Source organism: Pinus tabuliformis, chromosome 6 (assembly GCF_031772625.1).
Source record: "Pinus tabuliformis cultivar Carrire ecotype Pingquan chromosome 6, CPIR1, whole genome shotgun sequence".
Taxonomy (NCBI): Eukaryota; Viridiplantae; Streptophyta; class Pinopsida; order Pinales; family Pinaceae; genus Pinus; species Pinus tabuliformis.
In genome coordinates this window covers 1,403,808,715-1,403,880,803 of record NC_142292.1, presented here as the reverse complement: position 1 = coordinate 1,403,880,803, position 72,089 = coordinate 1,403,808,715, and the positions used below count along the sequence as shown (strand labels likewise).

At 37.8% G+C, this 72,089-nt stretch overlaps 1 pseudogene; it reads left to right on the top strand.

The window, feature by feature from the left end:
• Positions 1–11,633: 11,633 nt before the first annotated feature.
• On the top strand, positions 11,634–35,292 carry LOC149263915 (presequence protease 1, chloroplastic/mitochondrial pseudogene; annotated as a pseudogene).
• Positions 35,293–72,089: the final 36,797 nt, after the last annotated feature.

Below are 72,089 nucleotides of genomic sequence, written 5' to 3'. Positions count from 1 at the left end.
ACTCCATCCAAAGATCAAAGTGATCCAATCAGTGTAGAATGTTGGTATAAGGAACACGCTGAGAGCTTTTTCTTCTACCAGAAACAAGATCTTGCTGAAAACATCCCTTTTATCATAGGCATACAGACAAAGTGGATGCGTTCAATGATGCTAAAATATTCTCACAACAATATAATCTCAATGTATTCAACATTTAGTACAAATAAGTACGGGGTGAGTACAAAATTACCCTAAATCTAATTCATTTATTCAACACCATTTTAATGCTTGTATCTTATATAAATATAATTATGTACTTTGTAATGTAGTATCAACTTTACACTTTAATGGTCTTCGACAAACATCACAATGGGGTTCCAGTAGCTTGGGTGATATCATCACGCAATACTGTAGCTGATATTTGTAAATGGATGTCAACTCTCTTTGCCATTGGGAAGAAAGAGCAACCAAATTGGCATGTTAAAGCCTTCATTACAGATGATGCTACTGCTGAAATTGAAGCATTAAGGTGATGTGTTTATTCTTTTTATAAGAGACATAAAAATATTCTTAATGTATATTCTCTCTAAAAATTATGTTATTCCAGGTCTTCAATCAACTGTACAATATTATTATGTGTGTGGCATGTTCGTCGTGCATGGTTCAAGAATGTTGGAAACAAAGTCCAAGGAAGGGAAAACCAAATCCAAATTTTCCATGCTTTAGGAGAAATCATGCACACGTGCAGATGATGAATCTGTAAAAAAGGCAGTTGAAAATTTATTTGAAGGATTCAGTGACCATACAAAGTTTTTGGAATATTTTAAAACAACTTGGTTAGCCAACAACAAAATATGTAAGTTTCTTATAAGTGGCTTTAATGACTCTTTTTTGCATGTCATATGTATAGTTATTAATTCATAACCAATAAATTTCTTTCTACAGATATGTGGGCAAAAGCGTACAAAATTTTTCCACATTCCAATCAAAATACAAATAATGCAATTGAGTCTTACCATCGGTATATCAAGCAAAGGTACCTAAGTGAGAAAAACAATGCATGCCATAGGCGGGTTGATCGGTTGATTTATGTGTTGTTGACAAAGGTTGTATTATATTACAATCATATGCAACGTTTAAAAGAAGCTGGTTTTGTACGACCCAAAAAAATTGAGGAACAGTTGAATTCATCCAGGTGTAGAGCTAACCAAATCCCAAATGAAGATTGTGTGCCTGATGAAAAGAGTAACAACGTTATTGGGTTCGTAGCCAAAATAACAATACTCGTGATATTTGGTACAATGTCATATATAAAGATTCCAATCTACACTTTTGTAATTGCGAGTGGGCCTTAAATGGAAACATCTGTAAACATGTATTGAAAGTTGAGATGTTGGCAAGTAACATTAGTTTGGGTGAAAATGTATTCCCTAATGTCACTAATCCTACTACAGAAATTCCTAGAATTTTATTTGATTTGAATGAATCACCTATATTGGGCCCAGAAATCCAAACAGAGCTTCTACCATGCTTTGATTCTCCTCCCATTCTAAATTATCATAATGAAACAAGCATTGATGATTTAGATAATTTCTCATATAATGTTGAAACAACCAATGTACGACCAGATAGTGCATTATTTGAAGATGATGAGATGAAACGTGTTAACTCATCAACTCATGAGAAATTGAAATCCATAATACCTACAAATTTGGAACATGCATATGCATTAAACAACTTGGTAGACAAAGTATGTCAAGAATACAACAAAATGTTTTTCAATACTATAACTCCATCCAAGATCACTACCAAGAGAAAATATAGTTTCTTGAGCCCAGTCAATAAGAAAAGGTGGTGTGGTCACAAGTCAAATGCAGGGAAAGATAAACTACAATTTGAAAGGGTTGGACGAGTTCGTGCAAAAAAAAAGAGCATGAATGAACAGCTAGAGTTGCCTTCTCAACGACAAAGAACTGTGGACCACATGCCTGAGTTAGTGCAACATTCTATTATACACAAAAATGGTAAATCTGATTTTATGCATTTTTTCATGTGAAATATGATATACTATCATTTGCAATGCATAGGCATAACTATATGAACTTTTTTGTTGTTATAGTTGACGGGCCAACTTGTCGACTCCAATTATTTGATGAGCATGTCGATGAAAGAAACTATAGCATTGGGAGCACTTCTCCAATCAGTACTATCCCAATTCCCTCCCCGAGGGTGCTTCCCCCTATTGTACAACCAATGGGGATGTATTGTCAGCCACACCCACCACCTTTTTCCTTCATAAATTCTCCCATGCCTATAACCGCCTCCCCAAACCCTTCCCAATTCCCACCCCTCCCCTTTAACCATCCACCCTTCTCATTGTTCCAATCATCCACCCTTAACATTCCAATTTCCCCCCCTAGGGTGATCACCCGCCCTAGGGTTATTCCCACTATCGTACAACCAATGGGGATGTATCATCACCCCAACCCACTACATTTTTCCAATTTTTCTCCCACCATGCCTTTATCCATCACCCCTGAACCATGCCTATATCCATCACCAAGTGCTCCACCATCTACCCAGGAAGGGCAGTGTTCTCCATTGCCTTAGATCTTCATGGTGAGAATGAGTAGTTGATCAAAAACTTATCATTAATTAATGAAATTGATTATATGCATTTTGGATTTTACAACTAATTGGTTATTGAATTTTTGCAGCAATATCACTTTGGAAATGCACTTGGGAGTGCCAAGAGTGGCGATGGTGACTTACACACCCAATTTCTAGATCAGTCGTGAGGCGGCATTTCCATAATGTCATTCATGGGCATGAACTTCCATTATCTATGTTGGGAATGAAGTTCCATTTTGTAGAAAAGAAAAATGTATAACTAGACAAATTTGGAATACAAATACATGAATTTGAACTTGTGTGTATGACAATGTCTTCATTGACTTTTAAATTCATGATGCAGATTTGATGTTATATGCTATCAATGTTACATTAGTTTTGAGGAATGTAGTTAGAATGGATTTATTTGTTTCATTTACAAGTTATCAAGTTTGCAAGTTAAGTTACTTTTATATTTATATCTTACTCAATGTTGCACGCATGAAAAAACATATCATTACCAAGGAACTTTGCTTAGTTATAATAATAGATGTATCATGTACATGAAGAGAGCATATATATGAATTTAGATTTATTTTAATTTTTTATTTATGAAAAAGAAAACTAAAGTTGAATTTATGAAAAAGAAAAGTACACTATACATGCCATATAAGAAAATATGCAAAAATAGATAATGATTTGAGCCTTTACCACTTAACTACTAACATTTAAAGATGAAAACTTTATTGATAAGTGGTGTAGTATTATTTAAGTTTTATGGATAGGTGGTTAACAGACTTGGTTTCCCACTAGGCAAGTTGAGACCACCTAACCAATCTATGTGGTGTAAATTTGCTTTATAAACTAATGAATAAAAGATCTACCAAGCTTAACAATATATATATATATATATATATATATATATATATATAACAAAAAAACAATTTTAATGTGGACAATGTAGTCCACATATAAAACATCTCAGGTAAAATATTTTAATGTCATATATATAGAATTGTTTTAAATTTTTTTGTATATATCATATAAAGAAATTGAAAAAATAAATTTTGTGGTTGTGTTGTCCATATTAAAACTAATTAAAACTAAGTATATACTAAGTAATAACAACAATGCATGCATTTAATTAAAACTAAGTGTATGTGTGTATATATATATATATATATATATATATAATATGTTTTTTTAAGTGAATATTTTATTTTTATTTTAAAATGGACACTTGTTAATTCTAGGTTAATACAAAGCCAATTACATATCTCCTTCATACTAGGTTGTAAAATGCACAACAAATCTAGTGAGCACAATGAAAATAAAAATATTGATAAAATGAAATAGATGTAGCATTCACATCTAAACAATATGAATTTAATATAATGAGTATAAATAACTTTATTTATTTAAAATTATGAATACAAATAACATATTTTAATATATATTATAGTGTAATATATCTATATCTTTGAAAAAAATAAATTTATATATAACCATTTAAAAAAATAAATGTAAAACAAATTAATTTAATTTATAAATTATTATTTAAATTTATAAATTTTATAAAAAAGTCATACAAATGTTTAAAATAAGTAAATAGAATTTCAGCGTAATTTAAGTTTAAATTTAATGTTATATACAGTAAAACAATATTTATATAAGTTTTATTTAACAACTTTAAATTAAATGGAATCCATGGAAAATCCAAAATTTCTAAAATGCGCAAGAAAAGGAAAAGAAAATGCCTGCCTTCGTTCATGGGACCCGCAAAAGGATGAAGACAGTCGTGTCTTCCTGTATTGTGCGTTCATCTTTAAACATTTCGTGTGTCCCGTAACCACATTTATTGTGGCCGATTACCATGGCATGAAATGGCGGCATGGCTATGGTCATACATAAAACGGGGTACTATAAGGCATTAAAATCCCTATAGCATGGGATTTATGGCTTGCCTGGTAACTTGATACGATGTGGTGGCCAATGGCATATATGTTTGTGTACTTTCAATTACTTTTGCACCATCACTTCACTTTCTTAGTTGGTCCGAATTCATGACTCCCCATAAATGACTTATTTTCTCAATATTAATTCAGCTAGGAATTCTCCCTAATTTATGTTTGTCCAGTTAAAGAAATTAAAAAATAAATATTGATGAGTTATTAACAATATTGTTCTTCTTTTGAAATATAGAAATTTAATTTAACTCTCAGAATTGATAAGTGATTTTGATATTTTAAATTTTTTTTAAGGGTAATTTTTTTAATCTTTTTCGGGATGGGCTAGAAGCTCAAAGAAGGGTTGGGATGAGTTTAATTTTGAATGTTGATTATGTGGATATTTCGTAGAGTTTAAATCCTATTGTCCATCTATTAATTATTAATAGTTAAATTAAAAAAATTTGGAAGTCCTATTCCAAAACAAACACACCTATTGATGTAAGTAAGGTGAAAATGATTTTATTACTAATGATGATAAAATAATTTCCTCTTATTTTTAAAAATAATTAAAATTTATGTTTTTTCTTTTTGTCTAATTTGAACACTCGGTGTTGATCCTAGTGTATGATTTATAATTGCTTGTGCTTGACTATGAGCTCATCTCCCTTAGATGTAAGGAAATAGGTCAATGTCTCAAGACCTGAATGTATCTACTAGGCTTACAAACCACCATAGAGTAATTCCAAGTGATGTGGTTCCTTTAATAATGGTGATGAATCAACCCACATTTGAGGATAACATCCAATAATGCTTGTCCCCACTACTAATTTGAAAATTGAATTATGATATGTTCCAATCATTAGAGAAAAGGGAAAAATACTTTTGAAAACACATTGTCAAAATTGACATAAAATAAATTGCCCAGATAATAAATTTTATTATATAAATAACATGTTGTGTCTTCTTGTGGGATGAGAGTGGTTTGCACAATTTAATGTTATCTACTCCACCAAGTTTCAAATCCCATAAGGGGACATCTTTGACGGATTGTGATAAGGCTCAAGGAGTAGGATATCCTACCCTCGTGGAGTCTCAACTCTTGCTAAGTCATAAATTCTTGGTATATTTGGTTTATGGGTTGTTAGATATACTCTTGGTGTTACAATGGTAGCCATTAGGCTTGATATTGGGCCTCACCTAGATTACTCCAATGAGTTATCGATTCACCCTGTCAAAAAAAAAGATGTTGCTCATCATTTTTTTTTTCACATAAATATACTCTATTTTAAAAATTTTGTAATGTCCCTTTCTGAATGATCATGGATGAAGAATGACTCAATAGCCTATTTGATTCTTGTAGGCTATAGTTAATAAAAGAGGGATCAATTAATTGAATTGTAATTTAAATGTCATTTGGATGAAAAAGAAACATTTAAAAGTGGCATTGAATAATTAAATTAAAAAGAGTTATTAAGTGACTATGGGAGAAAAAAGGAAAACTTTATAACGTCACTTTATATTATTATTATTATTATTATTTTAACTGAAACAGTTATAAATTTTATTTATGTGGAGAAAATAAGAGGGGACTTTGCCATGGCAGCCCCGATTACAAAGTGAGCAACCTTCTGCTTCAGATTTTGGAATACATCGATTTTATGGTGTCTGGAGGAAGATGTTACCATTTACTATCAGCTGTCCTTTCGGTAGAGAGCATCCTTTATTCGCCATTTGGTCAGCTTCCCCATTCAAGTTTCTGAGGATGTGGTAGAACTTATAGTTGCTGAAATCTTGCAGCACTCTTTTTAATCTGCCCAGGATTTTGTTTAAAGCGGCATTACTAAAAGGCTCTTCCGTATTCAATTTCTTAATTAGTATCTCTGAATCTCCAAAAACTTGCAGCTCTTTAATACCCTGTTCTCTCACTATTTGGCAGGCTTTGAGGAGTCCATAAATCTCAGCTTGGTTATTGGATTTCTGTCCCAAACTCCAGCTAAAACAATCTTTTAGTATCCCATCTGTGGAATAAATGATACCTCCTGCACCAGCAGTTCCGGGGTTTCCTTTGGAGGCCCCGTCGAAGAAGATAGTGGTTAACTTTTTGGATCTCCACCAGGTTGAGAAGACATCCTCTTGGTCTCTTCTGCGCCATTCCGGATTTGCTGATTGGGGTGTGGGAGGAGATTTTCGAAGAGCAGGCTCTAGGGAGCATAGCCAACTCCTTTCTTCAGATAGTAAAAGCAGATCTTCTTTATGAAACTTCTGTTGTGCTGCTTCCAAAAGGAAGGCTTTGGCTTTAGCTGCAACCTGGAAAGGGGAGAGTTGATGCCCATTGAAAATCTGATCGTTGCGGGCTAACCAAATCTGCCAGCAAACAAATTTTGGTATGGCTGTCCAAACTTTGTTCCAGAAGGATTTTATGGGAATTCTTTGCGGATATTGATTATTCCATTCAGCAAAAAAGTCATCAACAGAACGCTGGGGAAATGACGGAATCTGTAATCCCTGTAAGATGAGGCTCCACGTTTCCTTAGCAAAATGGCATTCCAGAAATAAATGTTGGGCTGTTTCTTTGTTGTTTCTACATAGCGCACACCTGTGAGGCCCAACTATGTTCCTCTTCTCCAAATTGTCCCCTGTTAAGATTTTGTTGTGCATCAATGTCCAAAAGAAAAAATTAACTTTTGGGAGGGCGAGACTGTCCCAAACTCGCTTCCAGAAGGCTGGATTATGTTTGTTATTCCTTGAATCCTGAAGGGCCTTGTATCCGGCTGCTGTGGTGTATACGCCTACCTGTCCCCATGCCCAACGATCTTTTATGTGTCGATTCTCTGGCTTCGACTCTTCCAGAAGCTCAATCAGATGGTTTCTCTGTGCGGATAGCCAGCCAGGTGCGTCGTGGAGGTTCCACCCGGCCCACTCTCCTCGGTGGTCCCAAACTGAGATATCGCACAGCCTATTAATGCCAGCGTCAATCATCCATACTCTGATATCTTTTATTTCATCACTCTGTTCCAGTGGATCGCCTCCCATAATCCGATCCTTCCATAGATTAGTTCTCTTGCCATTACCTGGTATTTTGTAGAGCGATTTTTTGAAAAAGGAGCTGCTTTTGCAACAGAGAGCCCAAACATGCGTACTGTTGACAGGAGGCTCGGATTGTAGGTTGCTGAGTGACGAGTTCTGGGCGTATTTAGACAATAGGATGTCGCTGGTCAGATGCTTGGTATCGTTAACCAGTTTCCATAAGAGTTTGCCTCCGAGCGCAAGGTTAACTAGAGATGGGTCACAGATCTGAAGGCCTCCTTCTGTTATTGGCCTTTTAATCAAATCCCAATTGACTAGGTGCATCTTCCTTTCGTTTCCTTTCCCACCTTGCCACAAGAAGTCTCTTAAGAGCTTGGAGATCTGCTCCATGACATTTCTGGGGCCTAGTAAGAATGCTCCCTGATAGACTGGCAACGCTGATAATAGAGCTTTTATTAAAATGACTTTGCCTCCTTTAGATAGCCAAAAGCTGCCCCATGATGCTATTTTTGATTTTATTTTGCAAATAATGTCTGTCCAGAGTGACCTTCTATTCAGACCATTTGTGATCGGTAGCCTTAGATATTTGAATCGATCCCATTGGGTGTGGCCTCTGAACCCCAAGGCATTTGTAATTCCAGTTAGCTCTTGATTATCTATATTCCAGGGGTAAATTTCACTCTTGTTTTTGTTGACCAGCGCTCCTGAGACCCTGCTATAACTCTTGAGAATTGTATCAAAACCTTTGGCGATTATGGAAGATGCTCCTCCAATTAGAAGAGAATCATTTGCGAAAAGAGCATGGTTCAAGGAACTACGCCAAGGGAGGGTTTGAGACTAGGGAGAGTGCCAGCAGCGCTTTCAGAAGAGAGTTTCCTACTAAAAGAATCAGCCATTAAAATGTACAGGAAGGGGGAGAGAGGGCAGCCCTGCCTGATGCCTCTCTGTGCTTGAAAGAAATTGGAAGGGTGTCCATTGACTAGAGGGGCAATCCAGGGATTTTCAATACAGGCTTGTATAAGCTGGACAAACTAAGGAGAGAAGCCAAAGGCACTGAGAACTTTAAGGAGGAAGGGGTGATTTACTCTGTCAAACGCATTTGCCATATCTAACTTTATCACCATACCTTTCTCATTTCTCTGTTTGCTGGAGTGGATTGTCTCCTGTACCTGAATGACATTATCAAGAATGTGCCTACCTTCCACAAATCCTCCCTGCGGGCTGGAGATCAATCTTTTTAATAGGGGATTGATCTTATTTGCAAGAAGTTTAGCCAAGATCTTATATGATGCATTGCATAACGATATAGGCTTGAATCTTGTAAAAGATTCCGGATTAGATTCTTTGGGTATTAAGGCTAAATAAGTGGAGTTGGTGCTTCCTCCAATCTTTGCTTTTCTCATGAAGCCTTTAATCATTTTTAGGAGATCAGTTTTGATGATGTTCCAACATACTTTATAGAAGTGTATAGTAAAGCCGTCTAGGCCAGGGGCTTTATCAGGTTCCATGGTCCAGATGACTTTGATTATTTCTTCCTTAGTGAAGTCACTGATGAGAACGTCGTTATCTTTAGGATTGATCAGTTGGGGAATGTTATGTAGGAAACTTGTAATTTCCTCCTCGCAGTCCTGTGGTTCCTCACTATATAATTTCCTGAAATGGCTGTCTGCAGCATCTTTAACTTGGCTGAATCCCTGTCTGACTTCGTCTTCTGCTGTTTTTATTTCTGAGATATGATTCCTAGATAGTCGTGCTCTATACTGTCTGTGGAAGTAGGAGGTGTTCCGATCCCCTGCTTTTAGCCACAGACTTCTAGATTTGATTCTCCAGTATTCTTCTTCTTTTCTTAAGGCTTGAAAGGTAGAGCATTGAGCCTTTGTTTCTTGCTCCAGCAGCTCTGTTGTAATCTCTTTGCGTTCCATGTTATCTTGCAGGTTCTCCAACGTGTGGACTGCCTCCTTTCTTGTATTTGTTGGGTTGTGGACTAGTTTCCTTATCCAGTCCTTCAACGCATACTTTGTAGCCTTGAGCTTTTGCTCCCAAACAAAGCTTGAGGATCCAGAAATAGGTTTGGCCCACGCTTCTTTCACAATGTCTATGAAACCTTCTCTCTAAATCAATAGAGGATTAAATCGAAAAGGGAGGGGCCCCAGATTTTCTTCATCTTCTAGGAGGAGTTGAATCGGTTTGTGATCTAAGGAGAGCTTGGGCAAGATTTTGGTTTTTATTATCCTTTTGTTCAACATAATCGAACTTTGAACCAAGAATCGATCCAATCGGGCAGCTATATGATCTGGCCCAGATCTGTTGTTGGACCAAGTATATAGGCCTCGCACTGGGGCAAAATCAAGTAAGTCCCATTGCTGTGTGAGCTCTTCGACGAAAGCCAGCATTGGATCTCTGTTGTTTGATCCTCCCCTTTTCTCCTTTGTTTTCAGAACGATATTGAGATCGCCTGCTATGATAATGTTATCTGGATTATGCTGTTCAAGATAAGCTGAAAGGGATTTCCAGCAATCTCGTTTTTCAGAATATGTAACAGGAACATATAGATTAAACAAAGAGATGGTCAACTTACTTGTATAGTGTAACAGCTCCGTAAAGATCCAGTGCTGGGTTTCATGGGACTTTTTTAGCTGAAATAGGTCTTCGGTCCAAAGAGTTGCCAGCCCTCCAGAGGATCCCCTTGAACTAACTGCTTTGCCTGCTCTTTTCTTCCATTTTGTTTTGCTGATATCTAGAAGAGCGCCCCCTTCTATCTTCGTCTCTTGGAGCATGAGGATATCTGTAGGCTCTATTTTCAGGAGGTCCATGACTGCTTCGGCTTTGGATGCGTTCCCCAACCCTCTGCAATTCCAAGAGACGAGTTTCATCATTTACTTAAGGAAAGGGGTGTGGCCTCCCTTGGAAGGCCTTGGTCTAATGTTTCTTCCCATGGTCATTTCTATGGTGGCCTGGCTTCCTTGGACTTTGAGTCGCTCGGCCTCCTCTTCCCTTAGCTCTTTGCGAGATTTCCTTCCTGCTTTTTTAGTAGGTCGCTCAAAGGTTTCGTCTTCTGAAGAACCTGAGCTTTCTTCTAGTTTTTTCCTTGTTACATCAGCATATGAGGGGTTGGAGGGGCTTCGTTGCGCAGTCTCAACCTGTGGGATTTCCTCCCCCTCTTTGATGGGGGATCGATCTGCTACATGCTCTGGATTTTCCTGAGTCGAGGTAGATGGGTTAGCCTGAGTATTTTCTACTCCTTTCTGAGTTGCTTCCTTATCTTGGTTAGGCTTGGAACCGCTTGGAGCTTCTGGCAAGCTGCCTTTACCATTTCCTTTTTTTTGCCGAGCGGTTTTTTGAACTACAGTCCACTGGTACTCACTTGTTTTTGCTGCCTGTTCCTCGGTCTTTTTCTTGCAGTTCTTTGCAAATTGCCCATGTTCATGACAATATCTACACTTGAATGGAAGTTGTTCGTAATCCAGTTCCTGCACATGAGTCCACCCGGCCACCGAGAGCTTTATTGCTTCGGGAAAACCCTCCTCAAGGTCCACTTCTATGCAGATTTGGGCACATGAGTACTGATCTTTCCTTACTGCTTGATCTATATACTTTCCTAACGCATTGCCTATGATTTGCAGAGTTTTTTGGTTCCATCAGTGTAAGGGCAGATGGGGAAGTCACACCCATACTAGAACAGCTGATGGCACGTCCTGAGAGGGGTCGAAATCCGGAGACCATTTATTTAGATACAACCCCTGCTGTCCCATAAAATAAGGGCCATTTCTTAAGATTAGGCTTTTGTCATCCGAGCTCTCGAAGACGAACACATAGAATCCTTTGCCTACGGAATAAATTTTGACCCCTTCTTTGATCAAGGGAGCCCAATTTCTTTGGGTCCAGTTCTCCATTGTCTTGGGGGAAGGCCAGAGATCCGTGAACTGGCCTATCAACCCTTTCTCAGCTAGATTCAAGGCAGCTTTGCAAATTTCTTCTTCAGGTAGGGCAACCGTTGGGATGGAATCAAGCTTCTTGACAAATTTCTGCTGGCTAGCTGAGAGAGGGCGTTTCGAGCTAGCAGCTACCATGGCTTTGAACGCCGCGATCTCCGGAGGAAGGGTATGGGGGGGGGGGCAGAGCCCCCCTCTGGGCTCCATGAAGGTCTCAGCAAGGGTATGCTGTGAGGTCAACCGTAGGTCTGGCAGGCAGAAACTAAGGGAACCCGTCTCAGAACGCCAAGCGCGCAGGGGAGGGCCTGTGAGCCGAGACTGGCCGGCGGCCGCAACCAGCTGCAGGGGCGGCTAGGTCTCGGGAGCGGAGTCCAACCAAAATTTTCAACTAGGAACATAATTTAACTAACAAGCCCAAACATTAACAAATTGTTTCATAAACTCCCTCTCCATGGCCAATTTTATCAATCTAGAACAAATTGCATATATATTTTTTTTAAGTATGGATTTTTTTTGTAGGTAATCACTCACGGGGATTTGAACCAGTGACCTATCGCAAGGAGTGTCTTAATTGTGCACCCATTCACCATCAATCCAAAGCCCCATGGGTCACTTTATATTATTTAATTGAGTGGGAAAAGGTAAAAATGTTAAAGAAAGGGTCAAAGGGAAAAAAGGTTATAAAAATGATACCCATGGTATTTTGATGACAAAATAGAGATTGAACCTCATTCTCTAGGCATGCTTGATTATCTTATTATTCTTTGGAAGTTTTTGGCCTCAAACCCTTGGAAGAAACCCTAAGGGAATTCTGGTTTCTGTTGTGAAAGATTCAACCCTAGCTAGTAAGTTAGAGAGATCATTCTAGTTTTTCTCATTGGGCGTACAAGAGATTTGATTTGGGTTGGTTTCAATGGTGAAACAAATCCACCCTCTCTAATCAGGAGGAAAGATCACTTGGATCTTTCACAAGTACTTATTGCTTAAGACCCACCACATTTCTATACTATGGAATTATTTGAGGAGCACATAATAGTTATACTCAACCATTTGAGGGTTTATTCACCTTTATTGGCTAAGCTACCGGTACAACCTGAATTTTTGGAGTGTGAAGGTTGCATTGTCATTTACCCGTTGCATTATCAACATTTAAAAGGGGCCACTTTATTCAAATCCCGTTCCTCAATACTAACACTATTTCTCTCATGAAAATGAGGCATTTTTTGTTGATTTATGGTATAAAAAGGAGGATCGATCTGCTATTACCAATCTATCCAACATGCTCTCTTTCAACAATTGTAAGAGGGTATATTCCAACACTTTTATCATTCCCTTTCGCCTATCAAATTGTGCCATAGTAAAGGCTATTCATGTGATTCCTAGAATTGATTCTTGTTCCTAAAAAGGTTCCCCTAATTTGTAAAAAAAGGCTTGATTAGGATATGTTTGCTGAGGTATTTATCGTAGTAATCTTGCTTGTGGTACATTTAATTTGTGATAATTGTGTTAGAAGTATTTCCCATTTGATAACATGCAAAATTTTTGTCAAAATGTCTACAAGATAAAGGCTTCTTATTTCATTACATGTAAAGGGTTTGAAGAAAGGTTTAAATGCAAAGTTTTTGACAAAATGTTCGAAAGATAAAAATCAAGTGTTTTGCAAGTTTGGCCAGGACAATTTAGTAGGGGATATTACAATTGTATGAAATCTATGCATCCTCCCACTTGAAGGGTTTTCATTTTAAGATTCATTTTCAAAATGTTGGGTCCCTATAATACTAGTGATTACCCCATTACTATTGTAGTTATACCCCTTATTTATATTGTTGTGCCCCTTTTACCCCCATATTATTATTTCTGTGCCCCATAGAATCCCTCTATTGTTATTTTTGTGGCTTTATATTATTATTGTTAGGTCGGTTGGATTATATTGTGACTCCTTAGACTCCTATATATAGAAAGGAGGTTTTGTCATTTGTATCATCCAAGAATTGTTCATTTATGTAATGTAAAGGAGGTTGCCCCCTCGAAGAGGCTGAATTCTAAGGCGTTGATCTATCTTTTCTATCTTTTTTTGAGCTGGTTTCATAACATTTGGTATCAGAGCTTTGGATTCTAGGGTTTCGCTGCTCCAAACAGGTCATCGTGGTATTTTCGCTATAACTTTTTTTCTGTGATGTTTCAGAAGTTGCAAAAAAAACCCATTTGAGAAGAATTGACGCTGAACCTTGGGTCCAAATTTAAGAGCTTTTCGCATGATATTGTCGGAGATATGATCTGAGGAAGTTGGTCTTTTCGCAGACTCCTGAATTACATTCAAAAAAGGTGACCTGGGGAAAATCGTCATAACTTTCTCTCTGAGGATCGGATTGAAATTTCGTAAAAAGGTACAGAAAGAGGACGGACTGTAGTTTCGTGTGGGTGTTTTTTAGATCCAAAGGTCTAAACAGTGACTCGCAGCACGTCGTACAAGTTAGCTCTACTGAACTAGTCTATAATCAAGTCACTGTGGGAGATTTCGCATAACTCTTCCTTGGAGAATCCAATTTGGGTCAGACTTGTGGCATTGGAAAGAGGACACAGAGAGCTACTACAGGTCACAAGTTCAGAACTAGATGACTGGAAAGTACAAAGATACATCAGAGGCAATATCGAGCTCCTACAAAGTGAAAAAAGGTGTGTAGATTTTTTTAAATTTTTGCTTAAGCTTGGTTTGAAAATTTATTTTGAAGGAATTCAAAGGGCATAGTAGAGAATTATTATCGGTAACTGATGCCCCGAGGAAAGAAAATGCAAACACCTAGTAAGGAACCTGAAAGCTCTAGCATGACTCATGAAGAAGAGGAAGAAATGCTACATGATATATCAAAATTACAAGAACAAGTGCAACAAATGTCACGCTCACAAAAGTTAACAGATGCTAAGATAAATGGCGTGGAAGCTAAGATGAATGGCATGGAAGCTAAGATGGACAATTTGAAGATAGATTTGAACACAAATTTGAAGACAGGCATGGCAGATTTGAAGACAGATTTGACTAATTTTCTACAAGAAATACTTACTAATGGTGAAAAGGTAGTAAAGGGAACTCATGATGAGAACAAAAGAAATGTTAATCATGATTCCATAGACGCTAATGTTGGATCGAAGAATCACCACATTCCAAAAATCGATATGAGGAAGCTTGATGGCAAGGATCCCGCCACATGGATATTACAGATGGAGCAATTCTTCGATCTCAATAATGTGCAAAACACACAAAAGGTACGTATGGCAACTTTATATTTGGAACCAAATCAGTTTGTATGGTATCAATGGCTTTGTTCTCATAAACAATTTATCACTTGGGCAATTTTTACGGAAGAATTGATAGCACATTATGAGGATACAAAAAGCAACACTTTTTTTAGCCAATTGATAAGTCTCAAACAAAAGGGTTCAATAATAGAGCACATTGAGGAGTTCCAAAAATTGAACATAAGGGTAAAAGATATTCCAGAGGAGCATAGGATTGATGTGTTCATAGGGTCTTTAAAGGATAATATCCAACATGATGTGCGCCTTTGGGAACCTGATTCATTAGAGAAGGCATTCAGGTTAGCAAGAAAAATGGAAAGCAAAATTATGGCAACTAGGAAGCATACCATTCACAACTATAAAGACGGAAGTGTTGTTGCCCATAGTCTTCCACAACCTACAAGGTTGACACCACAACAATTGGAAGAAAAAAGAGCAAAAGGGCTTTGTTACAATTGTGATAGCAAATACACAAAAGGTCACAAATGTGCTGAGAAGAAATTATTCTACATAGATTGTGAAGAGGAAGAAGAAAAGGAGCAAGAAAGGTCAAAAGAAGAGAATATATTCCAGGAACAAAGCCTAGATGAAGAACAAATAAATCCGACCATATCTTGTAATGCATTGGCGGGAATTACCACTCCTCAAACCATCAAGATAGAAGGACAAATCAAGAAGAAAAAGGTAATAGTGTTGATTGATTCAGGAAGCACCCACAATTTTATTCATTGTAGGGTAGCAAAAGAATTGAATTGCTTCCTATATCCAGCACCAGAGTGTCAAGTGATGATTGCAAATGGAGGAACAATAAATTGTTCTGGAAAGTGCCATAATATCAAGCTATCCATGGGAGAATATGTATTGATTAGCACAATGCTTTCCATTCCAATGGGAGGTGCTAATGTTGTACTAGGAGTCCAATGGCTACAATCCTTGGGTACAATAGCTTTTAATTTTCAAGAACTTTTCATGAAATTTTCTGTGGAAGGGAAGGAAGTTGAATTAAGGGGTATTGCAGGGAAACCAAGAAAGATAATCACCTCTAATGGCATGACAAAGCTTCTAAAAAAGGAGCAAAGAGGTGTAATTGCACAATTATGTTCGCTAGATGTTTCCACATTGGAATCATCTATTTCTCCAAATCTCCAAAAAGTCCTGGACAATCATTCCAAGGTATTTGAGACTCCCAAAGGTCTCCCACCTATACGTGATCATGATCATGCTATTCATCTGATTCCAGGAAGTGTTCCTCCAAACATCAGGCCATACAGATATCCATATGTCCAAAAAAGTGAAATTGAACGTATGGTTGCAGAAATGCTAGAGGCTGGTATAATTCAACCAAGTCAAAGTTCTTTCTCAGCTCCAGTAGTATTGGTGCACAAGAAGGATGGATCATGGCGCATGTGTCCAGATTATAGGGAGCTCAACAAGCTCACTATTAAAGATAAGTTTCCCATTCCTGTCATTGATGAATTACTGGATGAATTGCATGGATCAATTTACTTCACCAAGCTGGATCTTCGTTCGGGATATCATCAAATCAGAATGAAGATTGAAGACATTCCAAAAACGGCATTTAGAACTCATGAGGGTCATTATGAATTTTTGTTCATGCCTTTTGGCCTTACCAATGCACCTTCAACATTTCAAGGTTTGATGAATTCAATTTTCAAACCATTCCTTAGAAAATTTGTGTTGGTATTTTTTGATGATATACTAATCTACAGCAAGTCTTGGAAGGATCATGTTGAACATGTTGACAAGGTGCTACAACTATTGGAGGAGAAACAATTATATGCAAAAAGATCCAAATGTTTCTTTGGAGTCCAGGAGGTGGAATATTTGGGTCATATTGTATCTCATGAAGGAGTTAAGGTAGACCCTAGCAAAATTAAAGCCATTAAGGAATGGAAAATACCCACATCCATAAAGCATCTGCGAGGATTTCTTGGGTTGACAGGGTATTATCGCAAGTTCATTAAGAATTATGGGAGAATAGCAACACCTCTAACAACATTATTGAAGAAAGATTCATTTTCATGGACTACGGAAGCAACAAAGGCCTTTAAACATCTTAAAGAGGCAATGTGCCAAGCACCGGTCTTAGCTACACCAGACTTCACAAAAACCTTTATTGTGGAATGCGATGCTTCAGGAAATGGAATTGGTGCTATTCTAATGCAAGATGAAAGACCCATTGCTTTTGAAAGTTGTCCAATCAAGGGAAAGTTTTTAAGCAAAGCTATTTATGAGAAGGAAATGTTGGCAATACTCCATGCACTTAAGAAATGGCGACCCTACCTAATGGGAAGACACTTCAAGGTAAAAACGGATCATGATAGCCTTAAATACTTTTTAGAACAAAGATTATCCTCTGAAGAGCAACAAAAGTGGGTCACAAAGATGTTGGGTTATGACTTTGAAATCATCTACAAAAAAGGGAAGCAAAATGTGGTGGTAGATGCACTCTCAAGAAAGGATGAGGATATGGAAGCATTGTTGTGTGCCATTTCTATTATCCAACCAGATTGGATAAACGAAGCAAAGGAGGAATGGAAGAATGACGAAGAAGTGTGGGCACTTATTCGAAAGCTACAACAAGATTCCAGTACTTCTGATACATTTAGCTGGCAAAATGATTCGTTATGGTACAAAGATCGCTTATACCTCTGTAAGAATTCCCAGCTAAAACAAAAGATTCTTATGGAATTGCACACTTCTCCCTTAGGAGGGCACTCAGGATTTTTAAAAAATTACCACAGGGTTAAGAAGGAATTTTTTTGGGATGGCCTTAAATCAGATATTCAAAAGTTTGTGGCGGAATGTTTGGTTTGCCAACAAAATAAAGTTGAAACAATTAAGACACCGAGTCTATTACAACCTTTATCCATTCCAAGCCAACGTTGGGAGGAGGTTTCAATGGATTTTATCACAGGTTTACCCAAGTCTGAGGGAAAGAGTGTCATCATGGTGGTAGTTGACAGACTTACCAAGTATGCACACTTTTGTGCATTATCACATCCATTTAAAGCCAGTACAGTTTCTATTGCATTTATGGAAACAGTTCAAAAGCTACATGGAAACCCAAAGATTATTGTAAGTGACAGAGATCCCATTTTCACTGGAAATTTTTGGACAGAATTATTTTCTTGTCTGGGTACTCAGTTAGCTCATAGCTCATCTTATCATCCTCAATCTGATGGGCAAACTGAGATAGTAAACAAATGTTTGGAAGGATATCTTCGTTGCTTTGTATATGATAAACAAACACAATGGGTCAAATGGTTGTCTCTGGTTGAATGGTGGTATAACACTTCCTTCCATACAACAACAAAAATGACCCCATTTATGGCACTTTATGGGTACCAACCACCATCAATCACATCATATTTAAGAGAAAATTCTAAGGTTCAAGCAGTGGAACATCACATCGAACATCAAGAACAAGTCCTCCAACTCTTAAAGGATAACCTCGTGTTGGCACAAAATAGAATGAAACAACAGGCAGATCAACATCGCAGTGAAAGAAGTTTTGATGTAGGTGATTGGGTATTCCTACGGCTACAACCATATAAGCAAATGTCCCTAAAGCAAGCTAAGAATGATAATAAATTATCACCAAAGTATTATGGTCCGTACAAGGTGTTGGAAAAGATTGGTACTATGGCATACAAATTGGAGCTTCCTGCAGCTTCTCGATTGCACCCAGTTTTCCATGTTTCATGTTTAAAGAAGGTTATAGGCGACAAGCTCCCAGTTCAAACAATATTGCCAGAACTTGACGGGGAAGGAAAAATTATATTGGAACCGGAAGTAGTCACAGAAACAAGAACTCGACAGATACGAAATCGATCAATTTCAGAGTATCTTATCAAGTGGAAGAACTTATCCGCTGAAGATTCCACATGGGAGGATGAGAATTTTATGCAGAAGTATCCATAACTACTCAAGCGTTGAGGACAACACTTTTTTGAAGGAGAGGGGCATGTTGGGTCCCTATAATACTAGTGATTACCCCATTACTATTGTAGTTATACCCCTTATTTATATTGTTGTGCCCCTATTACCCCCATATTATTATTTATGTGCCCCATAGAATCCCTCTATTGTTATTTTTGTGGCTTTATATTATTATTGTTAGTTCGGCTGGATTATATTGTGACTCGTTAGACTCCTATATATAGAAAGGAGGTTTTGTCATTTGTATCATCCAAGAATTGTTCATTTATGTAATGTAAAGGAGGTTTCCCCCTCGAAGAGGCTGAATTCTAAGGCGTTGATCTATCTTTTCTATCTTTTCTTGAGCTGGTTTCATAACACAAAATTTCTCCCAATTAGTTGCAACTGCGAATTAGCTCTTTCAGTGAAAAAGATGAAAACCATTATCAAACATGAGTGCCTATCAAAATTGTTGTAGAACATTGAAAGCAGTGACAAGAATCTAGGAAAATTGCTAGAGCATTATGGGGTGTTGAAATATCAATTATCTATTGATACAAGGGTGTATGCATGGAGCTGGGTTACACTTTTTGGCAAAGCAAGGACACATTTTGGTGAAAAAAGGATGCTCGATTGAGCCTTTTTAAATGCTAGATCGAGAAATTTTAAAGCACTCGATAGAGTTGTTTAGGTGCTTAAAAATAGCTAGATCGAGCATTTAAACAAACCCTCGATCGAGCTCCTTTATAACCTGAGTTAGGAGATCGATCGAGAGTTATGGCTTGGTTGAGTTGTTAATTCATAGCATTTAACATCAATGTAATTAATAAAGTTGGTGCATGGTTTGTGGCAGTGAGCTTTTTAATGGCTTGATCGAGCATTTAAACAAACCCTCTATTGAGATCCTTTCTAACCCGAGTTAGGAGCTCGGTCGAGAGTTAAGGATTGATTGAGTTTTTAATCCATAGAATTGAACATCAATGCAATTAATAAAATTTGGTGCATGGTTGGTGGCAGTTAGCTTTTTAATGCTTAATCGAGCTTACAGCTCGATCGAGCCACTGGTTAACCACCTTCATGGATCGATCAAGGTTTTCTTTAACGCTCAATCGAGCTATTTAAATTTTGAACTGAAGTATTCGATCGAGCTTCTGAGGTCCTAAAAATCACAGTTTTATCACCCCTTAGGGAAGAATTTGTCCTTAAGTGGCGAAGTTGATCAGGTTGGATTCGTGAAAGAATTATCTACCCAATGCCATATGATTTTGAGACCTTCAAATTCATATGATATTTTTTATCTAATTTCTTTTAAAAATAATGCTTGAAACATTTTTGGACAATTTCAAAGGGGCTAAATAAAAAATCAATAACATAAAATATTCATAACGAAATTTTTTCAAAAAATACTACTATCTTTGTTTACGAACCCTTTCCAAAAGGGTACTTTTGTTTTTTCAATTTATTTAAACAATTAAAAAAAATCTTATGCGAACACATGTGTCTGTAAAATGCAATTGAAATATTACTTCACCAAATTCAAAACATAATAAAAATATAATTTTGCATAAAAAAAAAAAATTTTAACATAAAAAACTTAGTTCTCTCCATGAAGATCATACTCATATATATTTTTTTAAAATTACACATTTTAGGCTAAGTTATGCTATGTGAACGCATACATACCTCTTAAGATGCGTGAAAATTTGCAAGGACAAGTATTGCATTTAATGGAAAATTGAGAGATTATATGACATTAATTTTTTTTGCAAAAAATATCATTAGGAAAAGAACATATTTCTCCACATATTATATTTTTTAATTCGAATCAAAATTTACAATGCTTATATGAATTTTGAGGGCTTCAATTCGATAAAAGAAGAAAAAATTGAAATTTCATCACTAAATTTGGCCCAAAGGTGTAATCCATCTTCATGCATTCACCCACAAAAGACAAAAATTATTCCATTGCAATAAATAATGAAAGAAATCATGCAAATAATTTTTGGGTCTCTTCGTTTGAAAGTGAAGAAGTTATCTTAGATATGGAACAAAACCAATTTCTAGTCACCAAAGGAAAATATTGTAGGTCTGAACATGATTCTGACACGGAGGGAGCCATTTCTAGTGTTGGCCCTCCCATTGGAGATGATTATCCAAACACACATTTAAAAATCATAAGTGCTTAGCTAGATCAATTTGCAAGGAGTCAAAAGTTAAAGCTCAGAAAGCTCAGAAACTATTTTCTGAGCCAAAAAGGTTTACATAGTAGTATCTTGTTGGTGTTGTTGGTGATATTGAGAAGGGACATGGTTTTTCTTAATTGGTTTTTGTTTTAACAACCAATTGATTTGGGGACTGAATTGGCACGTGGATTTTTACATCATCTCGTGTTGGGAATGCCTACTACACCACTTAGAAGAACTCTTCTGGAGAGTGGTTTGGGGGATGCCATTGTGGGAGGTGGAATTAAGGATGAACTTTTTCAGCCACAATTCACTGTTGGATGAAAAATGTTGCTAAAATTATGTTCAACGAGTACAAAACTTATTTTTTCCAAACTAAAGAAGTTGGATGAAGAAGGCTTCATTGATGAGGTTGTTGAAGCATCAATGAATACTATTGAATTTTCTCTAAGGGGAAATAACACAGGTTCATTCCCTTGAGGTTTGTCTCTGATTCTTTGATCTATGGGAAAATGGTTGTATGGTAAATATTTGTTTGAACCTTTCAAATTTGAGAAGTCCTTGGAGGCCCTCAAATAACACATATCTCAAGATGGTCCAAAATGTAGAACTTAATGTGCATATTCAAAACTGCTCATGAAATTTAGTAGATCACAAGACTTGAAGCTACTCTACTCATCTATGGAAATAAATTCATGATTGAGAACACAAACCATTAACATGCATCAAGATTAAGCACACATACATAAATATTTATCTAGGGGAAAGCAACTATTCAAAACCCCTTACTATATGTATTGCATTAATTAAAGAATAAAGAAGAAATGCAATGCTTGCTCAAGCCTGAGCACACCCTGCACCTGTATAATCTATCTCACTGCTTCACTAACTGACTCTGGCCAACACTTAGCCAATTTATCAACCTTCCAAGCTCCTATTTCCTTACATGGTTTGACGAGGAATTATATGTAACACCCTCATCCCACATCTACCCAAGTAACCAGCCAACTGGGGTAAACATGTGACGAGAAGTTACTATGATATGATTTGACCTCCTAAGGTGTTAAGGAAGTGGAACCGATGGAAGAAAACCATACAGACCTTCCACAATAACAAAAATACTATCAGGAACCATCCAAACCTCTCAGGTAACTAGCCTCTAAGTTCCACTGAGTTTTTTGACCAATTAACCCTCGAACTCTCCCTTGCTATGGGCATGCTAGCATCCAAAGGGCTCTAGATGCTCCCACAACATGGCATGAAAGCGTCCAGGGAATATTTTTCTCAATGTTGTGCCAACGTAGCCAGGATTTGAGCCACTTTTTCAGGCCTATAGCCCAAGTCAGTGCCCATAATTCAATGAAACCTTCAGATCATAAATATAACAAGGAAATGATGATACAAATGCAATTACTTGAACAAGCCCTCGACTGAACCCCTACTAGCCATGACAGGAATTTCGTCAAACATATCACAAATATGTAACCTCAAAGTGTAAACAACAGATCTAAACATCTAGGTCTCATACTTATCTGAGAATCACTAAGAAACATTGTTCCCCTATATCATTAGTTGCATTATCATCTACTAGGTCATAGATACATTGTTCAATCATTTACAAGAAAAAAACATGATGAGAGCCATACATAGCCATTGTCATAATATATGTTCATAACCTACATAATAGGAACAAAAATACCAAGAAAACGACAATCATATAATCCACACATAAACCAATACAATACTCATAAAAATAACAAGGAGAAATAACCTCATATTAATGATGCAAAGGCCAACCAGTTGTGGGACTTCCATGAACCACCCGACCATAGACATGGCTGAGCCAAAGCTCTCTTCAGCCAGCCACCCCCATGCCATATTCCAAGCATGAACTTCAGATCTCATAAAACACATCAATCCAAAACCATCCACAGCTTCCAAAGGCCAACCACGTCAACCCATAAAACAATGATTCCACCTCACGATTGGACATCAAAAAACCATCATCATATTGCTCTCTACCCAAGGCTTCCAGTGATCCAGGGAATTTGTTTCAACCAAGGCTCCAGGACTAGTAACTCAACCCACAACTTATACAGGGCTCCAAAGTGTTTGTCTAACCAAGGTTCCAGGACTAGTAACTCAACCCATCAAGGGATCAAAGCTCTTTTCCAACCAAGGCTCCAGGACTAATAAATCTACCCAAGATGTTACAGGGCTCCAAATCATATGTCCAACCAAGGCTCCAGGAACTAGTAACTCAACCCAAGCTAAAGGAAACATGAGAACCAATAAAAAAAACAAAAAAATGAACCCACATCACCATGGCTATCCAGGAAATGGCAAGGCTAGGCAAATCCACTGCCAATCTAGGAAATCCTCCATGCTAGTGACATATCATGACCAATAAACCACATGCATATGTGATGCATGCCAAAACTAGTGAGGAAAACATATATGCAACTCGGTACCTGCAAGAAAAACCCGTTGTTTCTGATCCCGATGTCCTCTTGCGTTTTCCTACTCTTCTTTTGCCTTCTTGCTCCAAAAATCCAAGTATGACACACTCTCAAAGAGTGCTCCAAGAAAAGTCTAAGTGACCAAGAGTATGAGAGAGAGAGAGAGAGAATAGAGAGAGAGATCCAAAACTGAACTGAGAAAAGTCAGTGTACTGATCCTCAGAAGCCTTTTTATTAACGAGGCCTCTATTTTCTTCATTTTCCTCACATACAACCTGTGACATTCCACCTCCCTTTTCTCCCAATTTCCATTATTTTCATAAATAAATGTGCCAAAAATGCCATTTTTCCTTTCCAAAGCCTTTGCCATTTCCTTTTCCAATTTCCTTAGCCATTAATCAATCACCAATGATCCCCATCACTATGTTTTTGCCCAACATTCAACTTGGAATAAGTGTCCCATCAACCGTGGTTATTATTTTTCCTTTATTAACTTTTATTACATGGAATTTTCACTAGGGCTGTTACATTTTTCCCTATTAATTATGGAAATTTCTCATTGAGAATTGCACAATTCCTTTAGGCCCTTATTTGACTACATGCACCACTGTACAACTTGGAAAATTCTACAACTAATAGTACACTTCCAATCTCAACTAGGTAACTCGAATTATCTGTATGCAACAAATATTTTGGGTTGATTGACCAATCATCTGGATGATCACTTAGTGTGAAAAAAGTTACACACCCTCAACTTGACCTCCACTAGTTCTACTGACAGTGAGAACTAGTTAAACTGATAATAAATCAAAGTAACTGAAATAGATTGCTACAAATTAGCAATCAATCATGTAAAATGAACTCAAGTGTCTCCAACTTGAATTTACTAAGTTAATTGAGCGACAAGAGCCATGTCACCTTAGTTAACTACCTCCAAGTATTCTGCTAAAATTGAAATTCGAATTTCTCCTAATTTAATCAAGGCAAAATTAAATTAAGAATTTCTTGTTGCATTTTCAACGCTCCCTCTCAGCAAGAAAGGGATTATTAAATACCCCAATCCTGCTTCTATGGAACTCGAATTTTCCTCTTGACAAATCCTTTGTCAAAATATCTGCATCTTGTTCCTCTATTGGAATGTACTGCAACAACATAATCCGTCTCTACATGCAATATCTAAGATGGTGGTATCAGATGTCGATATGCTTGGATCGATCATGGGATACTCGATTCTCAGAGAGTTTGATACAACTTTGATTTTCACAGTAAATCACTGTAGGATCCATCTTCTGACCAAATAACCCAACAATAATATTTCTCATCGAGATAGCCTCACATGCTGCTTGACTTGAAACAATGTACTATGCTTCTGCTGAGCTGAGTGTCATAGATATCTGCTTCCTGTTGTACTAAGAAACTGTTGCTAACCCAACGCTGAAAATTCCTCCTGAACTACTCTTCCTATATGATGGACTCCCTGCCTAATATGCATCTATGAAGCCGTGAAGCTTCACTCCCTCTATCCATCTATACCAAATACCAAACCAAGTAGTGCGTCTGAGGTATCTCAACACATGATTTGTTACCTTCCAATACAGTTTGGTTAGCTTAACCATTGCTTGACTAAGCTGGTTAACAACATAACACATGTCCAGTCGCGTGTTTACAAAATACATAAGTGAACCCATAAGTTTCCTGTAAATGGTAGCCTCCACTTCCTCACCTGAAGTGGCATCCTATTTCCTCCAGTTATGTGCTAGAGGAGTGTCCATGGCTTTGTTACTCTCCATACAAAACTTCTTTAGTATCTCATTTGCACACTTACCCTGAGAGACAAACAATTCCCCATCTCCTTGCCATACTTCCAAACCGAGGAAATAATGCATAAACCTTATGTCCTTCATCTCAAACTCTCTTGCAAGTTCCTCCTTGCAAGATCTGATTCGCTGCTCATCACCAATAAGGATCAATTCATTGACATATAACACAATAATCAATAATTTACCTTCTACCACAATGTGATAAAGGTTTGCATCTGCTTCACTTTTGGTGAAGCCCAAACCAGTGAGATAGTTGACAATCTTGGTATACTAAGCACGAGGTTCTTGATTGAGTCCATACAATGCTCGCTTGATTTTGCACACATGTGACTCTTTGTCACAGGTCTCAAACCCCTTAGGTTGCTCAATATACACCTTCTCTTCAATAACTCCATTGAGGAATGTTGTCTTCACATCCATCTGGTGGATCTTCCACCCCATCTACACTGACAATGTTATTATTGACCTGATTGATGAGTACCTCGCTACTAGAGAAAAGGTATCCTCATAGCCAATTCCCTCCACCTGAGAGAACCCATTGGCCACAAATATGGCCTTGTGCTTTTCTATGCTCCGTCTATTGAATGCTTTACCTTGTAAATCCATCTCGACCAGCCACTGATTTGTCTGCTAGTCTTGGGACCACTTCTCAAACACTATTTCTGAAAATGGAATCATATTCCTCTACCATGGCATCAATCCATACTGGTTGTTGCACTACTTCCTCGAATGAGGATGGTTCTATCTCAACTAGCTCTCTTATCAGAGCCATGTACCCAATGTACTGATTTATTGACCTCCTCACCCTGCGCTATGATGTGGGTGCTCCCACATTATCTCTAGCATCTAGCAATAATATTTCAACTTCCCTGGTCTGCTTCCTTCGTTCTTTGGATGTATCTGCTTGAGTGGATGTATCCACTCTCTTCTCCTCTACTTGTTGCTGCTCCAAAACTTCCTGAGGTTATTCCTTTGGAGTAAAAATATCTTGATCAGGCCGCAACTGAAGCTCCTTCTCAAGATAAAACCTCATTTCCTTCTCCTCATCAAACTTCACATATCATCTTACCACTGTCATACTGAGGGATGGAAAGTACACTTGATAGTTGTGAGGTGTATTTGTCTACCCCACGAATATGCCCAACTTTGCTGTCAGCTCTAGATTTTTCCTTGCTTCCTTGGAAACATGACAATAAAATGATGATCCAAATATCTTGAAGTGTGACACATCTACTTTATTCCCTGAAAAATCTTCCTCTAGTTTACTCATGCCAAGAATATTGTGAGGGCTCCTGTTCTTAAAATTGACTACTATGTTGCATGCTTCAGCCCACAAGTGTAGAGGTAGGCTTTGTTCATGCAACATTGCCCATACTGATCCAATAGTACTTTTGTTCTTTCTCTCATCCACCCCATTCTGTTGTGGGTTATGAGGTGTTTCCAACTCTCATCAAATGCCTTCCTTTGCACATAATTTTTAAACTCATTCAACTCATACTCATCACTGTTAACGCTCCTAAGAGCCGTCACTTTCCTTCCAGTCTCTTTCTCAACAAATGATTTAAAGTCAACAAATTTGGAGAACATTTGGTCTTTATGTTATAAAATTATATATTACGGAGCAATGGAACACATAAAATATTGCAGAAATATAAACACAGAAAATGCATAAAACAAGAGAGACACAGATATATATGATTCACCCAGTTTGGGCTACGTCCACCCCGAACAACCAGTCCTTCCTTTCTATTATCCAACAAAATGAAGAGACACAACCTACAACAGGTTCGTTGTAATATCCTCTGTTTTCTCTCACAGTCTCACGTCACTGTTTCTCGCTCACGGAATACACATCTATATCTCAGCCTCAAATACAATGCCCTCATACAAAGAGAGGGGTTTCCTTCTAGGGAAAAAAACCCTAAACTAAACATAAGTTCTACCGTCAGATCATCCACCTAATGAATGGCCCAGATTGACTAGAAATTACTATACTTTTACAAGGCAATTTTACATCTGTTTTTAGCTTTGGGGGCGCTGCCCCCGAGCCCCCGTCGGGGGACCGCTGGCCCCCAGACCCCCCAGCCGAGGGGGATTAGTCCCCCCGGACCCCCACGAGGGGGACAAGTCCCCCCCACACCCCCCCATGTGGAGGGGTGTACAAACTTCCTGGGGTATACATCCGACTGAAACAAAGACCTCTGAACAATCATGCTCCATACACAACAATCTCCCACTTGGAGAATGATTGTAGCAACTCCACCGCTGCTTCATTTGCTGGACAATGACTTCTCTTTGGACCTGGCTGTTTCTCATCTTCATCGTCATCCTTGAAGACCAATTGAAACTGAGCATATTCTCAATTTCTCCCTGGTTACAACTTTTGTTAGCATATCTGCAGGATTCTGGCTAGTGTGTATCTTTTCCGGCTTCAACTCTCCATCTTCCAACACTGATCGTATGAAATGGTACTTAAGCTGTATGTGTTTAGTCCTAGAATGAAATGCTGAGTTCTTTGCAAGATGAATGGCACTTTGGCTATCACTGTATAACGTGCCCATATCATGCTCCTTACCCGATTCACCCATAAACCTTTGTAACCAAATCATTTCTTTACTAGCCTCTGTAGCAGCAACATACTCTACTTCTGTTGTTGAAAGTGCAACAACACTTTGGATTTTTGAAACCCAACTGGCAGCTGTTACACCAACAGTAAATACATATCCTGTAGTGCTCCTCCTGTTATCTCTGTCACCTGCCATATCTGCATCAACATATCCATGCAGAGAAATGTTTGAACCACCAAAGCATAATGCTTGATTTGTGGTAACTTTCAAATATCTGAGAATCCATTTCACTGCCATCCAATGTTCCTTTCTTGGATTTTGCATGTACCTGCTTACAACGCCCACTGCATGTACAATATCAGGCCTTGTGCAGACCATTGCATACATTAAGCTTCCAACTGCTGATGCATATGGAACTTTAGACATATAATCCATGTCTTCTTGGGTCTTTGGGCACATTTCCTTACTAAGTTTGAAATGGCTAGCAAAAGGTGTACTAACTGGTTTTGCATTGTGCATATTAGATCTTTTCAACACCTTTTGTATGTACTCATTCTGAGACAATGTTAATTTGCGATTTTTCCTGTCTCTAGTTATTCTCATACCAAGGATTTGTTTTGCAGCTCCCAAATCCTTCATTGCAAATGAATTTGCCAATTTTATTTTTAGCACATTTATTTCCTGCATGTTAGACCCTGCAACAAGCATGTCATCTACATACAATAACAATATAATATAGCTGCCATCGTTTTGCTTTTTCAGATAAACACAACGATTAGAGTGACATCTAGTATAACCTTGTTCAGACATAAACTTGTCAAATTTTAGATACCACTGCCTTGGAGCCTGTTTTAAGCCATACAAGCTCTTCTTCAACCTGCACACTAGTTTCTCCTTCCCTTTTACCTCATATCCTTGTGGCTGCTGCATATATATCTCTTCCTCCAAATCCCCATGGAGAAAGGCTGTCTTTACATCTAACTGCTCAAGATGCAAATCTTCAGCTGCTACTAGACTTAGAATAGTTCTTATTGAAGTCATTTTAACAACAGGAGAAAATATTTCATCAAAATCAATACCTTTCTTCTGTGCAAACCCCTTCACCACAAGTCTAGCTTTGTACCTCTGTTTTCCTCCATCTTCTTCCTTCAGCCTGTAAACCCATTTATTTTGCATTGCTTCTTCATAACATTCGGGTTCACCAGAATCAGTCAACAATAAATAATATAATGAAGGAGAGTATCGTTTAGGGGGTCTACTTATCCTGGTAGATCTTCTAACACCACTTTTAGGTGTTTGGGGTGCTTGTTGCTGTTGTGGTGGTTGTTGATTATTATTATTTTCAGGCACCTTTACTTTTTCAGTGATTTCATCAAGAACTGCGTATTCCTTGTTTTCTTTTTCCTGCAACTAATTCTTATACAAGACCTTTTCATTGAATATTACATCTCTGCTCCTAATGATTTTGTGATTTTCGTAATCATATAGGCGATAACCAAAATCATTAACACCATATCCAATAAAGGTACATTTCTTTGACTTTGCCTCAAGCTTTGTTCTATTTTCTTTATCAATATGGACAAAGGCCTCACAACCAAAAGGCTTTAAAAAGGAGTAGTTTACCTTTTTACCTGTCCATGCTTCCTCTGGAACACCACCATCCAAGGAACTTGAAGGCCCTCTGTTTATTAGATAAACAACAGTATCTACAACATCTGCCCAAAACTGTAAAGGCAATCCTGCATGCAATCTCATGCACCTTGCACGCTCCATGATTGTTATGTTCATCCTTTCTGACACACCATTTTCTTGTGGTGTTCTTGGAACTGTCTTCTCTCTGAGAATTCCATGCTCTAAATAGTACCTATCAAAATATTTGCTGCAATATTCACCTCCATTGTTTGATTTGAGACACTTCAATTTCTTTCCTGTCTCAATCTCAACCAAAGCTTTCCATTTCTTGAAAGTATCAAATACATCAGATTTATTCTTAATACAATAAATCCAAGTTTTTCTAGTTGCATCATCAATGAAAGTAACATAATAACGAGAGCCACTGAGAGATGATACCTGAGAAGGTCCCCATACATCTGTATGCACAAGCTCTAATTTTTTGCTCTTCTTTTCTTTCCCAACTCTGAGAAATCTGACTCTCTTCTATTTTCCGTAGATGCAATTCTCACAAAAGTCCAAATCAAAATTCTTCAAACCCGGCAACAAATTCCTTGAGTGAAGAATCTTCATCCCCTTTTCACTCATGTGTTCGAGCCTATGATGCCATAATGTTGCATCTGCTCCTTTGGAAGTTAAAGCATTAACAGAGTTAGAAATACCATTGCATAAATACAATGTACCAACCTTTTCACCTTTTGCTATTACTAGGGCTCCTTTGGTGACCTTCCAAGCTTTATCTGTGAAAGTTGTCACACAACCTTCACCGCCTAACTGCCTTGTTGAAATCAGATTTTTCTTCAGATCTGGAACATGCCTTACCTCCTGTAGTAGCCATTGGTTTCCATTCTGCTGTTTTACAAGAACCTTAACCATTCCAACAATTTTACAGGGTTTATCATCACCCAAACGAACTTGTCCAAAATCTCCTTGAACATAGTCATGAAAGTATTTCTTATCAGGTGTGGCATGGAATGAGGCCCTTGAATCTACCACCCAGGAATCAGTAATATTTTCGAAAGAAAGAATCAAAGCATCTTGTAACACTTCACCTGTCACATTTGCTTCATGATTGTTTTCTTGCTGTGTATCTCCTTCTTTTCCCTTCCGAGATCTATAGTCTTTCTTTAGGTGTCCTTTCTTTCCGCATTTCGAGCACACTATCCCCGATCTGGACTTGGATCTGCCTTTCCTTGATTTACTGCGATATCCTGAGCTCTTTCCTCTTTCCATTTTTCTTCCCCTAGATTCTGCACTCAAAGCATTACCCGATGTCTCGCCGGAGCTTTTCCGTCGCATTTCCTCGCTAAGGACAGCACCGACAACATCATCAAACTTTAAAGTACTAGATCCAGAGACAGAGTTACTAATGGCCATTACTAAACCATTCCAACTTTCTGGCAATGAGCACAAGAATAAGACAGCTCTAACTTCATCTTCAAAGTTTACCCCTACAGAACTTAACTGACTTGTAACTGTATTAAAATCATTTAAATGATCTGCAACAGATCCACCTTCCGACATCTTCATATTAAATAACTGTTTCATAAGAAATACCTTGTTTGAGGCCAAGGGTTTTTCATATAGTTTCGACAACACCTGAATCAAACCCTCTGTCATTGTTTCCTTTGAAATGTTGAAGGCGACTGACGCAGCGAGGAACAACCGTATTGTTCCGAGTGCCTTTCTATTGAGAAGGTTCCATTCTTCATCTGTCATAGCCGCCGGCTTCTTTGTTTTTCTGCTCAATGGTAGGTACAGATCTTTCTGATACAGATAACCTTCCATCTGCATCTTCCATAACGAGAAGTTTTGGCCGTTAAATTTCTCGACCCTAAACTTACCATCTTCCGCCATTGCTCCCACTCGAACGAGGAACCCTGCTTTCCTGTGAGTTTATCAGCCAAATAGACCTTCGGCTCTGATACCAATTGTTATAAAATTATATATTACGGAGCAATGGGACACATAAAATATTGCAGAAATATAAACACAAAACGCATAAAACAAGAGAGACACAAATATACGTGGTTTACCCAGTTTGGGCTACGTCCACCCCGAACAGCCAATCCTTCCTTTCTATTATCTAACAAAATGAAGAGACACAACCTACAATAGATCCGCTGTAATATCCTCTGTTTTCTCTCACAGTCTCACCTCACTATTTCTCACTCACAGAATACACATCTATATCTCAGCCTCAAATACAATACCCTCATACAAAGAGAGGGGTTGCCTTCTAGGGCAAAAAACCCTAAACTAAACATAAGTTCTACCGTCAAATCATCCGCCTAATGAACGACCCAGATTGACTAGAAATTACTATACTTTTACAAGGCAATTTTACATCTGTTTTTAGCTTCGGGGGCGCTGCCCCAGAGCCCCCGGACCCCCGCGGGGGGCACAAGTCCCCCCCGCACCCCTCCACATGGAGGGGTGTAAAAACTTCCTGGGGTATACATCCAGCTGAAACAAAGACCTCTGAACAATCATGCTCCATACACAACACTTTATTCTACGTGAAGTAGATCTAGAACTTCAGTGAGAAGTCATCTACAAATATAACATAATACCTGTGCTTGGAAGTTGAGGTTGTCGAGAAAGGTCCATAAACATCAGAGTGGATCCTTTCACGGATTGCATGCACCATGCTGCCCTAATCATTGAAGGTGGATTTTGTGTACTTCCCTGATGTACACCCCTTGCATGTATCTCATTTCTCTAGTGCTCCATTAGGCAGGCCTATAGAAATATGACACATTATATTCAAAGTGCCATGATGCCAATGGCCAAGTATTTTGTGCCATAATTCACAGAGATCTTGGCTTTGCACCTTCTCTTCTTTTGTGATTAATGCTACATAATATTCCACATCTAATTTGTAGAGGTTATTCACTCAAAACCTGATATGCTTCACTTTTCCTATGGCGATGTGTCTCAAGAAATCCTTCCTTTTGATAAATATCACATCGTAGCCACAATCTTCCAACACTGCGGCGAAAACTAGATTCTTCTTCAAACCCGGTACATACATCACATCCTTGAGCCTAAGATGGGAGCTAGACTCCCTCTTAAAATTAACTGTACAAATGTCGGTCATTCTATACCTACCATCATCTCCCATCTCGATGTGCATCTAGATATCATTATCCTCTAATTCTCTGAAAAAATATTTGTTTCCTCTCATGTGGAATGAGGCACCGCTGTCGAGATACCACACATTACCCATCATTATTCTTTCCATCCATGCAATGAGGGTAAAATAAAGTTCTAATTGTGAAGCCAAGGCTTCACCTGCCACTCCTCCTGTGGTCTTCTTGCTTTCCTTATTGTGTGGACAATTCATGGCATAGTGTCCTTGTTTATGACACTGAAAGAACTTGATTTTGGACAAGTATTTCTTCTTTCCCCCTTGACCATATTATGCTTTGGATTGGGATTTATTCCCTTTCCCTTTATTTTCCTTTCCATCCAAGGCACAATTCTCTTCATCCTCACCCTTGGATGAAGTCCCATCTCTGTTTCTTCGCCTTATTTCTTCCTACACTAGATCAGAAAAATAACCGCTCCTAGCTTGGTAGTTTCTCTCTACCATTTACTGAATCTTGATAACTATGCCATCTCTTGGGAAGGCCCAAGAAGGCTAGAGATACTAGATCTTCTTCAAGTATGGTAAAGCCGACCCCACAAACTTCATCACAACACTATGTAAACCTGCTAAGGTACTGCAAAATTGTTTCATTCTTTTGCATCTTAATACTTCGAAGCTTATCCTTGAGTGCCAGATTCCTGTGGCCACTATTGTTCTCAAACAAATCTGTTAGTGTTTTCCACATCACGAATGAAGTCTCTTTCCCGTGGAGATTCAAAATAATATTATCCTGAACTCCCTCCAATACGATCCTCATCACTTTAGCCACATCCTTCTTCGATTGAGCAATATCATGGGCATCAGGTGCTGGGGGTTTTGGTACACATGTCTTGATGTATTCTAGCATCCCATTACCATCCAATATTGCCTCCATTGGGATCTTCCATGCCACAAAATTTGTGGTTCCTTCCAATGCATACTCGAGCCAGAGTCCATTGACAACCATCTTCTTAGCCTTGGAGAAAACCTGTAACATTGATCTTCAAATTCGAACCTCCTGCAATGATAACTTATAAATATCTTCTCTACTATGAACCTAGCTCTGATGCCATATATAAATTAATGTGTAGGTTCAAAACTGCTCATGAAATTTACTAGATCACAAGACTTGAAGATATTCTACTCATCTACAGAAATCATTTCAAGAACTAGAACACAAATAATTAACATGCATCAAGATTCAACACACATAAACAGAGATTTATCTAGCGGAAATCAACTGCTAAAAACCCCTTAGAATAGAGAAGAAATGTAATTCTTTCTCAAGTCTAAGCACACCCTGCACCTGTATAATCTATCTCACTACTTCACTAATTGAATATAGTCAATACTTAGCCGATTTCTCAGCCTACCAAGATCCTATTTCCTTGCATTGTTTGATGAGGAATTAGCCCCCTATTAATTAGGGTAATTTCTCATTGAGAATTGTGCAGTTCCTTTAGGCCCTTATTTGATTGCATGCATCACTTGTACAACTTGGGAAAATTATACAAATGATAGCACACTGCCATTGAACTCCAATATCAACTGGGTAACTTGAATTCTCTACATGCAACAATTATTTTGGGTTGATTGATCACTTAATGTGAAAAAAGTTACACACCCTCAACTTTACATCCACTAGTTCTACTGATAGGGAGAACTCATTAAACTGATAATAGCTCAAATTAACCGAAATAGATTGCTACAAACTAGAATTCAATAATGTAGAACTAAACTCAAGTGTCTCCAACTCGAATTTACTGAGTTAACTGAGTGGCAAGAGCCATGTCACCTCAATTAACTACCTCCAAGTATTCTTCTGAAATTGAAATTCGAATTTCTCCTAATTTAATCAAGGCAAAATTAAATTAGCAATTTCTTGCTGTATTTTCAACACAAAATCCATATTTTATCCTTTAATTGAGAAGTTCATTTTGTATAATCCTCATTGAGTGAAAATTGGGCTACAATCAGATCCTAAAAAAGATTCCGAGGATGAATATAATGAACGAATAAAATTTAAAGAAATTGAAATCAAATACGAATGAAGAGGATTTCATAAAAGTAATAAGAGCAACATAGGAGCTTTGTTTAAAGAAAGAGACATTGGATCCACCTAAATCTATGAAAACTATGCGAAATATGTCTTTATAGGATATTATGAAGAAACCTATACATATTCCTATTGGTGTTGGATAAATTAAAGGAGTTAAAGTCCATCAACATGATTTATTTACAAATTATGTGTTATATGCAAAGTTTGTCTTTGATATGCATCCCTTAAATCCATGTATTCTTCCATTTGTGGCATTGTTTTGTCAATCACTCTTACAGACAGGTATGAAAGACATGGATTTTGTGCAGTTGAACTAATTCATAGGAAGAAAGACAAGAGGGATTTCAATTTATCCATCCACTTTCTTAGTTAGAGGAAAAGTAGAGCTAGAAAGATACATCATTATGCATGGAAAGGCCATGGAAGGGTGGGTCAATGAACTTTTCAGCTTGGTTCATATTGTTCTCCAAGATGTTCAATTCTTAGATAACAATACTTAAAGAAATTTATTTCACAAAATAAAGCTAGATTGGAGAGTCATATAATAGGAAATGGCCACAACATAATTGCATTAAGAACGAATATAAAACTAAACATTGCTGGATGGGTTGGTGAACAAATGGGCATTCTTAGCTATTTGGATTTTCTATGAAACCTTGAAAAATAAGCAAAAGAAGACTTGATTCAGTTGCTTAAAGAAGATTATCAAATTGATACACATCGTGTTATTACACATATTTTTCGGATGGTTGGATATGTTTTAGATGGTGAACAGATAACAATATTTAGCCAATCATTACAAAAGTGGTTAGATTATAGCAGTGATGTTGTTCATCTTGGGATATTTTTTGACAAGCATTCAACATGTAATCAAATAAAAAATATTTCTAACACAATGATCACATAAAAAATATACCACAAGCAAGATTGCCATAATAAATTATCCATATCTGTGAAGGGAATGAAATTAAATACATATTTATAACCAAAACATAGATATATAGTGAAACTTTACTTCTATTAGTAAATGGAAAATGCTAAAACTATAAAAATGTAGAATGAAAACAAACTAGCTCGAATGGTTGTAGATTATCTCTAAGAAGAGATGTGATGGCTACGTGCCTTTACTAGAGTCAGTTACAATGAAGCCAAAAGGCCCTTTTCAACATTAGAAGTGATAAGGAAGCCATGGACATCCAAAAACCTATCCTTATGAGATGAAATTTCAAAAGGCTTAAGGGCCCCACAGGGGTTAGTTGGTACATCAACTTCTCGAGGTCATAAATTTTGCATACAATATTCATTTGGCATGCTTGGTATCACGTTGGAAAGGTATAACTAAGAATACACATTACAAACCACCTTAGGATATATATATGGCTACAAGAGAGGTCCTTACCAAGTCAAAAAATCGTCATTTAGGGCCTCAAAATGACCTCGGAAGTTTAGGACCTGAAAATATGTAGAAAAAATTCCAAGATGGAGAAATATGCTTTGAGCTAGTGGAGTAGGTAGATTTCCACTGATATCCACCTGGATCAATTCTCCCCCCTTAAGAAGTAATGGTATCCATTGCATTGAGGGCCCCCACTCGATGGGAAAATTTCTGCTAAATTTGGTTCCTGGTGGGCCACTTGCCATGGTGAAGAAGTTGCACAACTTTCACAAATTGGTAGAGATGGATTTGTTGCTGGTAGTTATCCTTTGTCTTGGTGTCAATGATTTTATCCACTACATGTTGTTAAATGTATTAAGGATTGATCTCGTGGTGGCCAATTTCTTAGATTCCTTTGAGGTTTCCAATGAAGGTGGATAATAAGGTTGAAACAACTCCACATTGAACACTGGGTGCAAACCAAGGAATGGGGGAATGCTCAATTCAAAAGCATTTTCAACTACCACCTTTATGATTTTGTACTACCCATTTCAGAGTGGTCTAAGCGTCTTATTGGGTACCGTAAGGTGCTCTTTTTGTAAGTGTAACCACACCTAATCACCAACATGAAACTCGTGTGGAACCCTATGTTGGCCATGTTGCTGTTTGCACTTGACATTGAATTTATGTAGGGTATAATGGACCTATTGTTGGAGGTCTTAGATCTACTCAACAAATTTGGCTACCCTGTCTCCCTCAGCCTAAGGGAGGACTCAGTTAGTGCATATGTAATGGGCATAAATACATCAATTGGGGCCAATGGTCGGAACCCCAAGCACACTTAAAAAGGACTATGACCAATAGAGTTGTGGAGCGATATATTATAACTATGCTAAACATATGGAAGACCTTCATCCCATGTGCGCAAATGCTTGAAGTTATACATGCGCAAGATATGAAAAATCACCCTATTGAAAATTTATGTTTTTCCATTTGATTAAGGATGAAAGGCATTCAATTTTATTAACATGACATCTATGAGACACCATAGGCTGGACCAAAAGGTGTTGAGGAACCTATTGTTCCTATGTCAAATAATGGTCCAACATAGCTCAAAATGAACCCAAACATGCTCAAAGAAGAGTTTAGCAATGGCTTAAGCTATGATACTCTTTTTGTATAATGATAGAATGGCCATCTTATAGAACCGTTCGACCACCAAAAACACTCAATCATTGCCATGCTTAGTGGTTGACAAACCTAACATGTAATCCATGGAGACTAACTCCTAGGTCTTGTTCGGGGTGGGTAGAGGAGTATACAACCTCTACTTTTTGATGGTTGGTTTAGAAATGACATAAGTGGTGCATGATTTAATATACAACTAGACATCTTGTTGAAGCTTTTCCCTCTAGAAATACTAATGAAGTACTACTACTATATTCTCCACACCAAAGTTCTTGACCACTCGATTGTAATGTGCCTCCAAGATCAGCTTCACACACTTGCTTGAAGGAACACAAAGATGTCCCAAGTAGAAAAATAATGCATCCTAAAGGTGGAATTTTGGAACTTATTTTCTTGCCATCAAGATCTGTTATGTGGCAGTGAATTCTACGTCATTGTTGTATAATTGTTTCCACCCAGAGATCTCCCTTCCACAAATTTTAAGAACCATGGTTACCACCACAAACTGGGGGCTAACAGAGGAAGTATGTGACATGAATTGTGCTACCCTTCTTGTATTTGATGTTCAAATGGAATTATTGCAGCTATGTGGACCATTATGATGGCAATCGTTTTGTAACTTCCTTTATGTCTACATAAATTCTAGAGGCCTGTGATTAGTGTAGATGATTCTCCTTCCCAAGAATATGATGCTTGCATTATTGGTTGGACTGTACGATGTAGTACATATCCTTATCATAGGTGGGGTATCTCTGATAGTATTAGATACTATTTAATTATGATAGGCCACTAGATTTCATTTTTGAGTGAGGACTACACCAATAACATAGTCACAGGCATTTGTCTCAATCTCAAATGGTTGTTTTAGGTCTGGCAGGGGTAAGACTAGTGTAGAGAAAAGGTGATATTTCATATCATTGAATTCCTTTTTTCTGACTTAGACCAAAAAGGTTTCCTTTTTCTCCTCCCTCGGTCACTTAACATAAGGGCCAAGCGAATATAAGAGATTCCCAACATGAATCTTTGATAGAAGTTAGAAACTATGTTAGAGTGGCCGGGGATGACCAATCTCGAATGAGTTGGATCATGGCTATATCCACACGTACACCATGCTCATCAATAATGTATCCTAGGTATTAGACCTTGTTCATTCCAAAGGATCATTTTTCCAAGTTAGGACATAACTTATGTTGCCATATAGTGTGAAGGACCTGTTGAATATGTTATACATTTTCCACCCAACTCTTTCTTAAGATGAGGATATCATCCAGATATACAGCCACAAAAGAATTGGTGAAAGGCCATAAAATGTAATCCATCATCCTCATGAATGTTGTTGGTGCATTCATCAAACCAAACGACATGACCAACCTTTCAAAAAAACCCTCCTTGTACATGAAAGCAACCTTCCATACATTAGTTGGATCTACAGGACTTGATGGTAGCTAGACTTCAAATATATATTACTAAAGTACTTTTCCCCATTGAGCTGGTCAATCCAGGGAATTGGCTACCGGTTCCTGACTGTAATTATTTTTAGGGCCTGATAATTAATGCAGAGTTTCCAGGTACCTTCTTTCTTCTGCACAAGTACAATTTGGCTTCCATATGGTGACGAACTCGATTAGATGTGCCCTTTTTGGAGAAGCTCTTGGATCTAGAGCTTGATTTACTCATTCTATGAAAGAGAGTGGTCGTATATTGGCCCATTAGGTAGAGGTGCACGAGGGGTCATATTTATTGAATTCTTGACCTGATAGTGAATACGTACCCTAGTGGGTGAGGAGAAGATGTCTTTGTGTTCTTTCACCACCTCATATAGTTGTTTCACCACATGGAGGGGCCCTATGTGTAGGCCATGGATGTGGCTACTATCTTCTTCTTACTTTTAGAGTGAATCAAGAATAAGATTAATTTTAAAGTCTGGAAGATGACCTTATTGAATTTTTCAACAAATATCAAATAAACGGTTGTTGGGGGAGCTACCTATAGTATCCTGTATAGTTGTATTCCCAAAGTATTAATAACACTACAGGGTTTAGACTCATATAAAACATGATGTTTCCACAATTATGGTTGGCCTAAAATAACATCACAAACTTTGAGGAAAGCAATATCACACAATACCTCATCCTTGAAGGGTTTTATGCCATAGGGTAGGTGAATTTTTTGGCTAACATGAAGATATCATCATCAATGGAGCCAAGAGATAGTGCATGGATGTAGGTGCAATGTTCTCAGCTGGTACAACCACTTGACGACCTCTGCTAAGATGAGTTTCTTTGACTTTCACTATCGACAATGAAATGTAGTGGAGCACCCTTCACCCACATCTGTGAGTGAAAGAGTTTCACACATTTCTTCAAATCTTCAGGTTCACTTTGTTGGACCTTGGTGGTGGCAACAATGGCACTAGGTTCCGCATCAATGCTCTGCTCCCCCTTGTCTGGGTATGATTTAGATTCATATCCTGCATTTGAATCTTAATATTTTTGTAACCACCCCATCCCACATTTACCCGCTTTTACAAGATCTCCAGGCAAACATGAGCTGAGACTTACTATGATGTGACCCAACAAACAAGTTCCAGTTATGGAAGTGGCATCTACTAACCGGAAACTTATTGAAACTTCTCAGGGACACAAGATCACCTCGGTGTCAGACCACAACCCTTAATGATTAGACCCTGAGCTAGAGATTCTTTTTAACTAAGCTCACATCCCAGCCACATGCATAAGCCATTGTGTGTGCGGTTGGAAGGTTCCATCCACATGTAGAGGCCTCCCTCTGTGCTGTTGCAGCCAAAATTTCCTAGTTCCATGCGTGCGACCATGAAATCGGTGCCACATTTCTAGGGATAGCCTATAGACCACTACCATAAAAAACGAGAACTTTCTAGAATCAAGTTTAAAGTGATGACAAGTCTATATGATGAATGCTAAGCTAGATATTTCCCAAACAAGCTAAACATATGATAATCATTTTTTCAAACATATGGTAAACATGATAATCTACAAGTCATGAATGCATATATGTTCAAGTCTTCTTAACTTCATCAAGGAATAATCAAGAAGGAATAATGCCTTCTCAAATTAGTTGCAACAAAACTAGTTAGCCCATGCATTCATATAACCATTTAATAACTTATCAAATCATGAACAAGATCCATAACAAGAGCACATCATTTAACCATGCCTATAAGCAACATATAAACAAAATGAATCCATGACAAATCAATCATAAAATCAACATAATAATTAATACATGTGATAATAAGGAAATAACTCATATTAACATATGCAAATGCCAACCAAATCAGGGACTTCCACGTACCACTTAACCATAGACTGGGCTAAACCAAATCTCTCTTTTAGCTAATCGCTCCTGTGCCATATTCCAAGCATGAATGTGGGATCTCATGGGATAAATCAAAATAGAATTGACCAGGGCTTCTAGAGGCCAAACCACCTCAACCCTCACTACAGTGATTTCACCTAAACCGGTCCAGAAACCACTAACACCAAACAAGATTGGATGCCTCCAAATTTATTCACCATACCTAGAGGAATTTTCCTCCCTCCACCAATTTGTCTAAAGTTGGCGGAGAAATCCCATCTCCACCCTTGACCCTCGGGAATTTCTCGAGACCACCTCACCAGGATATAAAGTCTATCGATCATCTAAAGCTTAAACCAAACAAAAACCACAACACCATGGCTATCTAGGAAATGACAAGCCAAGGTTAAAACCCACTGCCAATCGAGGAAAATCCCATGCCAATGACAACAAAGAAACCAAATAACCATTTGCATGCACCATGCATTCAAATATTAGTGATGAAATCACACATGTAAAATGTCACCTGCAATATCCTCTTGTTGTATTTTCTTTTCCAATCTTTTCCTTGTGCTCCCTTGCTTCCTTTATTTGCTTGCTTGTCCAAGTGCTTCCTCTCTCTTCCCTTAGAGCTTTATTTTTGAAAGTGATCAAAACTAGAAATGCCAAAAGTCGTGAATTGTTTCTTTGGTGCCTTTTTATCATTGATGTCTAGTCTCTTCCTTTCCTTTTTCTTTCATTTTCCTCTAATTTCCCTTGCATGCATATATGTGTCTCTGCATCTCACTTTTCTCCTATTTTTCTTTATTTCTCATATTAAATTTCCATTTATTTCCTTTTGTCTTTGCCAATTTCCATAGCCATTAGTAAACCACAAGTGATGCCCACTATAGTGTTTTTCCCTCCATTCATCTTGGAATATGTGTCCCATGAGAGCGTCCAGAGGTCAAGTTGTCAAAAGTTTAGTGGGACCTAAGGGCAAGCTGCTGTAATAGCCCTGGTAAAATTCCTTGTAAAAATATACAAGGCCACGATTGATGAGACATGCATTCCAAGTTGAATGGTGGGAAAAACGTATGAGTGGGTGTTCATTTCAACTTATTATGGCTAAGGAAAGTGGCAAAGGAAATGACAAAGGATTTGGAAAGGCATGAGGCATTAATTTCCATTTTGTTTATGAAAATAATGGAAAATAGGAGAAAAGGAAGGTGAAAGGTCACAAATTACATGTGAGAAGGAAAATAATGGAAAACGAAGAAAATAGAGGCCTCATTAATAAAAAGGCTTCTGAGGATCAGTGGGCAGGGCTTGGTCAATGTGCGATTTTGACAGGTTTTGGTGGATCTCTCTTCTATTCTATTTTCTCTCTCATACTCTTGGAGACTTAGAGTTTTCTTGGAGCACTCTTGGAGGGTGGGGCATAATTGGATTTTTGGAGAAAGAAGGAAAATGAAGAGTAGGAAAGAACACGAGGACATCGAGATCAAAAACTACAGTGGGTTTTGCTGGTAGTTACCAAGTTTAATGTATGTTTTCCTCACTGGTTTTGGCATGCATGGCATATGCATGTCGTTTATGGGTTATGATATGTCATTGGCATGGAGGATGGCCGTGATTGACAGTGGATTGCCTAGTCTTTCCATTTCTTGGATAGCCATGGAGATTGTGGGTTTACTTCATTTCTTTGTTTTGGTTGGTTCTCATGTTCCTCACCTTGGATTGAGTTATTAGTTCTTGGAGACCTGGTTGGGCAAACACTCTGGAAGCCCTGTAACGGCTTGGGTTGAGTTATTAGTCCTGGAAGCCTTGGCTGGACAAATGATATGGAAGCCCTATAACAACTTGTGTTGAGTTATTATACCTGGAAGCCTTGGTTGGACAAATGCTTTGGAAGCCTTTGGTGGGTTGAGTTATTAGTCCTAGAAGCCCTGGTTGGAAAAATGCTCTGGAAGCCCTTGGTGGGTTGAGTTATTAGTCCTAGAAGCCCTGGTTTGAAAAACGCTCTGGAAGCTCGGGAAAAGCTTTGGGTTGAGTTACTAGTCCTAGAGACTTGGTTGGACAAACGCTTTGGAGCCCGCTAAAAGCCATGGGTTGAGTTACTAGTCCTAAAATCCGGGTTGGAAAAAACGCTTTGGAGCCCTGGAAGGTTTGGGTAGCGACCAATCTAGTGATGGTTTTGAGATTCCCGATCGTGAGGTGGAATCACTGTTTGATGGATTGAGGTGGTTTGGCCTTTGGAAGCCCTAGATGGTTGTGATTGATGTGTTTTATGAGATCCCACATTCATGCTTGGAATATGGCACATGGGTGAATGGCTGAAGAGAGATTTGGCTTAACCATTCTATGGTCGGGTGGAACGTGGCAGTCCCATACAGGGTTGGCTTTTGCATAATTAACAAAAGGTTATTTCTTCTTATTATTTTATGAGTATTGTATTGGTTTATATGTGGATTAGATGGATGTTGTTTCCTTTTTATTTTTGTCCATATTATGTTGGTTATGTATATGTTTTATGACAATAACTATGTATGGCTTTCATCATGTTTTTACTTGTATATGAATTAACAATGCATCTATGGCCTAAAGGATGAAACTGCAGCTAAAGTGATAAGGAAACAATGCCTCATAGTGAATCTCAGATAAGTATGAGTCCCCTATGCTTAGATCTATTATTTACACCTGTAGATTACATATTCGTGTTATGTTTGACGAAATGCTTCTCATGGCTAGTAGGGGTCTAGTCATGGTCTTATTCAAATAATTGCATTGGTATTGTTGTTTCCATGTTATCTTATTGTTTTGAAGGTGTCTTTCAATTTTTGACAGTGACGTGGGCTCTAGGCCTAAAAATGTGCCTTTAATCCCAAAGACGCTAGCACAGAACTAAGAAAAAGAGTCCCTGGACTCTGGCAGGCAAGCTTGTGAGAGCATCCATAGGTCCACAGGTCAAGTTGTCCAAAATTTCAGTGGGACCCAAGGGGAAGATGCTTGAAGTGTTGGATTGGTTCTTGAGGGTAATAATGCTGATGTTGAATGTCTGTATGGTATGTTTCCATGGGTTCCACTTCCTTAATGTGACTTAGGAGGTTGAATCATATCATAGTGGCCTCTCGTCACATGTTTACCCCGACTAGATGATTGCTTGAGTAGATGTGGGAGGGGTTGTTACAAAGTGGTATCAGAGCATGGTTCACCCCTCAGACTAGATGGGAAATGTGTTGGTCATGCATTCACGTTGGTTGCATATGTCTTCATTATGCTTGTAGTCCATGTTCTTGTTGCATTTGCATGGTGTTGATCATGGTTGTAGTGATTTCACCATGTGAAGGTTGATGGTGTTGTTGTGGGATGTGTCATAATTAGTGTATGGTTGTATATGCATTTGTTATGCATGCATTGTGAGGTCATTGTATGAAATTATGTCATCATGATGATATTGGTACGTTATGATGCTAATGTGTTGGCTGAGATAGAGTAGGAGATGAATATCATTAAAGTGAAGTTGCAACATTGGACCTCGAGGCAAGAGAAGATCGTCATACAAGTTTGTATGTTGGGCATGCAGGTATGTTAGCTAATGGATTGCTATATGCATTAGGGTTATATGAATTATGTTTATGTACATGTATATTGGTGTGATGGTAACATACATGATAGGTGCTAGTTTATTATTGTAGTCATATGCACATGTGTCGGGTAGTCATGAATGACAGTAACATGTGGTTGCATTCATTTCTATTGTTGTTTCATGTTAGATAACTTGATGATTATGTTATATGCTGTTGATGAGTATGTTATAGGTCAACTTCTTGTTGTTATATGCTAGTGAATTGATGATTAGGGTTATTACTTTAAGACCTTGATGTCATATGTATCATGCTAAATTTCATTGGCCTATGCAGATGGCTAGGGTTATGACATTCAGGTATGAATCGACTTATTTGTGACATTGTGTTGTACTAATATAAACTAATCGTACATATGTGATTTCTATGAATAAACGATAATTTTTTATGAGTTTAGGATGTAAACATGTTAGTGACTATTATGGATATCATGATATTATTGTGTTTGAGATGATACGTTGTGAAGTTATATCATGCTAATATGGGTTGATTGTGCAGACAAGATAGCCTCCCATGAGATGCATTAAGGTATGAGTTTTCTTCTGTCATCTACTTTGCTCTTGAATATTTTATTATGTCGTCTATTTGGTGTTTGAGTGTTTGGTGCCTATTACGTCGTTTAGCTGATTTATTTAACATGGTAAGTTTGCAAGTTGGTTGAATGTTTGATGAATTGCAAATGATCTTGTTTAAGATGGTCATACTAACACATATGTGTTGAGACAGTTGATATGTACTTGAGTATAATAGGTGACAATTATAGCATAGTGTATAAGGAATATGAGTTGATTATGGATTATGACATGATTGTCTTCATATTTGGAACATGTGTTTGAAATGCGTAACAATGCAAGAAACATGCTTGGTATTAGCATGACAAGGTAATAGTTGATGTGTTTATATAACTAACAATTGGGTGATGTTGACAATGCATAATAACACTCAATTGGAGCAAGGAAAATGTCAAAGGAAGGAATTGGGAAAGAATTATTTTGGCTATGTTTGTGAACCCTAATTCCAAACGAATGAGTTCTTTGCATACAGGAAGTCTTCTTAACCTTGATTTTGTTTGACATTATGTGGATATGTGCTAGATTGATGAACATGTACTTGACATGTATATTAGCTAGTCTTTAGTTATAGGTGTATCTTTCAAGGGAATTAGAGCCCCTTGAGATATGGCATGGATGTGTTCAGTTGCAAGAAACGTGTAACAAGGTAAGGTAACTAGTATTTTGTTATGTTTATTTATGCACTGACATTTATGTGTTTATGGCAATATGATGTAGGGGATTGCATGGCAAGGAAACTTCCATGAGATTCTGAAGAAGGCTTAGGTTGAGATTTCCCTTGGAGGTTTTGGGAACCATGGGGATTGAGTCATGGTGTTTGTTTTCAGTCTTGTGATTTTGGTATTTTGTGATTTGTTGAGCTCGACTTGCAGTTTTGTTTATGTCTAGTGCAAGGCCTTGCCGCTTTGTTTGTGGAGTCGTATTGTTGTTGGTTTTCTCTTGCTTGCTTCTTGGTATTACCTTTTATGTTTTGAGTGTCTTGGGAATTGGTTGGGAAGGAGGAAGTTAGTAGAACTCGAGGAGAGATGTGTGGTACCCAACAAGTAATGTAAGACACATATGAAGCTCAACGCACGAGTAAGCACAATGGAAGGTAAGACTATGATAGTCAGTTGGACTGGTTGGGTTCATTGTGGTAAATGGACAGTGGCAGTACACACATGAGAAAGGTAACCAGAAAAGGTAAAGTAAATGTATAATGAGGTATGGGATAACTTGGATAAGTTGGGAATTGTGGTTTTCAATGTTGTGCATGCTATGCACCAATAAGGAAGTTCTCTTAACCTAGATGTTATGTTATCTCGTAATTAGGTTGTGATCATGATTATGTTGATGTTTATATATCTATACATGTATGTATTTCATTTCCTGACAGGACCATGATTGTTTTATGCTAATGTTTTATGTATATGTATGTATGTGCCCATGTATCTATGTCACTATCTCACAGGGTCATTAAGAATCATTCTTGTGGAGGAATGATTGCTTACGCAGGCAAATGGCATGAGATGTTCTTGGTTTCTGAGGAATCAAGTGGGGAGAGTAGTCCCAATAAATATACGAGGTCAACATCATGTGGTTGATATTATGTGATTATATTATGTTTATGCTATGGACATGCTATACCGAGGGATACATCAGCGAAATCAAAGCAGTGTGGTCCGCGACATGCTAGGACAAGCATGAATAAGACACTGGAAGCAAGTTTGCTTGTTGGAGACATAGTGGTTTTGGATGTGTGGTATTACTGTTATGCATATGTTGTATATGTTGCACATGTTGCATTTGTAATGTTGTGCGCATGCGGTGTTGTGCACATATTGTACTGTGTGCATGATGTATATGCAACGTTGTGTGTGTTAGGGTCCTAAAATAATAGGATTCATAATTTTGAATTGGCTATGGTTAGTCTAGTAATATTGTACATACTTTTGCTTTCTGCAAAATTTTTTCCATATTAAAAATTTAAAAATGTAAAGAGGGTATGTCCTAAAAGAAATATCAAAGGACAAAAAGAATAAGAAAAGATAAAAAAATAAAAAAATATGAACCCCAAACAAAAATAGATCATGAAAGTGTGCAAATTCAAGTGCCACTACTTTTTAATTCACTGTGCAAAATAATTGTTGTGTGCAGCTTGTCATAAATGCCACAACCCACGATAGTCAAATAATTTAACCTTGACTAATTCATGCTTTAAATTTCATGTTTATAGATAGAGAAATAAAGATCTAACCAAAGTGTTTAACCTTGGCAGATCAATAGTTAGATAGAGAAATAAAATGTGCTCAACAGCTTAATCTGAGCCATTGGAAGTTATAAGGTTAGAATTAGATAGTTTGTTTGACAAAAGAAAAGGAAATGAAGGGTTTGCTAGCTTAAATGCACCCAATAAAGTGAAGAAAAAAATGTTAGGATAAGAAAAGGGTAGGTAGAAGAAAGGTTGCATGTGTACAAGGTTGTTAAATCATAAGCACATTTATCATGCTTAATTACATGTTCCAGTGTGCAGGAGCCTTTATGAGAGTGAAAAGATGTTCACAAGCTTACTTGATTAACTTCCCCTAATTTCGTTTCACCCCCACATACTTGCTCACTAATTTCCCCATTATCCCATCATTTCTTATGAAAATACCCTTTTCCCTTCATTTTGATCATTACTCCTTTGTTTCACACATTTCCCTAGTAAATAACCCTCCAAAACTCATTCCCCTACCTAAAACCCCTTTCCCTAGTATGAAACCCACTCCCCACTGAAAAAATCACATTCCCCCTTATTAATTTCCCTAAAAACCCATAAAATACCCTTTATCTTAAGTTTTATTCCCCCCACATTATTTAATTAATTCCCTTATTTATACATCCCTGACATAAACCTATTAACCCACCAACCCTTGGTGCGGTTAAAGAAAACCCCACCACATTAACCCTGGTCCCACTCCATTAACCCGCTCATTATATATTTTTAACCTACACTTAATTAATTAATTAATTACTGCTAGTTGTAATTAATCCCCCGGCCCTCGCAAATCTTCACCCCAAATTCCCTCCGTGCATCTTGACCACAAGACAGTCGTTAGATCTTTCTCCCCTAGATATGACAGTGCGCATCCATATTATGCTTATTCCCTTTCCGACCTTTACCAGCTCGAGAGCATGCGAGATTCACGGTTTTTCTCGGGCCCTTTTCAGCTACGTGGCAGCTCTAGGTGAAATTGTTTGTTGTCGAGGAAATACCGCCCGCCTACCAAAAGCGGTGTGATGGCCCGTGAAACCGCCTCCCTGCCAAAAGCCAAAACCACTCACTGTTCATTTATGAACTCCACACCAAATTCTAACCGTTGCCGGTTAAAAGGCCGAAGAAGCCCATTTCAACTCTTTTCGCTCATTTGCACTGTGAATGCTGCCTAAGCCTTCCTGCGCCACCTTGAGCCTCTGCAACTAAAATTGATTGTCGTTTATCTCTCAAACATGCTCCAGACGCCCAATTCAAGCATCCAGTGCACAACTAAAGCAACTGTACCCTCTACAGTCACCATTGAAACCAATTTGCGGCCTAAACCACCATTTTCCAGGTATTTTGAGAAAAAACCAGAACGACCCTCTCAATTTCAAGACTTACAATTAATTTAAAGATTAATTAATTGAAATTAATTGATACATTTGCCTAATTGATGGTATTTCCACCTGAATACCCAAACCCCTCTTTTGAAAACTGTAAATTACCCTCTCCCAGTACCAGACTTACTCAAACCTCACTTCCACAGCCTGTATAAGCCTAATTCACACCTTTCCCCCTAAAAATGGCTGCTCAGACCTCTTTGGATGTGAGACCTGTGTTAACCCTTCACCTGGACATCGACTATCTAGCACTAGCAGATAGGGATTTCCAAATAAGAGACACTGCTACTCCAACCCACCTTCTGAAGCTCTACTGTTGGAGTAAGGACAAATTTCTAACCCATGCAGATGACATCCACCTTTGGATAACCAATTTACCCAAATACCTATTCCCATAAGTTCACCCATTCCCTGATATTGTACATTTTTGTCATGCCTGTTATATCCCTAGCCAAAGGGCTATTGTTGCCCCAAACCAACAGTTGTTATTCACCATTACACTAGAGTCCATCAACTAAATGCTACAAGTCCAGCCTAGCCCTAATCAAACCCCTATATCCATTGGAGACCTGTTGAACTTATACGTCACACTATACTAGGTTAAGATAAGGCAAATCTTTTAGACTTTCATCATTGAAGACCGCCATACTCCTACAGATACTCCACCCTATGCTGCCACCATTTTTCCAGAGACTGGCAGACACATAATCATCGTGCTCTCATGCATCCTAGGATACACTTCATATGAGCATGTGGATGAGGTCATCCTGTCCTTCCTATCCATTTTCACCCCAGGCAAGCCTCTTGCTAACACCAGCATAATTCAACACAAAATACCTCTCAAAGAAGATCATAAGCCTTTTAAATAGAAACTTAGGAGAATTAATCCAGTTCTTATGCCATCTATTGAGAAAGAAGTTAAAAGAATGTATGATGCCCAAATCATATCTCCCATTAGATATTCAGATTGGGTTTCAAACTTAGTCACTACTAGGAAGAAGACTGGAGAAATCAGACTGTGTGTTGATTTCAAAAATTTAAACAAGGTCTCATTGAAAGACAACTACCCTCTACCAAAAATGGACCATATCCTTCAGAGGGTAGTAGGTTCATCCATTATCTCTTTATTTTATGGATTTTCTTGATATAACCAGATCTTAGTCCAACCAGAAGACCAAGCCAAAACCTCATTTACTACTCCTTGGGGTACCTTCATGTATTTGAAGATGCCTTTTGGATTAATGAACACAGGAGCAACATTTCAAAGAGCTATGGATATAAATGTTTCCAAGGAGATCCATGAATTCTTAGTGATTTACCAAGATGACATCACAATCTTTTCTAAATCTGATAATGAACACCTAGATCACCTGAGAAGAGTTTTCATCAAATGCAGAAAATTTCGGATTTCCTTAAATCCAAAAAAGACACTCTTTGGTCTAGAAGAAGGAAATCTGTTGGGACATATAATATCCAAATATGGAATTAGAATAGATCCTGCTAGAATAAAGGCAATCTTGACCATCACCCATCCTAGAAACATCAAATAATTGCAGTCATTTTTAGGCAAGATAAATTTTCTTAGGAGATTCATTTCAAATTTATCAGAGTTAATTAAAGAACTGAATAACATGTTAAGAAAAGATTCATCACTTAAATGGACAGTGGAGGCAAAACAGTCCTTCAAAGACATCAAGGAAGCCCTAACCAAAACTCCGGTCCTTATAAGTCCTAGTTTCTAGAAAGATTTTATAATCTTTTCTTTTGCTTCAGAACATACTATTGTAGCAGTCTTGTTGCAAAATAATGACCAAGGATATGAACAATCAACTGCATTTTTCAGTAAATCCTTAAGATATGTCACACTCAAATACAACATAATGGAAAAACAAGCACTAGCTTTAGTAAAGGCTATCAAAGATTTCAGAGTATACATTTTGTATTCTCACATCATTGCTTATGTTCCAAATTCAGTAGTTAAGGACATTTTGACACAAAATGGGCTTGAAGGAAAAAGTGGAAAATGGATTGCCACTATCTTGGAATATGACATAGAAATAAAGCCCACTAAACTTATCAAAGGCCAAGGTTTAGCCAAACTTATGGCATAATCGAACTGTCAGGCCCTAGATATAAATTTCATTGGTGCCCTTGATGATCAGGAAGAGATGGTGACTCCATAGATCAATGAACCTTTTATTGATTCACCTTGGTATACAGATATCATATTTGTATTACTGAACTTACAAGCTCCTCCTGGTTTAACAAGAACTAAAGCTAGATTTTTGAAAATGAAGTCATTAAAATATTGTATCATAGATAATGCTTTGTTTTGGAAAGACAATGGTGGTATTCTTTTGAATTGTTTACTTAAAGATGAAGCTGATAAAATTATGCAAGAATTTCATGCAGGAGATTGTGGAGGACATTGGTATTGGAAAACTACTGCTGACAAAATCCTAAGGGTTGGTTTTTAGTGGCCCACTCTTTTTGCAGATGTTAAGAAACATGTGACCTCCTATCATAACTGTCAGATATTCAAGGGAAAAAGAAAGCTTTTACCTTTACCTCTCAAACCCATCCACAGAAATGTCATTTCAACAATGGGGGTTAGACTTCATTGGAGAAATACACCCAGCCTCCTCAGCTCAACATAAATGGATTTTGACAGCCACTGATTACTTCACCAAATGGATATAAGCCATCCCTTCTAGACAAGCCACAGACACTGTCATTATATCTTTCCTAGAAAATAATATCCTATCAAGATTTGGATGCCCCCAAAATCTCATTACTGATAATACAGTTGCTTTTAAATATAAGAAAATGGTAGACTTTGTAACAAATACCACATCACCCTTAGCCATTCCATTGCCTATTACCCTCAAGGTAATGGACTTGCAGAATCCTCTAACAAAAGCTTGGTCAATATCATTAAGAAATTACTGGAAGACAACAAAAAGACATGGAACAAAAAGTTGGTCATTGCCTTATGGGCAGACAGACTAACTACGGAAAAGTCCATTGGTACATCTCCCTATTAGTTAGTATATGGGATGGATGTTGTTTTTCCATCCTCTTTGGGAGTGCCAGTGATGAAGATCATCCAGGAATTGCAGGTAGAACCAAATGATATCCAGAGAAGAATAAATCAGACCATACACTTGTAGCATACCAGAGAAGAAGTATATGTAAAATCATAAGTAATCCAAGACAAAATCAAAAAGATATTTGATAAAAAGACTAAAGCTGATGATTTTTACATAGGTGATAAAGTTGTTAAGTGGGATTCAAGAAAATAAGACAAGGGCAAACATGGAAAATTTGACTTCCTGTAGCAAGGCCCTTATGTCATTTATAGTTACAGAGGTAACAATTCCTTTTTCTTGAGAGAGATAGATGGATCAGATTTGCCAGGAGGACCTATCAATGGTGGAATGCTAAAGCATTATATATCCACATATTAACAATATTTCACTTTACTTTGATCATTGTATATAACATTGTAGAGTTTAGATTGGATTGGATGGTGATATTTTGAAGTTGAAGCCCGGAGAGAAGGCCCTGAGCTTTGAAGGTTTTACCATCATAAGTATCAATAAAGCAGAATCGCAGAAGGATAGTTACAAGGTAATTGCAGTCACAATTCAAAGGCTACTGATCCTAAAGTTCTTGACATTTCACCAAGAAATGCCATCCCCATGTGGAGCTACTGTTAGGTTCCTATAATAATAGGATTCATAATTTTGAATTGGCTATGGTTAGTCTGGTAATATTGTACATAATTTTTCTTTCTGTAAAATATTTTCCATATTAAAAAATTAAAAAATGTAAAGAGGGTATGTCCTAAAAGAAATATCAAAGGACAAAAAAAATAAGAAAAGATAAAAAAAATGAAAAAATATGAACCCCAAACAAAAACAGATCATGAAAGTGTGCAAATTCAAGTGCCACTAATTTTTACTTCACTGTGCAAAATAATTGTTGTGTGCAGCTTGTCATAAATGCCACAACCCATGATAGTCAAATAGTTTAATCTTGACTAATTCATGCTTTAAATTTCATGTTTATAGATAGAGAAATAAAGATCTAGCCACACTGTTTAACCTTGGCAGGTCAGTAGTTAGATAGAGAAATAAAATGTGCTCAATAGCTTAATTTGAGCCATTGAAAGTTATAAGGTTAGAATTATATAGTTTGTTTTACAAAAGGAAAGGAAATGAAGGGTCTGCTAACTTAAATGCACCCAATAAAGTGAAGAAAAAATGTTAGGATAAGTAAAGGGTAGGTAGAAGAAAGGTTGCAGATGTACAAGGTTGTTAAATCATAAGCACATTTATCATGCTTAATTATACGTTCCAGTGTGCAGAAGCTTTTATGAGAGCGAAAAGATGTTCACAAGCTTACTTAATTAACTTCCCCTCATTTCATTTCACCCCCACATACTTGCTTACTAATTTCCCCATTATCCCATAATTTTTGATGAAGATACCCTTTTCCCTTCATTTTGATCCTTACTCCTTTGTTTCACACATTTCCCTAGTAAATAACCCTCCAAAACTCATTCCCCTACCTAAAACCCCTTTTCCCTAGTGTGAAACCCACTCCCCATTGAAAAAATCACATTCCCCTTTATTAATTTCCCTAAAAACCCATAAAAAACCCTTTATCCTAAGTTTTATTCCCCCCGCATTATTTAATTAATTCCCTAATTTATATATCCCCAACATAAACCTATTAACCCACCAACCCTTGGTGCGGTTAAAGAAAACCTCACCACATTTAACGCTGGTCCCACTCCATTAACCTGCTCATTATATTTTTAACCCCCACTTTATTCATTAATTAATTACAGTTAGTTGTAATTAATCCCCCGGGCCCGGCAAATCTTCACCCCAAATTCCCTCTGTGCATCTTGACCATGCGACAACCATTAGATCTTTCACCCCCAAATCTAACGACGTGCATCCATATCACGCTAATTCCCTTTCCAACCTTTACCAGCTCGATAGCACGCGAGATTCACGGTTTTTCTCAGGCCCTTTTCAGCTACGTTGCAGCTCCAAGTGAAATCGCATGCTCTCAAGGAAATACCGCCCGCCTGCCAAAAGCGGTGTGATGGCCCCTAAAATCGCCTCCTCGCCAAAAGCCAAAACCACTCACTGTTCATTTAGGAATTCCGCGCCAAATTCTAACAGTTGTTGGTTGTTTAGTCAATTTAGTATGTCCTAAATTGCTACATTAATTATCAATCCGGGAGTCGTAAACTGATGAAGTGTGGCAAACTGTATGTGCAAGACAACCTCTTTCTTACTTTCAATTTTTATCTTGTTTTTGGGGTTTTGTCTTTGTTGGTCTCCTAAGGTGTCTAATGCAAATGGAAATCCTATTCTCAGATTTTAAGAATACTTTTAGAGGGCAAGTATGGATGTAGATTTAAGACAAGGATTATGTCTCTTATGATAATTTCTAGAACTTAGCTCTTCAAAAGATCTCAAAACATGCTATTGATATAATCAGTACTTGAACAAGAATTTAAATATGCAGCTACTTAAATCAAACAAAAGATGAAATGTTGATCATGAGGTCATTGTCTCTGCTGCCCATCTAATTACAGAAATAAAATATAAGCTATTGCACTCAAAACCAAAAATTGCAAACTGATGAAAGCAAGATCAATTTACTTCACTTATAATCCGATAGCTCGCCAATTAACTTCTCGGGTTAAGCCATGGCACCAGAGATAACGTCAAATAACATGAAGAATTGATATCTAAATTACCTACTTGCAGATTAATAAAAGCAAAATCAAGTTACTTCACTGATAATCCGATAACTTGCCAATTAACTTTTCGAGTTAAGCCATGGCACCGGAGATAACGTCAAATAACATGAGGAACTTGATATCTAAACTACTTACTTGCAAATTAATGAAAGCAAAATGAAATCACTTCACTTATAATCCGATAGCTTGCCAATTAACGTCTCGGGTTAAGCCATGGCACTGGAGATAACGTCAAATAACATGAAGAATTTGATATCTAAACTAGCTGACAGCAGCAACAAATATTACTAAAATCAAAGCATAACAACTGAAATTGAAAAGCTTAAAAAGTTCAGTAGAGAAGTAAATATCATATCACTACTTGATGCAAAAATTATATGAAAAGTTGGAGCATAACCTATCCTGAAACACACTGATCAGTGTTAGTGAAAAAGTATGCAATGCTGGAAAATCATGTACAGGAATAAAACGATTAACACCATGAACAAATTATGAGAAATATACAGTGGAAATAAGAGAAAAGATGCATAAGGAAACTTTACAAAATGAAAAGCAAAACCTCAGCCGACAGGGGTCCTCTGCACAGCCTTTGGTCAACATGCTGTCAGCTCAGAACCACACTTTACACAGTCATAAAAAACAGAGTTTTTATATTGCAAAACAGAGAGTATGTCTTCTCGTTACAACAACACAACGAGAGCTAAAACAACAACGTCAATCCTAATGTATGAACTAGCTATTTGCGTTGCAAAACACTTTATTTATACAGGAAAATAGATAACTATTTTTCTGAGAGAAGTCTTCAGCAGAGGACACATAAATAAGGCAGAACCCGTAAGTTCAGCCTCCTTGTTGCCAAAAACATTCAATATACAAAAAGTGGATGTTGGATTTGCATCATGGAGACGGCGTGCAGCTGTCAAGAGGGATACACGAATCTAGCAACGATCTCGGACTTTTCACGTGCTGAAACAGAGACCTATTTGATGTAGGACTCCTTGTTTGATCGTCCTTTGACCAATGCTTTTATTCATGAATTCGACTAAACAAATAGGACCTTATCCACGTGCAGATGATTTCTGAGCTACCCACATGCTTCGTTTCACCTGCTGACACCTGTAACCTACAGAAAAATGAAAGTAGCTGCGAAATTGCGAGTCAGCTGCAGAAAGTGGCTACATTCCGTAGCTGATGAACAAAATCTAAACCAAATAGCACACACAAGGATATAGTTAGAAAACCACTTAAATGCCCTCCTAGAATAAATATGTAACAATATTTGATAGCTTATGAGGCACTGATGTGGGAAAAATGGAAAAGAAAAGGTCTAGGAAGTATGCAGAGGAGAGGTAGTTTTGGGGCTCAACATACCCCCACTGTGAAGATGTTGCATGTCCCCATGCAACCAAAAATGTGACTATCCTTCCTTCAATTCATCTGCTTTGAGACTTCTGCTAATACATCTAGCCTTCTCTTCTTCTTCCTTGGTGTCACTGTCATCCTAGGCTTCATCATTAGGCACCTGTATTTGAGGTTGATGAGGTCTCTGCTCAACCTCCTGTTCTTCCTCTTCAATTTCCTATTTTTATTGTGCCACAATCCTAAATGCAGCATGATATTGTCATGGATGATTTTTTCCAACTTTTTCTGTTCTTTCAATGTTTCATTTTCTCTTTTGATATGTCTATTCAAGACTTATGATTCAAAAACTTCCCGTTTTAGTGATTGGATCAAAACTTCCTGAGCTGTATCAGGCCGGTTAGATGAAGTGCCCTGTTCTGTTGCAGTCTTTTCCAATGATTCAATAAAATCATACATTTGTTGCTGAGTGGGATATATTTCTGGTGTGGCCTTTCTTGGATTGATTTCAAAATCTGGTTGAGGAAAAGGAGAACGCTGTGGACTATGGTCAAGAGGAGTGATTGCTGGTGACTGTTCTGGTGTTTCCCCTCCTCAGTCTATAAAATGAGCCCCTTTGATTTTCACTTTCTTCAATTTTCCTTTAACTCTTGAGCTCCTTCTTAAATTCTGTGAGCTGGTATCTCCCTTTTCTACACTTTGTTTCTCTTTTCCTTTTTCTTTTGCCTTGACTGACTGTTCTTTAAGATGAATTAGTCTTTTAGAGAGTATCTGGTCTTCTTCTGAAGAAGGTTCTGGGGTGTGATAAATGTCTTCAATATTTATTTTCCTTTTCTCTTTTGCTTGTTTTCTAACCTCAGTCAAAGTTTCAGACAACATTTCTTCCTTACTGGTTTCTTTAGTTCTACTAGTAGGAGTATCCTGAATGTTTACACTTGTTTTTCTTCTCCTACTTTTTCTTGTTGAGCTACTTTCAGGTGTTTCAGGTGGGTCCTGAAAGAAATTTCTAATCAAGAATCGTTCCCATGTGTCCTTTCTTTCCTTCAATTGTTTTTCAATCAGAATTTTAACAAGGCCGTGATGATAAAGATGAGGCTCTACATCATCCAGATTCTTTTGTACAGTGGTAGACATCTTTTTCAAGCTACTCAACAAGAAATAAGGCAGATTGATGGTTTGATTCTCCAGAAAATTCATTAATAACCTTATATGGTACATGTACATAGACCCATACCTTCCTTCACACGTAATGAACTTCTGGATTATCAACAACAAACTAGTCCATTTTTCCTTTAGGGCTGAAACATGAATTCCACGTTTAAAAATGGTTATGTCCATACCTGGGTTACGCAAAATGATCCTCTAGGCCCTCTCATCGAAGTCTTTGTTTTTGAACCATCGTTCTCCTTCCTGTGGGAGCTCCGTTGTTGCTGCAATGGATGCCTCCGTTACCTGGAATTTGATATCCCCAATCTCAACTTCCATGCCGTTGAAGGACCTTTCAAATGTTTTCGTGACTTCTCTTTTATGACCCCTAAATTTCTGGATAAACTGTAGCCACCTGCTTTTCTTAACGTGCTCTTTAAATATGGGTAACCTTCTATGAAATTAGCCCCGTCTGGCTCTGTTATTACCAGAAGGCCCATTTCTTCATCCTGCTTTGAAAATACCTCAGTAGGTGATGGTTTCATGGAGGCAAAACAGTTGTATGAGCAGAAGATGGAGGAGGATTGTGGAGAAAACCAGAGGTTACAAAACGGAAAGAATATGGAGCATGCAATGAAAACAAGTTCACGGAGCAGAGGCCTGTATCAACAAACCCTAAACTGGCAATCGTAAACTCGGTGTGAGAGTATGGAAACAGAGTGAGACTGGCAGAATTTTGAAATAAAAGGTTGCGGAGTGGATGTTAACAAATTCATAAAATGACTGCAGAGTGGTGCGTCAGACAAGAGCCGTGGTCAATTGGCTTACGTTTTCATGATTAACCGGTTCAACAGGTGTAATACAGATGTACATCTGAGTACGAGTTAGATTTGAAAGAGGATTACGAGGCCGTTGGAATTTGATGCGAAGATCGTGGTGGAGTTATGCAAAGGTCATGGAGGAGTTAAGGGAGCTATCAATTCGAATCATTAAACATGATGGAGCTTGTGATTTTACAACTATACAAATTATGTGTTTTAAAATGCTATTTGAAATTGATTTTGCTCATACCTGAGAATCTTACCACTTCCGTTCGCTAACTTTTGATTGGTTGCCACTTGTAGGTGCTTTTAGGTGCTGACATTCTTCAAAATATCTTCCTCTTCCATACTTGCATCTGATTTTCATCATTACTCTGCTAACATCTGATTGTCACTGCAAAGTAACAGAGTATTAGCTGCGGAATCAACAATCAGCTGCGGAATTAGTATTCAACTGCTGAATTAGGATTCAGCTGCAGAAACTGACATAGTGAATAACACATGACTTGGCGAAATGGAGATGGATGGAAATGAATGATGACTGAATGAATGATATATGGAAAACTAAACATGAAAGGAATTTTTATTGGTGGAATGTGATGGCGAAATGAAATGAAGTGAAATGACATGAAATGAAATAACTATGAGTGAAATGAGAGAGATTTTTTTTTGGAAAATATAGGGCATCAGAAGTTTCTGATTTTTGCCCTGTATTTTCTGTATAAGACTGCCAATCAGTGATTGGTTTTCAGGCTTATACATTTTTTTTTTTAGATAACAATGAAAAGAACAAAGACTAGGCTAGTGGAGAAGAAGGATTCTTCTTCACCAGCCTTATTGCAGAATTATCTTGAAATATTTTGACAAATTCCTCTTTTGAGATTGGCTTATGATAAATCTTCAATTTATGACCATTCACAATGAGAGGAGTTTGATACTCATCAATGGTTTTGATTCTTACCACTCCATTGCTAAAAACTTTTTCAATCTCATATGGCCCAAGCCAATGAGTCTAAAATTTACCCTTGAAATCTTTGAACTTGGAATCAAATAGCAATGCCCAATCTCCTTCTTAAAATTTTTTCTCCTTGATGTATTTGTCATGCCACTTAGCTCTTTGATATTGAACTAGATCAGTTCTTAAGATTGCTTCTTGTCTGATTCATCTAATTCATTCAACTGCTCCATTCTATGCTTTTGGGCTTCTGATAGATCCATTCCCAATTGAACTGCCATCTTGAAGGTCTTAACTTGGAACTCAATGGGGAGCAGAACTTCCTTCCCATAAACAAGTTCATAAGGAGAATGTTCTGTTGTGTTCCTCCATGTGGTTCTGTAGGCCCATAAGGCTTTAGGAAGCCTTTCTACCCAATCTCTTATGTGTAGATGAACAATCTTGGTAATGATGCCTTCAATTACTTTGTTTGTGGACTCTACTTGACCATTTTCTTGCAGATGGTAAGGAGTGGATTTCCTATGTTTGACCTTGTACTCTTCCATAAGCTTCTCCACCAGTTTGGATGTGAATTGACCTCCCTGATTTGTCACAATTTCTCTTGGAACACCAAGGTGAGTAAAAATATCCTCATAAAGGAAACTAACAACTGAATTTTCAGTAGCAGAAAATAATGCTTTGGCTTCGACCCATTTAGTGACATAATCAGTACATACCAATATATATTTTTTCTATTTAGTTGGTGGATTAATAGGTCCAATAAAGTCTAAAGCCCATTTTTCAAAGGGTTCGATGAGTACCTGTGGTTGTAATGGCATCTCATTTGAAGGGGTGGGTTTTCCTACTCTTTGGCAGCTGTCACACCTTTTGACATATTTCTTTGCATCTTTGAAGAGGGACAGTTAATAATATCCTAAAGAAAGGATTTTATAGGCTGTCCTTTTGCCAGCAAAGTGTCCACCGCATGGTTCATCATGACATGCTTTGAGAATATCAGGCATTTCATCTTCCCTGACACATGTTCTGATCACAAGATCTAGCCCTGTTTTAAACAATTCATTAGAAATCCATGAATATTTTGAACTCTCCTGAATAATCTTTCTTCTTTCACTAGGAAATAAATGTGGAGGTAGTTTCCTTGTAACTAAATAATTAGCCATATATGCATACTAAGGAGTCTTAGTAGTTACTGCAAATAAGTATTCATCAGGAAACTTATCCTCTACAGGAGAATCTTCTTTGATATTCTGAATTCTAGACAAAAAATCAGCTACTGTGTTTTGTTTTCCTGGTCTGTCTAACACAGTAATATTGAATTCCTATAAAAGAAAGAGCCACCTTGTAACTCTACCATTAGTAACGGGTTTTTTCATTAGATATCTAATTACAGAATGATCAGTATGAATAAAAGTTTCATAGCCTGTTATAATGTCTGAACTTATTGATTGCATGAACAACAACGAAGAACTCTTTTTCAGTCACAGTATAATTCAACTCAGTGGGAGTTAAATTTTTACTGGTATGGTAAATGGCATAAGGAACTAAGTCTTTTTGTCCCAACACAGCTCCTAGAGTTGTATCTAAAGCATATGTAGAAATATGGAAAGGAAATTTCCAATTTGGTCCTCTCAAGATAGGTACTTTAGATATTTTTGTTTTCAAAGCTTCAAATGCTGATTGGCAATCCAGACTCCAATTGAATTCATAGTCTTTTGTAAGTAGTTTAAAGATTGGAGATGCTATTTTGGTAAAGTTTTCTATAAATCTTCTATAATATCCAGTAAATCCCAGAAAACTTCTAACATCTTTTTGACAATTTGGAATAGGTAATTTGGAGATGACTTCAACCTTTGATTTATCAACTTTAATCCCATCCCCTGAAATATGATGTCCTAAACCAATACCTTTAGTGAACATCATAAAGAATTTTTCATGGCTTGATGAAAGGTTTGTTTCTTTACATCTTATAAGGACCTTTTCCAAATTTTCTAATGCCTCTTCAAATGTGTTACCATAAACTGTAAAATCATCCATATATACCTCTACACAATCATGGATTACTTTAGAAAAAATTCATAGTAGTGCTCTTTGGAATGTTGCGGGTGCATTACATAATCCAAAAGGAAGCACTCGGTAAACAAAAGTTTCCCATGGACAGGTAAATGTGGTTTTATTCTGATCTTCAGGTGCTACCTGAATTTGATTATAACCACTAAAACCATCCAGAAATGAAAAGTACTTTTTGCCTGCTATTGTATCTAATACTTGATCGATAAAGGGCAAAGGGAAGTGATCCTTCAAAGTTGCTTTATTCAATTCCCTGTAATCAATGCACACCCTCCATTTACCATTCTTTTTGGGTACTATAACCAAAGGAGAAACCCATCGACTATCTGAAATTGGGTAAATGAAGTTTACATTGAGTAGTTTTTGGAGCTCTTCTTTCACAATCTCCCTAAGATTTGGATTCATCCTTCTCTGAGGTTGTCTAATTGGTCTACTATTTTCCTCATTATAGATATGATGGATGCAAGTCTTATGGTCAATACCTTTCATATCAGTATACTCCCATGCAAATGCAGCAGAATGTTTTTGCAAGATTCTGGTTAATTCTTCTTGTTATAACTCATCCAAATTTTTGTTAATATTCAATGTTTTACCTGGAAAAATTTCAACTACAAAACTACCAAACTCTTCCATAGAGTAGAGAGACATTTGTCTTGATGACAAATATTCAATATCAAAATCTAACTGAAATTGTGTGTGGTCATATTCTGAAGATGTTTCAAATTTTTCTAATGTGTTCAAAACTTGACTATCTTCACTAACTTCAGAGTTAGTAAAGACAAGTTGTATAATATCTTCATCATCGACCCATTCACTGTCTCCTACTTCTGTAATTGCTTTTGCTGGAGGATACAAATTGAATTTCTTTGTTGAACTACCATCAGAAATGTACATATCCCCAGATCTACAACTAATGAAAGCATTAGTTGTGGCTATCCAAGGTCTTCCTAAGATGAGTGGGTGCCCTCCTAGATTACTCTTGGGAGTCAAAATCATGAAATCTATTGGATATTCCCAAGAATCTAAGGAGACCGAAATATCTTCTAATGCACCATCTAGTTTGATTACTAATTTATCTGCAAGTTATAGTAAGGTAGGTGTAAAAAGAAGATTAGGAAGTTTAAGCTGTTCCATAGTCTGTCTACTCATAATGTTTATAGCAGCCCCTAAGTCAATCAATGTATTTTGAATTTCTATCCCATTTATGTGTGTGTTGACAATTGGACTACCTGGATCCACATATTTCTGCATGGTAATCTTTCCCATCATGATATCTGCTATTTTTCCTACCAGGTGGATTCATTTTGTGTCTCTTTTTTTCTTCCCTGGTCTTTTGAAACTCAACTCCTTTATTGTTTTTGCTAAGATAGGAATCTCTCTAATGGCTTGTAGTAAGGGAATCTTGATACGGACATTATTTAATTCATCTAAGTAATCATAGTCAGGCAACAAGATTTGTTTTTCCACCCCTTTGTCAATTTGTAATCTTTCAGGAAAATGAGGTGTGGATGTAGATGCAGGTTGCTCAACTATAGGAGTTGTGGGGGTTAATTCTTTTTGTTTTTCTTTTTGAATGATTGGGTTTTGAAGAGATGCTTCCTCAGAACCTTTATTGACTTTTAGAGAATCCTCCTCAGTGGCATATTGCTCTTGAACATCTATAGAAGGTTTTTCTTTTTCTAAAATTCTACCAGATCTAAGTTGAACATCGTTAAGAGGAACAATCATATAGGTAGGAAATTGTTGTCCTTCTACCATGTAAGCATTCTGAGGGTTTTTGTTGTTGGGATTTGGTAATGGCTGGGCTGGTAGTTGATTTGGCTTTTGTTGAAATGGAAGCAAGAGTTGAGAAGTTTGATTTTGTTGAGAAGGTTGTTGTTGTGGAAATGGCAATGAAAGTTGTGGGTTTTGATTTGGAAGTTGTGGATTTTGTTGTTGATTTTGAAAAGATGGAGGATATTGATAAAATTGAACAAATCTCCCATAAGGATTTTGTACCCCTTATGCCCATGATTGATACGGATTTTGAGGTTGGGGCCAAGGTTGTTGCCAAGAATTCCAATTTGGTGGTAGCTGAAAATTCATAGGATTATTAAATCCTTGATTTTGTTGCCCTTGCCAAGGTATTCTTGAAACAAAACAAAGGGATTCCACTGAATTTGGATCTTCCTGAAAGACAACTTTGAGCCTAGGAATTGAAGGACAATCCTTGGTCTCATGACTTTATGAGCAAACCATACATGTTTCTACAGCTTTTGCATCTAAGGGGCATTCCCTTAGAGCATGTTTCTTTCTACATTTTGGGCAAAAGATAGCTAAGGCATCGACTTCTGTTTTCTACCTGTTTTGAATTTTAAGGGTGTCTAGTTGTTCACTAAGGCTCCCTGGAATGTCAGTTTTGAACTCATCAAGCATATTGACAATCTCTGCCCTACGTATTGATCCAGTTGAAGATTTGTTTTCTCTAATAAGAGAAGGATCTCTAGGCCATTTTCCAGTTTTAGATTTTCCCATTGAGAGATGGACACATAGTTCTGCTATGTCATGTAGTGGAAGTTGAGAAATGTCTCCTTTCCCCATCATATTTAAAATATCTTTCCATTCATCTCTAATGGCTTTCAATAGAAGGGATTTCAAAGTTTCCTCGTCTAAATTTCTCATCTTTTCTCTCTTTAAGTTATATTGAAATATTTCAAGCAGATCCTCCAAGTTCTCATATTCTTTTTGCATCATTTTGAATACCTCATCCTTATGATTAGTGGGCATACAATAATCCAGATATCTATCCAAAAATGTTTGCTTCATATCATTCCAAGTCCTAATAGATTGAGTGACTAATCCCATGAACCATTTCAGAGCAACCCCTTTCAATGTTGAAGGAAACAGTTTGAGTTTTTTAGAGTCTTCCATATAGTCATAGGTTCGGCACAAGACTTCAAACTCAAATAGAAATGTTTCAGGATCCTCACTTTGCAACCCATAAAAGTTTGGGAGGACAGATGGTGAAATGTTTCTCATTGTTGTATGGGTTTCCTCATCGGCTATAGGGAATCCAAATGAGTTATCTCCTTCCCTATTCCCTCTACCTCCTCCATTGTTACCTCCATTGTTTCCTCTACCACCACCTCCATTATTTCCTCTACCTATACCTCTACCCCCTCCTCTAAATAGAGAATATTCTCCATCTAGCACTTCTTCTGCCATGATAGTTTCCTCAGGGTCTTCTGGTTCTTCTATTAATGGCTGATGAGAAAGAGTCTCTTCCTTTCCTTCTTCTCTAGGTGATTCTACTTCTTCTACTGCAATATGTTCCCCTATAGAAGTGAATAAAGGTTCTTCTCCTAGATCAGATTTAGTAGATAGTGTGGGAGAATCTTCCAATTTAGTTGTTACCCCTTGAATTCCAGGAATCCTAAGGCTGGGAGTATGAGTATGGGATGGAGGTGTATCTTGTCTAATCCTTGAAGTAGTCGGAGTTGTAAAAATCGAATTTTTGCCCCTAGCTAGAAACCTTCCCCTATAATCTCTTGCTCTACGCACGTCATTTTTTTTTTAATGATTTTTCAGTTGGGCTAATAATCCTTTTTCTAATCTTCTAGGTCACACTAGGTGCAAGAAGAGAGCATACTCAAGAAATTATTCAATTAATAACTATATTTTCTGATCCTCCAGATCACACTAGGTGCAAGAGGAGAGGATACTTCAAGAAATTATCAATTTTTCCCTCTTTTTTTTTTTTTAAGAGATCGGCTACCTAGTTACACTTCCCTGGCAATGGCACCAAAATGTTTAGTCAATTTAGTATGTCCTAAATTGCTACATTAATTATCAATCTGGGAGTTGTAAACTGATGAAGTGTGGCGCACTGTATGTGCAAGACATCCTCTTTCTTACTTTTATTATTTTCAATTTTTATCATGTTTTTGGGGTTTTGTCTTTGTTGGTCTCCTAAGGTGTCTAATGCAAATGGAAATCCTATTCTCAGATTTTAAGAATACTTTTAGAGGGCAAGTATGGATGTAGATTTAAGACAAGGATTATGTCTGTTATGATAATTTCCAGAACTTAGCTCTTCAAAAGATCTCAAAACATGTTATTGATAAAATCAGTACTTGAACAAGAATTTAAATATGCAGCTACTTAAATCAAACAAAAGATGAAACATTGATCATGAGGTCACTGTCTCTGTTAATAAAATCTAAGCTATTGCACTCAAAACCAAAAATTGTAAACTAATGAAAGTAAGATCAATTTACTTCACTTATAATCCGATAGCTCGCCAATTAACTTCTCGGGTTAAGCCATGGCACCGAAGATAACGTCAAATAACATGAAGAATTGATATATAAATTACCTACTTGCAGATTAATAAAAGCAAAATCAAGTTATTTCACTTATAATCCGATAGCTCGCTAAATAACTTCTCGGGTTAAGCCATGGCACCGGAGATAACGTCAAATAACATGAGGAACTTGATATTTAAACTACCTACTTGCAAATTAATGAAAGCAAAATCAAATCACTTCACTTATAATCCGATAGCTCGCCAATTAACTTCTTGGGTTAAGTCATGGCACCAAAGATAACATCAAATAACTTGAAGAATTTGATATCTAAACTAGCTAATAACAACAACAAATCTTACTGAAATCAAAGCATAACAACTGAAATTGAAAAGTTTAAAAAGTTTAGCAGAGAAGTAAATATCATATCACTACTTGATGCAAAAATTATATGAAAAGCTCGAGCATAACCTATCCTGAAACACACTGATCAGTGTTAGTGAAAAAGTATGTAATGCTGGAAAATCATGTACAAGAATAAAACGATTAACACCATGAACAAATTATGAGAAATATACAGTGGAAATATGAGAAAAGATGCATAAGGAAACTTTACAAAACGAAAAGCAAAACCTCGGCCGGCAAGGGCCCTCTGCACAGCCTTTGGTTAACATGCTGTCAGCTCAGAACCACGCTTTACACAGTCATAAAAAATAGAGTTTTTATATTGCAAATCAGAGAGTATGTATTCTCATTACAACAACACAACGAGAGCTAAAACAACAACGTCAATCCTAATGTATGAAATAGCTATTTGCGTTGCAAAATGCTTTATTTATACAGGAAAATGGATAACTATTTTTCTGAGAGAAGTCTTCAGCAGAGGACACGTAAACAAGGCAGAACCCGTAAGTTCAACCTCCTTGTTGCCAAAAACATTCAATCTACAAAAGGTGGATGTTGGATTTGTGTCATGGAGATGGCCTGCAGCTGTCAAGAGGGATCGACGAATCTAGCAACAGTCTCAAACTTTTCACGTGCTGAAACAGAGACCTATTTGATGTAGGACTCCTTGTTTGATTGTCCTTTGACCAATGCTTTTCTTCATGAATTCGACTAAACAAATAGGACCTTATCCATGTGCAGATGATTTCTAAGCTACCCACGTGCCTCGTTTCACCTGCTGACACCTGTAACCTACAGAACAATGAAAGTAGCTGCGGAATTGCGAGTCAGCTGTGGAAAGTGGCTACATTCCGTAGCTGATGAACAAAATCTAAACCAAATAGCACACACAAGGATATAGTTAGAAAACCACTTAAATGCACTCCTAGAATCAATATGTAACAATCTTTGATAGCTTATGAGGCACTGATGTGGGAAAAATGGAAGAGAAAAGGTCTAGGAAGTATGTAGAAGAGAGGTAGTTCTGGGGCTCAACACTGGTTAAAAGGCCGAAGAAGCCCATTTCAACTCTTTTCACTGTGAATGCTGCCTAAGCCTTCCTGTGCCACCCAGAGCCTCTGCAACCAAAATTGACTGCCGTTTATCTCCCAAACACGCTCCGGATGCCCAATTCAAGCACCCAGTGCACAACTAAAGCAACTGTACCCTCTACAGTCACCATTGAAACCAGTTTGCAGCGTGAACCACCAATTTCTAGGTATTTTGAGAAAAAACCAGAATGACCCTCTCAATTTCAAAACGTACAATCAATTTAAATATTAATTAATTGAAATTAATTGATACATTTGCCTAATTGAGGGTATTTCCACCTGAATACCCAAACCCCTCTTTTGCAAACCGTAAATTACCCTCTCTCAGTACTAGACTTACTCAAACCTCCCTTCCACAGTCTATATAAGCCTATTCACACCTTTCCCCCTAAAAATGACTGCTCAAACCTCTTTGGACATGAGACCTATGTCGACCCCTCACCTGGACATCGACCAACTGGCACTAGCAGACATGGATTTCCAAATAAGAGACACTCCTTCTCCAACCCACCTTCTGAAGCTCCACTGTTGGAGTAAGGACAAATTTCTAAACCATGCAGATGACATCCACCTTTGGGAATCCAATTTACCCAAATACCTATTCCCAGAAGTTCACCCATTCCCTGATATTGTACATTTTTGTCATGCTTGTTATATCTCTAGCCAAAGGGCTATTGTTGCCCCAAACCAGCAATTTTTATTCACCATTACACCAGAGTCCATCAACCAAACGCTACAAGTCCAGCTTAGCCCTAATCAAACCCCTATATCCATTGGAGGCCTATTGGACTTATATATCACACTAGACCAGGTTAAGATAAGGAAAATCTTCCAGACTTTCATCATTGCAGACCGCCATACTCCTATAGATACTCCACCCTGTGCTGCCACCATTTTTTCAAAGAGTGGCATACACATAATCACCACGCTCTCATGTATCCTAGGATACGCTTCAGATGAGCATGTGGATGAGGTCATCCTGGCCTTCCTGTCCATTTTCACCCTAGGCAAGCCTCTTGCTATCATGTACAATTATGCTAAGTTCATCGCAGACAGAATTCATGAGCAATTCACTAGACTATCCACTGAAAGAGTTTTCAAATACTCTTCAGTGTTGTTTCATATGTTTTTATATTACCAAGAAGACAAGTTCCTTGTAAGTATCAAGAAGTTGGATACCAAGGGAAAAGATAGATCAGTGGTCTACTAGATACCCTTGGTCCAGAAATTTTCCACAACATTTACATACAAAGACTTCATAGAATCATTTGTATACCCAGTCATGAACATGCTAACCAGTAGCATTCAACCTAGAATCGGATAAGAAATAAAAAGGGTGCTACAGTTGGCTAAGAATAACAAGGTGGGAGACTGGTACTTGTACCAAAACCACACTTAAATCAAGGTTTATGGTTGCCAACTAGCCCCTTACAAGTTTCCCAAATACCTCCCTATGAGGATATTTGCATTTGAGTACTTCAGACAAATCATCAACTCTGATGAGGTCCATTTCCTGTTTGCTAGGAAGAAGACTCAGTTTAAGATGAAAAATCTATTGGGCCCATTCATTTGCAATAACAGGGAGGCTGGGCCAAACGTTGACAAGATACTACAACAGATGAAGTTCAGCAACAACTTCATGTGGCAGTATGACCCTCATGGGGTCATAAACAAGCTAAGACTCAGGGTCAAATTGGGACCTTACATCCACCACCCAAGACCTGACATTGAATAGTTTTCCAACCAATTTGAGTGGTTAGAAAACACATTGATTGACATGGATAACACAGTTGTGGATGTGGAGAACACACTCATTGATCTTGAAATTTTTTTGACTAAAGCTCTTTCTTGCAGCTGCCAGAACTAGGAGAGCCAATGAATGTTCATCATGTGTTATAGATCCCAGCCAATGAGGAGAAGAATCCAAAGAGGAATAGGGAAGAGGCATCCAACTCTGCCATGGAGACTATAGATGAGATGTTTGAGCTCAGAAAAAGGCCCAAGTTGAATCCCGTGTCTGAACAAAAGGAGAACATTGAATCAGTGGAAATAAATGACACTGAAACAATGGGGAAAAGAAGCAAAGACACAACAGCATCAGGTGAAACACAACAACCATCAACCTCCAACATTCAGTTGATTGAAAGACAACACAATGTTGAGGTTTCTTCCTTTGTCAGGCCATCTGACAGAGAGAAGGTTATCAAAGACATGTACAAGGAGATAAAGATGAGGAATGAGAAGTTGAAGGCAGAGACATATGCCAAATACTTCAAACATACACCACCCGACCAAAGCAGATTGATGTTAGCCTTTAACATCAAAGCAGGAAAGATGCAGATCTCATTTTTGCAGCCCAATGTACAACAACCAAAGACCTCGACTGACTATAAGAAGACTAATTTTGAGGTAATGGCTAGGGATGTTCATCCCATTGACAAAATTTAGTTCCACAAATAGGCTAGAGAAATGATTTACTCCACCCTTACAGGAAAGGCCATGGCTGCCCACAAGCTACAAGATTCACTGGATAATGTGACAACCCAATACAAATTGGAGAAGGCCTCTTCATAGGCCAAAGACAATAGGATAAAGTCATTGGAGGACTTGGTCATTGAACTTGGCCATGATCCAAGTGACATCAAGGCAAATGAAAAGCTGATAAAAAAGAAGAATGAAGATATAGCAGCCCTCAAGAAACAACTCAAGCTGCCACATTTACAACACCCACAGACAAAGGAGGTCCTGGAGAGCCAAACCAATCATGATGAGATGATGGACCTAGTGCTATAGCTGAATGATCAATTAAAGGAGATGGAGAAATAATTGGATAGCTTGATTAAGCTCAAATAAGCTAGTCTTGTTAATGCTCCTGCAACTGTCATCCCAATAGTTACCATTGTTGTACCTTCCACTTTGGAAGCATCCTTGGCCCCCATAGCTCCAATGGCCACAACACTACTGGCATTTACACCAACTACATCAGCAACAGGATCAACAACAACAAGGTCAACAGGTGATGAAGCAAACAGGTTGGTCAAAGCAATGGAGGAAATGTCCATTCAGACCACTAAGATGAACAGGCTTAAGGAGAAAGTGACCAGCCTGGAAACATATTACAAACTGGCCCAGATCATGCATAAAGAAGAATAACAGAAGTCTACAAGGATGACTGAAAGAAGCAAAAGCCTAGAGAAGGAACTAACACTCAATGAACCTCTAGGTTAGGCTAAGGAGCAACTGTGGGCCAATAACATTGACTTTGTCAATGATATTTGGCCATCCATCCAGGTTATTTTTGAACAAGTTGATTTGATAAAGCAGGCTACAGAAGCCATTCAAAGGGTTAAAGCAGAACTTGGAGCCATGCCATAGGAAGCTGCAAGGATCATTCACTTCCTCAGCTCCAAGAACAAGTATGAGCTGCAGGAATTAGAGATACTTGACAGAACAAGTAAAATTTTGGAAGTTAAAAGAGTCCTCACTAAGAGGAATTTAATGTTGAAGTTTGTTATCGGGAAATCTAGTGTCTAGAGCTGCTAGTCCCACTAAGACGGGTAGCTATCTTAGAAACAAACACATTAAAGTTACTTTCGCTTTCCTTTATGAGAAGTAGATAGGAGAAGATCAAAGAATACCAACCTCAATCCTTCGCTTGGTTCTTTGCTTGTTCCTTCTCCTCACCAACCGGTCTTTGCTGCTTCTCCCTTGACCACTCCGCTTCAAAGAGTACCTGTAAAGTCAAAGCAGCATAATACCTTCAAAGTGCAGATATCTACAATCATAAGCAATATAGGACCAGATATATATTGACCACACAAATGCATATACTATCAGACATACAAGAATGTGGAGGAAAACGAGAATAGATTTATTGATATAAAGATTAGAAGAGAGGATTACAACCCATTGATCTGACCCAGCGTCATCCTCCCAGCATGAAAGCCCTTCTTCACCTCGTGAAAAGCTTAGATCACCCAACACTATGATGTTCCACCAGGAAACCAACAACACTTCCTTACAAGATTCAAAATTCCAACCTTTGGATCTCTGGGATGAGGGATCCATATATATATGATTGCAGGGAGGTGAGTTAGCTTCTGGGATTTTGATTAGTGTATTCTCTTTGATAGTTCTTGATTCCACTTGGAGACTGATGGTCTCTTACTCATCCCTAGGCGAATTCAGAGAGGCAAGTGTCACAAGAGAAGTTTCTGGAAGATACCATGATCATCCACCTCGAAAAATGTCTCTGCCATTTGTCCATTCTCGCCCATCGCACCCTACAGAAGGGCTTTCCAGTATGCATCACACTTTTTTCACTGGGTAGTGAGATGCATTGCACCCTTAGCACTGAGCAACCCGTATGGTCCAGTTTTGAGCAGTTTCCTGTGGAGAACTTCTGGGAGATGATGTAATCAGTTGACCTTGTTCCTTTAGGGCATGAAACAACACTTTTAGGGACTCAGGAGCCCTTGGTTTATGGACATATATGATTGGGGTTGCAGTGCCCAAAAATGTCTATAACAGTTGCCCCCTAAAGCACGAGGTCAGTAATCTTTTGATGTTGGGTGAAATGCTTTATCATGAGGATCCGAGGTTTTTCGAACTGGAAGGCGACCTGTAATAAGATACAATACAATACATTATCTTCATAACTTTTTCATGATCTAGCTGAGGTGGGCATTCCCATGCTCAACTTTATAAATTCATTTTCATGTACATAGGACAGACAACCGTCTGTGTAGCAGACTGATGATTCTGATAGAGCCATCATCCTTGGATTCGGATGATCATCCGTGCAACAATGATGTACATTTGATGTCTTTATTTTCCTAAATATATCGCATCCCAGATGGATGAAACTAGATCTGAGGTCTTCAAACTCGTCCAATATTCACCCGAAGTACAAGTCGATCCATGTGAAAAATGTTCTGGAGTCGAACATGAAAAGACATCGCTTGATTACCAGCCAATGATGTAAGCTATTAATAGGCGCGAGAGGAATCACCGATAATGATGATGACCCTCAAGGTACGACAGTACAATTCGCGTGGTGTGAAAATGGGACTTGGCGTCGAACACCACGCAAAATCTCTCGGTCGAAGGCCATTGATGTAAACCTGTCGCCGAAAGTGAGAAACTTGCCATTGAGGCATGCAAGCTTCAAAGTACTGAAAGGGTTGTTCCTAGGTCGACTTCTTGGATAATGAGCTGATGTCGACAAGAAGTGACCCGTCGTAGGAGGGCCTTAATGAATCCCACATCTATGACACGGAACGGAGCAAATGATTTTTTTTTTTGGAGGTGAAAACGATCTGATGATACACGGTTCAGGGTGGCGGTCATGAAAGAGTGAAGCGTAAAGGTATTGCAGCGAATGAGACACAAGATGGGTTGGTGAATTATCTGATCGACTTCTCTTGAGCATATCGACGACACTTGGAATGGATTGGTAGCGTTAACCCCAAAGATGGATGGTACGATGGACCAATGGTAATATGACCAGTGAACGGAATAACCCAACCCAACTCAGACATGGAGTGAAAGTGTCATGTTCAAGAGCGACTTTACTACCAATAAAGTTTTTTCAAGTTTTCTTCCCAATTTTTCCCTAGTCATTGCTGATCAGTACCTCTTTATTTTTATCAAGCTTGAGGAGGATAACATATGCTTGTTCTATAATTTGCCCTTCGGGCAAACCCGTCGCTATGTTTTAACGAGCCTAGCGACAATGAACCTCGTTCTTGTCTATATGGACAAGTTTGTCGCTATTGGTTTTAACGAGTTTAACGACAAATATAGCTTGGTCCTTTTCAATTTTAGAGAGTCTG